We start from the raw sequence: 57613 nt of genomic DNA, 5'->3' as shown, positions 1-57613 counted from the left end.
CTAGGGTAGACAGTATAATGAGCACTGTTGCACCCTTCTACAGTAAAAGGAACAAACTTCCTGTTAAAAAAAATGGGTACAATTAAGAAACACTGTGGTTGGGTATTAAACGCCCCCTGCAGGAGTACTGTCTCAGGAGAGGCGCTGAAATCACCTCATGGCAATGACTCTATCTAAAAAAGTGTTTCTTTGGTTCAAGTTGCAAAATCCTCTGATGCAAACAACTGTCTAGCTGTACCGAATGAACGGCACATGATCTGTGACTCACAGTGAGCTGTAAATAGCCGGAGACTTTATAACCTCACTGCCTGTCTTTTTTAAGGGTGCCAGGCTACTGTTTGGTAGCTAATTGTTTTTGGCTATGGATCTTAATCTCTGAGTATATTGGGGGCCCTAAAATTAATTTGCTGTGGGGCCCAGTAACATCTAGTTACACCACTGTCCTAACCTTTTAGAAAGCACAACAGGTGGTCAATCAGATGAGGGTTGCTGTGAAATGGTGGATTGTCCCCATACTCATGCCTGGCCATGCCCAATCTCTGCCCCATATAGGCAGGTAGTGCTGTATTTAGGCTGGTGTCCCCCTACCTTCCCACAGCCCTCATTACTGAGCTGATTCACTTGCAACACTGTCTTACGAACTGGGGTGGATAAGGCTTGGGGTGTCTGGGAACACCAATTGGTCTAATAGGAAAAAAACAATGCAAAAAGTGTCCAAGCCTATCAGGACTTAGCTCTGACCCAAGCCCCCAGAGGAGTTACTCAATTTAGTAATGTGCTACAATGATGTAGGGTGGCACAACCTTATCAGAAAGGCAATGACATTTAGTACATGTATGGAATCTCTTATCCAGAATGCTTGGGACTTAGGGCTTTCTGATTAAGGGATCTTTACGTAATATGGATCTTCATACCATAAGTCTACTAGAAATCATGTAAAAATTAAATAAACCCAGACTGGTTCATTTAATATGGATTAATTATATCTTAGTTTGGATCAAGTACAAGGCACTGTTTTATTACAGAGAAACAGGAAATCTTTTTTTAAAATTTGGATTATTTGACTAAAATGGAGTCTATGGGACATTGCCTTTCCATTATTCAGAGCTTTCTGGATAATGAGTTTCTAGATAATGGATCTCATACATGTATTCATTTTCAGATTCCTTTTGATCACAAATTATTCACTTTTTTAAACATACTCAGATTTTAACTTGACAATTTGAGTTTAGATTTGGTATTGCATGTAACAGATTATTATTATTATGTTTATTATTATTAATAATTATACATATATTATTTAAACGTAGCAGTGTTTTGCCGACTATGCAATTTGCCTTGCACTGATGGTATGCAAAGAGTTGTACCTGACAAACTAAACTTGTGCCAGTCATAAAAAGAGCCTGCATTTGTATGGGTCATGGGCATCCACATCCATGTCCGCTTATTTGCACATCATTCATGATACGTCAATAGAAGAGGCTACAGACATTTAGTACAAGGTTCCCTTCCACCACTTAGTGTTCTGTGCTCTGCAATTGCATAGAGTAGGAACCAATGCTTCATGTATAGGGCTCTCATAGATGCAATTCCACATATGCACCTAACCAGCTTTTCCTCCTACCCATATATATGTGATCACTTTTACATTTGAACAAAGTAATTAAAGCATTGCTCCCTTATAGGAGAGCAATCCTTTAAATACTGCTTTCAAATGTAAAAGTATAACTAAATGGGGGAATGAATGCAGAAGCATATACAAATTAGTTAAATATGGCAAATTCTTGTGACCTATTTATAAACGTTCAACATCCTCTTTTCTGTAATCCACGCAGCAATTTGGCTGACCAACTGCATGTAGTGTGTTTCTAGAGTCTAAAATGTAACACGAGGAGTTGAGAGTGGAATTCATTTTTATTTCCATTATTTCTAATAAGTGCATTAACCTAGTTTCAACTGAAAGCACATTCTCTAGGCAGGCGGCGGAGAAACTTTCCTGTCACTAAAAGAAAATGCCACGTGCACACTGCTTGGATAGGAACCCTTAAATTCTGTAACAGCAAGTGAGGGAATACAGGGTTATGGAAGATAGTTCACAGTACAAAATTGGTCCAATTGCCATTTTGGGGGTATATTTATAAAAGAGTGAGGTTAGAGATCTCCACGGCCTCTCCATTCATTTCTATGACATTTTTAAAGGTGTATTATACTGTATATATACCAAATGGTGAATTTTCACTATCACCCTTCGATAAATAAGCTTTTAAAAATCTCATAAAAATGAATAGAGAGATGGTATTTCACTCTGCGGACTGTGGAGATCTCTAACTTCACTCTATATATATGCCCCATGGAGTCAGGAAGGGATTTTCCCCCTCAAATTTCAGAGGCTTCAAATGTTTTTTGTGTGCCTTCCTCTGGATCAACTAGCAGTTAGGCAGGTTAAAATAGAGTTAAAAGGTTGAACTTGATGGACGTGAGTCTTTTTTCAACCTAACTTAAAGAAAAGTAATCTACTGTATAAACAACTAATCAGAACTTTGCTCTCCACCTATTTTTGCTCTGCACTTATTTTGCTCTGCACCTTATTGCAGAATTTACTTGCCAAAAGTCCTGTTTTCCTGGAACACTCCTGAAATTTTAGGGAGCAAAACAGGCAGATCCTATCAAAAGTTTTGTACAGATCTAGGTGTTCTGTGCTCTGTGCAAATTAGTCTTAGGACAGTTATAATGTTAAAAAATAGTGAGTACATGAAAAATATATCAAACTTTGGCAAGCCTGATGTTTATAATTTTGGGGAACTCGTTTTAACCCTTGGTCTAACTTGTCACATGTACCAGCCTGCCAGTACATTGTATCTAAAAATTATGAAAGGCTACTGGCTCTCTGAGCATCTAAAGCCGTAATTACAATAAATCACAGACAAAGCTGACACTTACATTATATTTAGACATATTTCTAATAAAATACATAATTGAACATTGACAATTCAGGCACCCATCACCCTTAAATTTACATTCCACCTTTGAGGGTAATGGCAAATGAGGCATTTTGTTGACCTTGTGAATTCACCTCTTCTGCGGGCAACAAATAATAATAATACCTTTGTTTTGAAGTTTTGACTTCACCTCACTTTAGCCAGAAGAATCCCTTGAAAATATCTCTTTCTGCATTTTTGTACAAGTTCACGATTCAGCTGGCCAGGATAATGCAATTTCTGTTCTTTTCAATACAAAGGTAATTTGAGAGTCGTCTTTGCACACTTGAAAAATCCCCATGCGCCATTACCCTATTAGTGAAAGCACAGGAAGATAATATGTTCTTCATAAGGCAACAAGGAATCCGTAGAGTACACAGGGATTATAACAAATAATACAAACAAGGACAGGTTCAAAACTATTTTGTTTTAAAGGACCTGCATTTCGGATTTTAGTAAATAACCACCATAATGTTACTTCTGCTCACTAAGCATCCACACTATAAACTCTTGTCATAAAATAGGCTATTATATATGCAAATAATAATTCTAACTCTGTAGAAAGCCATGAATTGCATTTGACCCTGGTTATCTTTCTGTGAAAGAAGTAAACTGTATTATCCAGAGTTTACCTGTTACTTGCTTTGTTTTGTTTGCCTTATTCAGCTTGAATAGCTGCTACCATGGCCACAAAGTAGATTCTTTATATAAAAAATGTAATGATACTGATGAAAACATAAACATTTTGTCACTGCAGGGTAACAATATATTACATTTAAATGCACACAAAACACCTTAATGTCTTGGTGTTACTGATTGTTTAACAAGCTGGGTCCCTACTAGGAAAAGCATGTGGTTACACTGAATATGTTACACTCTGGCAGGTCTTCTCAGGGTGAAAGAAGCACTACAATATCATATTTACACATCTGATCAAGTGAACTAGCGGCCAAACCATCTTACTTGTACAGGATTGGTCTAAATCTATGCACTATTTCCACTTGAGACCATCATTATTAGCTGAATTCTTGCTGCAAAGGGAGGGGTAAAAGTGTCACTGACCACTGAAAGTGGAGCCCTGTATACTGCCTGGATAGAAGTACTGTACCTGCCCATACAGATCCTTACAGAGTGTAGGAGACTAGAACTTTAACTGCATAAAACTTTAACTGCTAAAATATGATAACTATACAGCTGGAGGATATAGTACTACATCTTATTCCGCCCGCCATAGTAATATCTGAGGAAATACACTTGGAGATTGTCAATATTTTGATTGCTGTTTCTAACTGGCAGCCATCAAATTAGTTAAGGTTCTCTAGCTCTAAAGCTGGCCATAGATGCAAAGATCAGATCGTACGAATCAACGTACGATCGGACTCACATCCCATCTCCCAACTCGCCACTAACCATTCAGATCAAAGTCTTACCTTTCTGATCAAATAAAGTAGTAAAAGAACAGATCAGCCAATGTACTACCTCTGACAGCAATTGTACGATAGTTATATCTGACAAAGCTAGTGACAGTCTCCCACTGAAAATCATACGATCGGCAATACACGCAGAGATATTATCGCAGGCGACAGAAATGTTCAACCTGTCCGATCGACCAAGCGACCGATCTCCGCCAGATGGAAAATGTCGGCACTCTTCACACATGGTCCGAAAATCGTGCGAATCCACGATTCGTACGATCAGATCGTTGCGTCTATGGCCATGCTTAAAGGCGAACAATGGCTTTTACTTTAAGATGCTACATTCATGGTTTGTTGGACTCAATGTGGGTGCTAAAGCATTAGCATTTTTTTCATTAGGTGCAAGTCAATTGTGTGTGTAGGTGCAAGACACAAGAAAGGCAAAAGATAATTACAGGGTTTCAGCACTTTGCACTGTGCACCATTCGCAGCAAAGAAGGTCAATATTAGTGCAAGGTACAAGCATGGGAAAGTGTCTGTATATACAAATAATTTTCTAACAAGCATTTCAGTGGGTTTTTGTGTACAGCTATTTAGCTTTTCTTCCTTCTGTGGGGGGTTCATAATTTCCCCAGTTGCACAGCTCTGTGTTCCTTTTAGCAGTGTCCGTAGTGTAGACTATTTTGCATATTTCATTTCCTGTTTTGTGTGGCAGGCATGGGCGTCTGCAGAAAATTTTTCCTGGGGGGCAAGTAACATCCAGGGCCAGAACTAGGGGTAGGCAGACTAGGCACGTGCCTAGGGCACAAACCTGGGGGGGGGCGCCAGGCATATACCTTACCTGCCTTCTACCCATAGTCCGGTCCCCTCTCTCCTAGCCGATTTGAGCTTTTGTGCGCTCGAGCATCAATTCATACATGCGTGCGGATACTCGCTCCCAGATGGTAGGATTGCTAACATCATATAAGGTAGCATCCCACTCAAAAATTTACTTATTCATAACAATTAAGTAGATAACCTAATTATGGATAATATGATAATAAATCAATACATTCCTAGCTAAATTCATTTTCATTTATGAAAACTTTACAACTGTTATTGTTACAGTATTTAGTGCTACTCAGCATAGGTGGTAGACTCAGTTTTAATTAAAACATACTTTTCAAACAGTTCAGGTAACTGGAACCAATTTCTCCTTCCTAAGCCATCCAACTTATGTAGTTAAAGTCAATGAACACTCCCTACTGAGCGCATGTTCTTAGCTCAGCCAATCCCCTGCAAATGCTACAGGTAAGCTGCTGCCTACCAATTAACTTTATTACTGGCATTGCAGGCTTCCCTTCAGTTCCTCCTTAGTCCCTTCTGATATCACTGTCCGATTATTATAAAAAAATTATTAAAGGGATTCTGTCATGATCTTTATGGTGTGGTTTTTATTTCTAAATTACACTATTTACACTGAAAATAATTCACTTCATAATTTCACCATGTAAAATTTCATTCCTGAACCAACAAATATATATTTTTTTTAGTTGTAATATTGGTGTGTAGGCAGTCATCTCAGGTCACTTTGCCTGGTCATGTGCTTTCAGAAAAGTGCTGCACTATGGAACTGTTTCTCCTACTCAATGTATTTGAAGGAGTCACAGGGGGACATGGATTTTAGGGTGGTGGCAGATGGAGAGATTAGTCGCCCAATGATAACTCTCCTCTACTGTGGGCGACTAATCTCCCCACACTGCCTTTTTGCCAGCAAGAATGGAAGGTGGGAAGGCAGTGCGGGGAGATTAGTTGCCTGCAGAAAAAGAGATTTATCGCTGGGTGACAAATCTCCCCATCTGCCACCACCCTTAAGGTGGCCATACACAGAGAAATCCACTTGTTTTGCCAAAGGAGCAGATCTCTCCCTGAAATGTCCACCTTGAGGTGGGCGATATCGGACTGATCCGCTAGGGCCCAACAATCGGATCATAACACAGGAGTGCGGGAGGTCGGATAGCGGGACCGTATCAATGAACAGATGCAGGGTTTTTAGCCCTGCCCGATCAACATCTGGTGGACTTTCGGCCAAATATCGATCTGGGAAGCCCATCAGAGGGCACCATACATGGACCAATAAGCTGCCGACTCTGTCCATCTACAGCATTTATCGGCCCGTGTATGGCGACCTTTACTATTGAGTGCTGTTCTTATACTGTATTTACCAGGGAACTGTTATCTAGTTCCCTTCCCATTGTGACTGAACTTTAAAGGAGCACAAGTCACATGCCTGGGGACAGCTGGGAAACTAACAATATGTCTAACCCCATGTCAGATTAATTAAATATAAAAAAATCTGTTTGCCCTTTTGAAAATGGATTTTAGTGCAGAATTCTGCTGGAGCAGCACTATTAACTGATGTGTGTTGAAAAAAAACATGTTTTCCTGTGACAGTATCCCTTAAAGGCTTGCCTTGTGGTGGGAAGTTTAAAAAATGTCCTGGAACTAGCTGCCCCATCTTGCCCCCTTCTACGGACAACCATGGTGTTGCATCCTTTAAAAGTTCACTGTCAAAACATTCTTTTTTGCACATAGGAGTATAATTTATGGTAGTCATGTGATTTACTTACTGTCTAAAAAGTAACAATATTAATGCATGTTATTGCAAGGATTTTAAGTATCATTTATCACTGCCCCAGAAGAAATGCAAGAGTGCTAAGGAGTGGAAAACCGTACCCCTTATGGCACATGCATACAACAGTTGCACCTTGAGCAATGGCCTGTGAAGGTTATTAGAGAGTCTTCTTTTCCTTGTGGCCCAGGCACTCTCTAATTTTTTGGACTGACATGCAAGCTAGCTGAGAACCTTGAGGTTCAACTGCAACCCTGCATACAGAGTGAATTGCAATGGTGCTCTACTCTCTGCATGTAAGCCTTGGATGCCTTGAATACATTTCTTGCACTTTGCATATTGGATGTCCTTTTACAAACAGAATTTGTGATAGAAAATGGTTGTCGTTGAGCTCTTCTGGTCATGTCATGGGATTTCTGAAACAAAAACTAACTGTTTGTTACATTTTAACATTTACTTTCTGTAGCCGATTTGATACAGCAGAAAAGAGAAGTATGAAATGTTTTGCAATACAGCTTTTGCTTCCTTTTTGTGAAAAGAATCTGATGTGCTAGGAGTGAAAATAGACTTCAGAACATATTTAGAAGGTACAGTTGGAGGAGAACAATTTCCCAAACATTATAAAAGCTACCAGTCTCAGAGGTAAGTCTTTAAGAGAAAAGCGGTAAAAAGCAGTAGAAAATGATGGGATATATTGATAGCTTACCAACAGTTCAAAAACTGGCTTTTATGGCAACATTCCAAAACATTCCAAACTGTTGTCCAGTCGCTCTCAGCAGGCTCGATAACTTTCAATGTAAACCTGTCATTGTCATGGGACATATAATGCCAAACTCAAAATCGTTTAGTTTCTTAATGGTAAGGCCTATGTGAAGTGCACATGGTAGTGGATAAAGGCAAAGTCACTACAGGTTGAGCCCTTGTTTTTTGTGCAACATTCAGTAGTAGGGGAGGGGGGTTCAAGCTAAGCAGAAAAGTTGGTAAACCAACCTGGGAAAATTGCATCCACACTGTAGTCAAATTACTCTCAGCAGTCTTGATAGCTTTCAAGGTAACTTTGAGGTTTAACTCGGGATCCATTTTTTGAAATGTATAACAAATCAAGCACCCTGAAAGTAGAGGTGGCTAGGAATTTCATCCAAGTTGGGAGTTAACAATTTGAAACTGGAACTGAAAATGACAGGCTGCCCTAAAACTGTGGTGAGAATACAGCACAGTATATGAGAGGGTCAATCCCAAACCATGATGTTGGGATTTGGATTTAAATGTTTATTTTTTCTTTATTTATATTTCCATACCTATAGGAGTGACTGTTATGACCATATTTTGATCTGTAATCTTGGTATAAGATAATAGAAGCCTGGTCCTTATGCTACAGAGCGGGCAATTAAATCTCAGAACTGCGGAAACATTACCTTCCTAGTAGAAAGTTTGTTATGAAAAATGATCACTTATTTAACTAGAGTATCAAGCATAATAAGCATTATATCTAAAGTGATAGTAATCTTAAGATTTATATATAATGTTTTTATAAATGAAAGTGTATAGATAGACATATGTGTGTTCGCTGTCCCTATACACTTTAAACATATTTTTCAGTAGCACCGGTGGATTTTTTTAGAAATGGAAAAGGTGTTGCATTTTTTCACATGTGTTTCTTAGGTTAAAATTAGTTACTTAGAGAGTTCAATGACTTGTGCAACAAAGAGAAAGTGACTAGTGAGAGCTTTATTAACCTAGGTGCAAATTTGAATATCACTAATCATATGTCTCAACTTTGTACCAATACTTCAATTACTTTATCTTAATTAACTTAGAATATACATTAATTCATGTATGGCTCTATGTTTATTAATTTATTACAAGCACCTATAATTTATATAACTAATACTTTGGTTTTTGCTCAGATGCTAATTTTAAATACATACATTTCATGCAATTATTTAAAATTGTTTTAAAAAACAGCTTTGATTTATACACATGCAAAATGATAGTTTTTCATCCTTCTGCACTTATGTGAGTGCATGAACTAAGATGGATGGGTGAATGACTAATGTATATCTACACTATAGCAATGAAATTGAAAAAGTGTATAGTCAGCTCTTTCATATGCCAGTCTTTTGCGGCTCCTAATAAAGCGCTGCATGAAGCAAGGTTTTAACTCTGCCTCATGGTACTAACAATAATCTATCTTAACCAGCATCATTGAGCCGGAATTTGTTCTTTGATAAAATATCAATTAGAGTTAAGGGCAATGACACACAGAGCCACAAAATGCCAAAAATACCCTGCCATAGACAATACTGAGAATACTAAAACACATAGGGGTAAATTCACTAAGCAGCGAAAATGCGCTAGCGACGCCTTCGCCGCACTTCGCCAGGTGAATTTTCACCAGGGCGCCGCTAAATCACTAAAATCCGAAGTTGCGCTCAGGGAGGCGAACGGTAGCGAATTTGTGCAAGCGTTAATTCGTCAAGCAAATCGAAGTTACGCTAGCGATGCCTTATTTGCATATGGCGCCAAGTTAAACTTGAATGGACGTACATGTAGCAGCAAATACATTACACTACACAAGCCTGGGAAACCTTCCTAAAATAAAATAGAGTTGTTATTTTGCACTACACATGTGCCCACTGTATAGTTTATGTGCCATATGTTAGGAAATGTAGGGGGGAAGGAGGGTACCCCCCAAAAAATTTCCGATCTTTTTCAGCCTATCACCCTTAAAAAAGGAATCCCTATATACTCTATTGCACTTCGCCTGGTCTGAGGTGGCGAAGGCAAGTCTGGCGCAAGAGGTAACGTTCAGTAAAATGCGCATGTGAATTAGCATAGTTACATTGACCCTTCGCCAAAGCGCAACTTCACCTGGCGTAAAGGTGCGAAATAGCACTAGAGTAGGTCCACTTCGCTAGCGAATTTACACCAGCGCCCGTTAGTAAATCGGCGAAGTAACGAAATGACATGACGCTGGCGAATTTGCGCTAACGTTAGGCGCTTCGCACTTTAGTGAATTTGCCCCATAGAGCATCATAGCAGAGGCAATTATCACTATTCTCTATTTTGTAGCCGTGACAAGTGGCTGCTACTAGTAGCCCCATGTATCATTGCCCTATAGGGAAAATATTCTCTATGTTTAACTAGTGTCTATTATTGATTTATTTTTCCCTCTTTGTCCAGTACATCATAATATCAGTGTTTGCTGTCACCTGTACGTTAAAAAAAATCACACAAGCAATATAACCATGAATGTGCCATCAGCTTTGATAGAAGGTTTAATAATCCCATGTGCCGATGCACCATGTCTTGGGTAGGGAAAAGCTTCTGATTATAAACCCTGTTATTAGGATTTTGAAAGACATTGAACTACCTCAAATTATCAATTATCAATTTAAAGGGACACCCTCATCTGTTGGGGGGTTTCATGAGGGGAGCACAGATCATTGCACTCCATTTTGCACTTGTAAGAGCTCATTCAAGTCAGGATAAAACATTGTGGCTTGTTCCTGATTTATGCACTTTGCACTCTGCCCCATTTTATTAAGGAGCCTGTAATCACACTTTGACCCTGGTGTGAAATCAAGGCTTTACTGTTTATTCAGGGATCAAGCACATAGATATTTGTATTTTTCCAAATGAATTTGCATATTGATCATTGTTATGGATCAACAAAAGCATTATTTTCACAATTTAGGGAATTTCAGGTGTATAAAAAGAACAGAGCTCTCTATTATAAGTCTTAGGAAATTAATTTGTCCTTGTTGTCAACCAACTCAAATATCTCTTTCCTGTAAAACGGGAAAGAGATCTTGCCTTTCTTTCAGTTGCATAACGGTCACAACTTGCACAAGAGGAAGAAATGTACTGAGTATTACTGTCACTCTTGCTCTTACAAGAACATTTATGTTAAACGACATTGTATCATTTCCGTTTTGTGTTTACTTGGTACATCAGCTTTTGTACTTAATCAGGATAGATATACCGTATGAAGGAATTAGTGATATGCAGAACTTCCTGATAACTTGCAAATCCTTAATCAAACCATAGTCATCAAATACAAGGTTCCATATGATAACTTGTTTGTGTATGTGGAGGAAATGATCTGGACAGATATCATCATGTGTTGGATATCAGCGGTAGGACAGTTCAAACACCTTAGTCATATCTCTTTACATGAACTGCAAAATCTGTAAGTGCACTGCTAATCTACAATAACAATAGCACAATGATTCCAGATGATGAAACCCCACTGTTGTGTTTAAGATGGCCATAGATGCAAAGATCCGATCGTATGAATCCTTGATTCGTACAATTTTCGGATCGTGTGTGGAATGTCCCGACATCTGTCGTGCCATGCCGATCAGTCGTTCAGTCGATCGGACAGGTTAGAAAATTTCTGTCGGCTGACAATAATATCTCTGCATGTATTGCCGATCTGACGATCTTCAGTGGGAGACTGTCACTGTCAGGGGCAGAATATCGGCTGTTCTTTTCTACTTTATTTGATCTGAATGGTTAGTGGCAGGTCAGGAAATGGGGAAGTCCTCGAATGATCGGATCTTTGCATCTATGGCCAGCTTAACATGCATGGACATCTGCAAAAGTACAGTACAGTCTTTTATGTTAATGATTAATCATTCTATAAACCAAATGATTTTTTTAATGCTTGCCTGGTATAGAACAGTATCTAAATGTAATTGTGTGAGTGAATTTTTGGTTCCAAGATTTTACATTTTCTCAGGAATTGACACAGATTTGTTCATGGTCCCAAGCAGAAAAATCAGGGTCCTACTGTAGATATTATTCTAGTAGCAGTGCATTCATGTGATTTACTTGATAATATCACAATAACAACCTGCAATCAATGTATCAATCTATGTCCTATGATATAACTAAATATCAGCTCAATAATATGTAGGTACATCCCTTTCTGTACTGTGCTTTTTATTAAAAGGATATTAAAAGGACTGCTGTGACTGTATAAAGGCATAAAGTGCCAGGCCAAGTGCTTGTAACTCGCTGGTGGCTTCTAATATTCTTGTGTTTTTACAGTTGGTGTACATTATTTATTTTAATTGATATATTTCAGTGAGTCTAGTGACATAACTAAGCTAATATTATAAATGATAACACAATGTTCACTTAGACCCTTTAAAGCAGGGATCCCCTACCTTTTGAACCCGTGAGCAACATTCAGAAGTAAAAGTTTTTGGGGAGCAACACTTGCACGAAAAATGTTCCTAAGGTGCCAAATAAGTGCTGTGATTGGCCATTTGGTAGCCCCTATGTGGATTGTCAACCAACATTGAGGCTCTGTTTAGCAGTGCACCTGGTTTATATGCAGCCAAAACTTGCCTCCAACCCTGTAATTCAAAAATAGACACATCTTCCCTGCTAAAGGGCCATGGTTGCCTTGGGCTGGTACAGAATCCCAAAACATAACATACAACATTTCTAGCCTACTTTAGTTAAAGGAAAACTATACCCCCAAAATGAACACTTAAGCAACAGATAGTTCATATAATATTAAGTGACATATTAAAGAATCTTACCAAACTGGAATATATATTTAAGTAAATATTGCCCTTTTACATCTCTTGCCTTGAACCACCATTTTGTGATGGTCTCTGTGCTGCCTCAGAGATCACCTGACCAGAAATACTTCAACTCTAACTGTAACAGGAAGAAGTGTGGAAGCAAAAGACACGAGTCTGTCTGTTAATTGGCTCATGTGACCTAACATGTATGGTCTGTTGGTATGTTTGTGAGTACAGTGAATCCTATGATCCCAGGGGGCGGCCCTTATTTTTTAAAATGGCAATTTTCTATTTATGATTACCTAATGGCACATACTACTAGAAAAGTATATTATTATGAAAATAGTTTATTTACATGAAGCAGGGTTTTACATAAGAGCTGTTTTATGCAATATCTTTTTATAGAGACCTACATTGTTTGGGGGGTATAGTTTTCCTTTAAGCTTTAGTTCTCCTTAAAAAGTCAGTTTATAGCTTCTAGATAGACTTGCTGTTGGTAAAGTGACTTTCTTTTGAGGTATTTTGTTTTTTTTTGTAAACAATATTTGATTATGTATACACCCAATCTTCTCTAGAATCAAATTCAAATTACTAACACTCACATTCAAGGCCCTTAACAATGAAGCCCCTCCCTATAGTTCATCTCTAATCTCAAAATACTCTAATTCATGCAAACTTTAGCTCTGCTTCTGACCTTTGCTTCTCTTTTCCTTTTATCACTTCTGCCCATTCTCATCTACAAGACTTCTCTCGGGCCTCTGCTTTTCTCTGGAACTCTCTACCTCGAGCTGTCAGACTTTCTCTTTCTTTCCAAACTTTCAAGCGCTCCTTAAAGACCCACCTGTTTAAGGAAGCTTATTCAATGTCCCTTAATTAATCAGTCATTGTTGCATCATAAATCACAAATTTGTTTCTGAAATCCTTATGTCTCAATTGTACCCTGACCTTTAGTTTGTAAATGCTTGTGAGTAGGCCACTCTATTGTACTCTGTAAACTCTTCTTGTTTGTTAGTCACCATTTGTTCCCTGTTCATTGTAAACTCATGTAAAGGACTGCGTAACTTGTTGGTGCTTTATAAATAATGGAGATGCACCTCTCACTATCTCTCTCTGTCCTTGTATGTGTCCTTTCCTGTCTCAGTGTTGGTCTGTGTGTGTGTGCCAGAATCTGTGCGTTTCTTATTGTCTCTCTGAATGTCTCACTCTCTTTGACATGCATTTGCTGTCTAGTGCCAGGTGTTTGGAAGCATGTTTATATGAATGCTAATCAAAAGACAAATGTAAGGAGCATGCTTAAATTATCAGCTGAGCACAGTTCATTTATTAGAGGTTCACAGTGCAAGTATAGGTAGTTACAATCTGGTGCATGTGCTTTGTAGATGGTGTTTTGTTTATTATTTTGAGAAATATTAAATAAACCCTAAAAGAGTGATAAATATGCCTCTATTACTAATATTGATTTTAGAACTTAATAATTGTCATGCTGTAAATTAATGCAAAGCGGGTGAAAATATTCTTCAAAAATTCTCCCACCTTTCATGGAATTTTATTGAGAATTGTCCTTGTCTTTTTATATCCAGTTCTTTAAAAAATCTGCAAGAAAAAGTAAGCAAGTCACCAAAAGACCATTCGCTCCCATAATTTAGATCTCTTCTTCTTCTTACATAGAGAATGACATGTTATAGCTAGTGTGCAGATTGGAAATTCACCCTGATTTTCCTCCTTGTTTGGAGTGTGGCCACTGACATTTCAAGGGAAATAAAAGATTTTGTAAAATTGTACCCCATAGAGTCTAAGCACTTAATACTTTTATTGTAATTATTGCTACAAAACTTATTGCCGTGCACCATATAAAAAATCTGCACAAGGAGCAAAGTCCTGAATGATGCACAAGGTTTTCATACCAGGGGACACCCATGTCCCACCCATGTGCTGTCCCACCAGTATGTAGCAATGCTAAATACAGACAGTGCCATGTCTCAATAAAGATGATACTGTTTGTTTCTACACAGTGTACAAAAAAAGTTGCACTTTTTTCAGTTATCACCCTTGAATGAGACTTAAGGTGGCCATGCACGAGCCGATAAAAGCTGCCGACAGACCGTGTCGGCAGCTTATTGGCCCGTGTATGGGGCCCCCCGGCGGGCTTCCCCGATCGAGATCTGGCCGAAAGTCGGCCAGATCTCGATCAGATGGGACAAAAAATCCTGTCGGATCGCGGCCGCATCTATTCGTTGTTGCGGTCCCACGATCCGACCGCCCATTACTATACTCAAGGTGGGCATATCGGGAAGAGATCCGCTCGTTTGGCGACATCGCCAAACGAGCGGATCTCTCCGTGTATGGCCACCTTTAGTTGTATTTTGAAAAGCATTGCCCCACTATTAGCACACTTTGCTGGTTAAGTTACATATCTGTCATAATTGGCTTAGTTGATCATCCATCCACCCACAGCAAAACTTTTGTACAGCAAGATTTTTCTTTCAGCAGTATTGTAACTGATTTCTGATCAACTGTACATTGTTCTAAATGCTTTAATGGATTCATAATGTTTTAACTGTTTTCCTATTTAATAACTTCCTTCTTTCACGAACTTCCTGAAAGGCTTCTCCATTTAGGTTTTTGGCATTCGGAGTTTAGTAAATAAATCCCTCGATATACTGCTGAAATGATAACTGCACTCTTGGTCTGCTGGCAGACAGGGGTTGCTTAATACTTTCATAAGTTCACTAAAGTTATATTGAATTCACGCAAAGGAGTTGTCACATATTTTTCATTACATTCCGCTAATAAGATGTTGTCCCCTGCATACAAAAAGACATCCTAAGATGAGCATATGTTCTCACTAGGCATATATCGATTTATTGAAAGGTGCAGTGCTAGATGCAAAAATTGTCATTTTATAATTAATCTGACAAAGGTATAAAGTACAGTGATCAAAGAAGGAAGAAGTACAGGACTCCCTGTTGGGATTTGTACCTACGCATGCCTCTTTCTGTGCCTGTGAATCATGTTTAAGTGATTGCCTGTGGCCCAACCATGTTCCATCCATTAAGATGGTGAAGACATTACCTAGGGTCAAACAGAAGTAGTGAATAAATGATCGTATAATTACAAAACTGTAATACAGAAACAAAAGCCATGGCAATCCTATGAATGCAGAGCCGTGAAGGAATAACTTTAGCAGCTGAGACACTTGGATTGGATTCCTGATCTTAAGGCTCCTTTATAACTACATCAGGAATCCTTGAATTCCCTTAACTAATGAAGCAACATAATTACTAACCAATGTTATGTTTGAAAACCGTACACAGAATGGTAAAGCCCAACTAGACACACACATAGAGGCACATTTACTAAGGGTCGAAGTGAATTTTCAAATTTAAAAACGTCGAATTTCTAACTATTTTTTGGGTACTTCGACCATCGAATAGGCCTAAAATCGACTTCGATTCGAAGTAAAAAAGTTCGACTTCGAAAATCGAAGTACTGTCTCTTTAAAAAAGTTTGACTTCGACACTTCGCCACCTTAAACCTGCCGAATTGCTATGTTAGCCTATGGGGACCTCCTAGAACCTATAGCCAACACTTGGCTAAGTTTTTAGAAGTCGAAGAAAAATCGTTTGATCGATCGATTTAATCGTTCGAATTGTTTGATTCGAAGGATTTCATCGTACGATCGAACGATTTTACCTTGACCAAATATGCCCAAATTCGATAAAAAAACCTTCGACTTCGAATATGGAAGTAACGCCATTCGATGGTCGAATTTCGAAGTTTTTTACACTTCGAAATTCGACCCTTGATAAATCTGCCCCTTAATATGTAATATATGAATTCATATAAAAAAAAAAAAGAAAGGTCTTGTTGAAGGTTTGATGGAGATCAGCAAGTATCATTTGAAATCATCTGGAATTACTTCACATCTACTAGAAATATATGCAAGTTATTTTTATACCTGTTTTTCAGTGTAAACCATTATATACAGGCCTTTAAATGTGAAAAGACATTTTTATTAACCAAAATGTTCTGCCTTCCAGATAGAAACAATGCAGATTCTACTGCCAGTGACACTGCTGCTCTACTGTCTAACATATGCCAATGGATTCTGCTCTGTAAAATGCGGCCAGTCAGTTACGGTGACTGAAAACTGCACTGAGCTCTCCTGGTCAGAAGTTAGCAACTGTAGTAACATGCAAACCGTGAATGTGACCAAAAACTCCATCAAGCATGTGAAGACATATCCAAACTCAACATACAACAAACTGACTTCTCTGGATATGTCTTACAACAGCATTCAAATACTTCCAGAAACATTTCTATACGATGCTGCTTTACTGGAAGAAGTTATCCTTGCTCACAATATGATTTCAAAACTACCAGAAATGTTTTTGGTAAACTCTTCCGCTTTAAAACGTTTGAATCTTGTAGGAAATCCATTATCCTCCATTCCCACTAGTGTTTTTCACCCCAGTCTTAAGTACTTGAGTATTAATTGCGAATGTACAGTTGTACAAAGTACAATGAATGCAAACAGGTTTTGTCACAATGTCACAGAATGTTCTTTTATATGCCAGAAAGGATCATCTAGGTTTGACATCGAAGCCTTCTATCAAAAAGAATGCAGAAGTGTTTTGTTGGCTTTGTACATAGTAATTCCCATTGTGGCTGTTGCACTACTAGTGGGAGGAATGACTTACTTCATTTGTTCTAAGAAAAGGAAAGAGGCTAATTTTGAAAGCAACAAAAATGCAGACAAATCACCTGCTCATGGGCAGCCACGTTATATGACAAGAAATATGGAAAACATATCTCCAGCAACAAATCAAACGATGCATCCAGGGAAGGATTATGAGAATGTCGTTATTGGTCAATGGCATCCAGATCAAGAGAAGCCGTACACTTTCATTGAACAAAGGAGATGGCAGGCTGGAAACCGGTAACTTGGTTGTTGAAAATATTTTCTAAGCCAGTGATCCCCAACCAGTGGCTTGAAGGGTTGGGGACCCCTGTTCTAAGCAATGGGTGTATAGTAGCCATAGCAATCACCCATATTAACAGTAGTCACCAGGCAGAATGCACAAATAAATATTTTTTGTCACAGGACATATTTTCAGGATATTCACACAGGTGCCTGGTTGGCTTTTTCAGTAAAAGAATAATATCTATTGACTGAACATTTAGGGGCAGATTTATCAAGGGTGAAATTTCAAGTTCATGGGAGTTTGTAAAACTCGCATAAACTCCCATGAACTCGAAATTAAAAAAAAAAAAAACAATTGAAAATGTTCTAAAAAAATTCGAATTTTTCAATTTTGGGTGAATGGGGTTGACCCGCAAACTCGAGTCGAATTCGAATCGAATTTGGTTCAAGTTTTTAACCAAAAAAACCTTGATTTTTAGGATGTCTCTAAACAACTCCAAATTGATTTCAGGATGTCCCCCATAGGCTTAAACAGCAATTCGGTAGGTTTACAGTGGCGAATAGTTAAATTCTAATTCTTAAAAGGCCAGTACATGATAAATTTCAAAATTCAAATAGAATTTTAACTATTCCCTAGTCGACTTACACTAAAATAAACTAGAAAATGCTCATTCTAATTTTCACTTCGACCCTTAATAAATCTGCCCCTTAATGTTAAATAGCTCTACCTTACCATGATGGCGTGATTATCCAGAGCCAGTTCCAGGCTTTGACTCCATATTCTCTGAAATCCACGATCTTCAGGTTGCCCCGCATTGTCCAATGCCTCCTTAAATTACTCATTTATACCAGTTTCTTCAGGGAACGTCACAACCTTGGTGTTCTCAAAGGGGAACTATCATGAAAATTAAAATGTAATACAGTCTTAATCTCTTGGAATACCTAAAGGTTATGTTACTGTTTCTGAAATAATCAAGTAAGTCTTTAGTGAATTTTCCTGTTGCAGTCTTGCCATCATTGTACCTTATTAACAGGTTACTCAGCACTTTACAGTAATATTATAAAAACAAGAGGAATTTTAATAAATAGACAGGGGTTAAAGAATGAAACAGGAGGATTAGAGGGCCCTCAACATTATAAATTAAGTACTGGATCATTATCTCAACCGTTCTTTTACAATTAGGTTACTGTGCCCATAGGTCTCTAATATTATAATCAGCAGGTAGAGATTTGGATAACAGTGCAGTCGACAGTTTACAAAGTAATGTTATATAGTATGATAACAACACAGATAATGGGAAAAATTACAATAATTGAAATTCAGCATCAATATTATGAATGAACTTAGCTTCATGGAGACCTGCATTAGACAGGATGCTGATGCTACTTGTGAGTTATTTCTTGTACAATGAGCTTGCTTTATATCAGCAGTAACACGCAAGCTCATCCACTTGGTGGCACGAAGCCCATTTCATCTACACATCACAGCCTTCTGATTCTCATTGAATGGGTGATATTATATATTATCAGGTGGCCACAGTCATATCACGTAATATCATTGTAAAACTGCATTGTTTGTTTAATACTGGAAAGATAAGAACTTTATAAGATACAGTAGAACTCCCATTTTAGGTTTTCAGGAAACCAGAAAAAAATGTAAAGTCAGGAAAATGTATTATGCATAATATATAGGTGGAACCACAAAACAACAATGTAAAATGAGGGGAAACTTAAAATCAGGGGATGTAAAATTGAGATTTCGCTGTATTTACTTGTGTTTGTGCAATATGCTTAATAAAACATTCTATACCCCTTTGTCTTTCTTAGCAATGAAATGGGAGAAGATGACATATATCTGGAAAGCGATGTAACTGATGGTGACCAGCCTATCTATACTAACACGCAAAATGTCTACTATAGTTACACGGAGTCTGGTCAGATGAACAATATGAACAAGGAAGAGGATGATGTATATATCTTACCAGATCAATAATAACAGAAACTGAAGTATTTACATAAACCAGCTGGTTTGCTATCTTGGACAGAAAATTACAACAGTGGAAAATGTGTCCTTTCTGAATCTTGTCAAAACTCTTTCCTTATAAAGACTTTAATACACAGGCAGTATTTCTGCTATTGAAGCTATATAGCCAAATAGTATTAATACAATTAAATGCATTTCACATACCATGTAACTATATGTGTTTAGCTTGAAATGGTCCAGTGAAAATAAAGCAAACTGCTCAGAAGAGGGCATTTATCAGAACCCAGTCATGTATATGCCCTAGACAATTATTGTTCCAGTAATATTGTCCATGGAACAAAATACTAACATTGCTTTTAGGGACATAGATCATAATGGGACAACATCACTAAAAGTAGACCTCCAATGAGTAAAATTTGGACACTTCTGCTGAAAGGGGACAGGGTGCAAAGTTCTCAATTTTCATAATTAAGGTAAAAAATTATAGCATGCTAATATTGTGTATGTGTGCAATGTGTCTTTGTTATAACTTACTGCAAGGCCCAGAATTATTATTATGAATGCAATTCAAAGCAGCTTGTTTGCCATAGCCCTCTGGTCTCTTATAAGCCCCTGGGCTATATTTTCTGGCTGAACTACAAACTGTGGTTGTAAAACTACAACTGAACTAAAACCTGGCACAATGCGACAAAATGCCAGGTTTCCACAACTAAGACTGGCAGGCCAGGGCAAATCTTCTTTTCTACTTAGAAAATCAATAGAACATGAGTCAGGGAGACATGTGTTCAGTTCTGATAATGATACCTGCTTTAACCCTTTAGACAAGTTACTTATTTCTGTGCCTTAGGTTCCAGGTTTCTGGAGGAATAGACGTGAATGTAATAAAATGTCTTACTGAGAAAGTCATTAGATTTGTGCCCACAAATTGAATGAATTCTAATGAAGAATAAGAAGCACAATGTGAAATGCGATTTTTTCCGTTTAAACGTTTTTTGTGTTATTCCCATTAGATTGTAACTTCATTGGGCAGAGATCCTAGATCCTATATGTATCTAAAAACAAATCTGTGTATGTTACTGATAAGAATAAAGATTATAATAATAATTTGCTGGCGATCATTGGCTTTTTTTTTTTAACAGGTGTTCTTTTTATTGAAATTTCATGCAACGGGGTAATGTAGGCAAGTCCCTTGGTTTCCTAAGGATATAATTACTAAGGGCTTCTAGGCATCCAACTAGACGGGCTTGTAGAGGTATATTAAGGTTACTCAAATCTTGTGTTAACCACCAGTTGATGTAACTAAGTTGGCTAGCTATATAGTAATCGTAAAAGTTAGGGAGATTCAATCCTCCATTCGTATATGTAGCCATTAGCTTTAATGACGAGATTCTTGGAGCTTTATTACACCATAGAAAGGGAGTAATCAGAGCCTGTATGGCCTTACAGGTTTGTTTGGGTATAACCGTTGGGGAGTTATGAAGTAGGTATATATACTTGGGTAAATAGACCATTTTTACAATATTAATTCTGCCCCAGAGCGTTAAAGGAAGATTGCCCCAAGCCTGCAGTGCCGTGGTTAGTTAATGGTTAATGGGAATTATGTTCAAGGGTACAAATTGTTTGGGATCCAGATGGATGGTAATTCCCAAATATTTAAAGGATTAACCCACTTAAGGCGGGAGTCAGCTGCTAGCTGGGGGTCTAAATCTGGGTCTAGAGAAAATATCACAGATTTAGTCCAGTTGATGCGGAGGCCAGCATATATTGTAAATTGGGCAAAGATATTTAATACTTCCGTCAGAGAGGGACCGGGGTCCGCCAGATAAATTAGAACATCGTCCGCATAGAGTGAGATCCTTTCCTCTATCCGGCCATACTTCAAGTTAGGTTAGTGGAAATATGAAATTGAGTGGCCAGTGGCTCTATCGCTAAGTCAAACAGGAGAGGCGACAGGGGGCAGCCCTGGCGCAACCCCCTGCCAAGAGGAAAGGACGGAGTGATGAAGTCATTCACTAATACTTGAGCTGAGGGATTACGGTATAGCAACTTGATCCACTTAATAAATTGTTTGCCAAAACCAAAGGACTCCAATACTGCCCATAAATATGGCCATTCAATTGAATCAAACGCTTTTTCGGAGTCTAAGGAGACCACCACCCTGGATCCCAAGTTGTTATGAGGGACCTGCATATTATAATAAAGCCTTCTTAAATTAACATCTTTGGACCTCTTGGGCATAAAACCGGTTTGGCCAGGTTCAATTAACTGTGTAATAACTTGTTGCAATCTGACCGCTAGCACCTTTGCCAGAATTTTGGCATCTACATTTATTAAGGAGATGGGACGGTATGAACCACATTGTGCTGGATCTTTCCCTTCTTTATGGATCAGAACAATGAGTGCATTAACAAAGGAGGGCAGGAGTCTACTTTCTCGGTTGGCCTGATTTAGGATTTCACAAATTGTGGCCGGTGTTTTTTCCCCCAAGGTTTGGTACCACTCCAGGGGTAGCCCGTCTGGACCAGGGGCCTTGGCCGGAGTCATAGAAGCAATAACTTCACGAATTTCACCTGGTGTAATGGGACTGTCAAGCAATTCCGCATGCGAAGGGTTCAATTTAGGCAGGGGAATATCTAATAAAAATTCTGTTAGCTGGGCATCAGTGTATGTCACCTGTGAGCGATATAGATTTGTAAAGTATTCAGCAAATATGTCCGCTATTTCACGCGGATCTGTAATCGGATTCCCCGTAGCAGATAGCACTCTATGGATGATCGTCTGTGGATTAGTGACTCTGGATAGATAGGCTTACATTTTGCCAGATTTGTCTCCTTGCTCAAACCCTCTCTGGGAGGCATATAGTAGCTTTTTCTGAGTAATAGCTGTTATTTTACATTTCAGTTTAGTGTGAGCCTGTATTAAGTTGTGATTTAATTCAGGGGAGGGGGCTTCAATATATGCTAATTCCGCTTCCTCCAGATCCATGGATGCCTGCTGAACCTCCCGCTTAGCCCTATTTCTCACTCTATTTATGGATTGAATCAGGGTACCTCTCGAAACTGCCTTAAAAGCATCCCATAGCATAGTGGAGGCTGAGCCCTGGTTTTCAGCCCAGTAGGACTCTGCCGTCTCTTGAACTTTATCCGCCACCTCTTTCTGTGTCAGCCACAGGGGGCTGAGCCTCCACCTCCTAACCCCTGTACCTATATAGGGTTGTATAGTAATAATTAAGGGAGAATGGTCGGAAATGGACCTAGTTCCATATTGAATGTGGCTGATTTTGCTAGCCATCTCCGAGGACGTCAGGGCCATGTCTATTCTCGAAAGAGTTTGGTGTGAGGTAGAATGACAAGAAAAAACTTGAGTTCCAGGATGCCTGGCCCTCCAGACATCCTGAAGCCCCATCGAGTCTGTCCAGGCCTTTAATTTGGTTGATTTAGTATCCGCTGAATTAATCTTATCTAACACACGAGTCATGCCACTATTGAAATCACCCATCCAGCACTGGGGGACTATTGGAAGTGCCGCCACCTTCTGCATTACAGTATCCATTAGTTCCGTTGTGAAGGGAGGGGGTACATAGAGATTGACCAATATGAATTCAAAGGAATAGATGCAATGCATAATAAGATATCTACCATAGTGGTCCACATGAATCTGATGAAGCAGAAAATGAAGGCCTTTTTTGACTAAGATGGAGACCCCTCTCGCATGAGTGGAAAAGGTGGCGTGGTACGCCTGTGCGATCCACGCCTTTTCATCGCTAGGACCTTTTGGCCTGTTAAGTGGGTTTCCTGGAGGCATACAATCACCGGGGACCATTGTTTCAATGCATTGAATAAGAGGGCCCTCTTGATTTTATCATTAAGGCCTCTGATATTCCATGAAACCAAATTTACCTTAGCCATATTTAAATAGGAAGATTCTACTTTGCGTCAATACCTTGCTGCTGTATGTGTGTAAAAAGGAGTAAGGGTGAAAAGGGGTGACATGGCGACTATAGCATAAACACAGTTTAGTTAAACAAAATACACAACATAAGCACTCGCCCTCAGTCCTCTGGGATTTGGTTAGTGTCCCCACAGAAAATCAGCTGGTGGTAGTCAGTAAATAGGAGCACAGTTTGGTACACTATAGTAGGAGGGTATATACTCACGAACCCGAGGCCACAAGTCCTCAACTGGAGAGTAGTCGTAATCCCCCAAGGGTAGGCGCACCTCAAGGGGTGGGTAGGATGCATGGGGGCCTTATCGTCTTTCCAGCCAGTCCATGGCCTCCTGTGGCGTCACAAAAAATCTGGTGTTGTTGCCGTCCACCACTCTCAGCTTGGCTGGGAAAATTGTAGAGTAGAGTAGAGAATGCCTTTTTCTCTGAGCTTTCTCCAGACTTCAGTATATTTGGCTCTTTGTCGCTGGACTTCCATGGTATAATCTGGATAGATCATAATCTTGGCATCTCCGACCTGCAGGTCTTCTTTGGTGCGCATCAGTCTCAAGATGGCATCTCGATCACTGTAATTAAGGATTTTGGCAATCATGGTACGTGGGGGAGCCCCTGGGGGAGGTTGGCGTGACGGAATACGATGGGCCCGTTCGACCAGGAACATCTGTGATGGTCGGCACCCAGATGGTCCCTGAGAAGGTACAGTTCAGGAGTAGCACCCTCTTGTTTTTCGGGTATTCCAACAATGCGTATGTTATTGCGTCTTTGCCTCCCCTCTAGGTCATCCGCCCGTGTCTTACAAAGTTTCAGCTGGTTCTGAAGATCAGTGATTGCACGTGGAACCTCTCTTGCAGCGTCCTCTAGATCCAAAATCCGGCGCTCTGACTCCGCTGTTCGCTCTCTTAAGTTTTGTACATCTTGGTGGAGTATCGCCAGATCAATCTTCACCTCCTCCACCCTAGTATCAATCTTTACCTCAACAGCTGTCCGTGTATCCTGAATCGCCTGCAGGACCTCCTGGAGTGTCGGTTCTGGTTGCTGTGGAGGCTCAGGTCCGGCCGGATCAGGAGGGTGTGGAGGTGGCGGGTCAACTCTACACAAGCGAGCGCCATCTTGGTTCGGATGTCGCACATATTTATCCAGCTTGCTGGTCGTCGCTTCGGCTGTTTTCTTGATCATTGGCTTTTTACCCTCAAACAGTCATGGTCAGTAGCTTTAGGAAGCAAGAGTTTTTGAAACAGCTGTTCTTTCAGGGTAAGGTAATTAAAGAGGAACCAAAGAGGTTAGAATGAGGGGTCTGTAAGTAAAGCTTAACATTTGCCCTGTTCTATTATGTAAGGCATCAGCCTATCAGATGTCTGTTTTGCCCAAATGACTGGAAAATGCTACCTGCTAATTGGTAGCTATAGGTTAGTAGACTAGTAGCAATTTCTCATCTTTTTGTGCAGTCTTTCAGTTTGGCATTAAAAAGAACACTAATTTTTTTCTCTGTCCTTCTGATCATGAATGCAATTATGTAGGTAATGTAATCAAAGGTTTAAAATAGCACCCAATCAGAAGGTAGCATGTACTGGTCATCTTGGTTGCTATGTGTTAACAGAACTAGACCTGGGTGAACCTTTTGCTTTTTATTATATTACTTTACATAATATTACTGGTTACCGTACTTTTAACTTCAATGCCCTGTGCTAGCCAGTAGGTGGAACCAAATGGCTAGCTAATAGTAAATATTCCATAAGAAGTCAGTGAATAATCAGCAGTCCTTACCCCCTTTATAGGGAATCAATAATGCATTACTACTGTAAAAATATATTTACCACAAAATGGTTATATATTTTAAATGGGAAAATAAAAATTAAAATAATGTACTAGTTATTTTAAAGCTGTTTGAAAATATTATTGCAATTGAAAAAGTCAGCACAACTCTAGTCAAGCAATTCCATTCACAAATACTTATAAAATCATAACTTTTTACAATAATGTATTTTGAAAAGTTGTTACGAATGACAGGAATAGGAAAGATAGATGGAGGAGGCTGGAGCGAGTAAAGAGCAGGTCAACGAATGCTTAGTAACGCAGCAAGAAAGTGTCCTTTGAAAGCTACGTGAGTGAAGTTTGTCACCTAGACAGCTGACATTCAAGCAGATGTACTAATGGCTCGTGGTGGTCGAAGTGTACCCTTTCAGACGGCTCCTAGGCAATAAAAAGTGGAATTAAAAGCAAGTTTATTAGACCTTTGCTAGTGTTTGTGGTGTACCAACATAAAGTTGATTTTAGTGCGTTGTATCAATTGTCATTGTATAAATGTGGCTATTAAGGTGACCTTTAAAGTAAGGGACAATATGTTGCATAATGATTTAGCTATTAAATTGCGCAGCCCTCTTGATTAAATGAATTAGTTACTACACTAGCTTTCCTTGATATTAACAGCAGAACTACCAGCAGTGCAGGCTGTGCAGCTGATTTAAATCTTTGCTACGTGGCCTTTAAATACAGAATTATTTCAACAAGTTGTCTGTTAAAATGGGGGTCATATATAATTTCTGCACCAAAGCTCTGTAGCTGTATTACAGCCCTGAATGCAAGACATTAGTTGTAATGTAGTAGTAGTAATGTACATCGCTGCGAAATATGTTGGCGCTATATAAATACATGTTTATAATAATGTAAATATTGTTTAGGAATGTGATTTTTTGGGGTGTGTGTTAATTGCTCAGCAAGTGAGTATTGTGTCGCATTGATCTATCTTTTGTTGTTTTCTCACACAGCCATGCCCCTTCTCATATTCCTGCACTGCACATCCACCACCTTCAGCTCTCTCATCAGCCCCTGCTCCATCCCAGGGCCCTGGGTTGATGGCTCAGATGGCTACTACTGCAGCGGGAGTAGATGTGGGGTCAGCGGTGGGACATGTCATTGGAGGTGCACTCACTGGGGCATTCAGCGGAAGCAGCTCAGAACCAGCAAAGCCAGCTGCACTAGTCAGTTTCAAGATGACTTTGTAACCTGTAGTGCGGTACAGATGCATGTAAAACATTAGAGTGTTCACATAAAGTCACATTTTTTAAAGAGACAGTACTTAGACTACCGAATGGTCGAATAGTCAAACGATTTTTACTTCGAATCGTTCGAATCATTCGATTCGATCGACTTCGTTCGAATTTGACCCATTCGATGGTCGAAGTACCCAAAAAAATACTTTGAATTTCTAATTCTTCACTCGAGCTTAGTAAATCTGCCCCATAATGTATGTATAATGGTGGCCCAGTGCATTCATTTTAGCAACTCCCTAATAACACAAGGATATTATAGTGGAACTTAGTGTACTTTAGAGCCCCCAGTTCACATTCTTCATGGGACCAGAAAAAAATGGTGTAAAACTGGGGAAAATGCAAAATCAGGGAAATGTATTATGCATAATATATAGGTGGGATAACATAAAAAACAATTTAAATGAAGGAAATCAGGGGATGTAAATGTGAGGTTTCACAGTATCACTAATCCACCCAATCAATGCAGGATTAAACCTCTGTGGGACCATAAATCTTGATGTATACATGGGCCCACAGGCTAATACTGACAATCTTTTTATTCTGGCTAGTGCCATAGGGGCTGCATTTTTAATCACTGGGGGTGCCAGATGTTAGGTACCCCAAGTGATTATATTCACTTATTTGATACCCCAGACAAGTGCTCCTGTTCAGAAGAAAACCTGGGGTACTTTTCAGTGGTAATCAATATCACTTTCAATCGGTATCAATACCACCACTCACCATATTTTATCAGATTTCATGTGCTTCCCAATAAAATCATGCACAATAACATCACAACATGCTCGTTTGTGCGTTTCGAAGCCTCTGGCACCATCTTTGTTTTGTGTTATGCTTTATTTTGCCTTTATGCCCTGTTTCCAGGTTTCTGGCTCCAAATCATCCTATGTTAATCTGCTCAGTCATTATTACCTGCCCAAGATGGCTTCTGATTGTCTCAAATCCTGCTAAAGCCATTTTACTGCTTGTTTTTTTGGTTTGACCCGTTTTCCTGTTACTTGACTATGATCCGTGCTGCCAGCCCCTTACCATTGCCTGTTTTGACCACGTCCATCCTGATCCTTATCTGTACCTCGTTTTTGCTTATCTGACTTCTGCCATTTGTAGGATCTCAGTTAGAATCACAGCAGAAAATACAGGGCCCCAAAGGGCGTAGTTGAGAACGGGACTAGCTGAGCTTTCCTGCTCACTAAAGAGTCAGATTTGAACCTGCAGCCTCATCACCTGGTTCCCATCTAACTAGTATGTTACAAGTATATTGTCAATTGATTCTTCAGAACACCCAGTATGTGTCCCCACAATGCATTTTTTAGTCAAATAAAGGCACAACTAATTCCACCAGTGAAAAGAAACTCAATTGCTGTAACCTGTTTAGAGTGTTGAAGCAAAATAGTCTAAAACTACTGATCTTTCATATATGTCTTCATTGAATTTCTCTAGAAATACATTCAAAATGTCCTATATTATGTCATCTGTCCATTGTCTTGTTAATCTGTTATGAGTGATACATATTTTGTCTGACACTGCTTCCCATATCTCTTTTTCTGCAGGAGCCCCAAAGGCCCTGTGCTGTTCCTCAGCAGATTCCATCACACAATGGACTCTGTCATTATGACATGAAACAGTTCTTGGACTGTGTTATCATGCAAAGTGACCTAACGCTGTGCGAAGGATTCAGTAAAGTTCTCTGATAACTGCTGAACTATACTGCTAACATGAATCCAGAAAAAAAATCAGTAATTGACTCCTTGCTAAAGATACTGGGCTACATTCTGGAGTACAGGGACTTATGTCTGTGGGTAGGGCAGTATTTACTGGCATAGATGGCAAATAATCAGCTAGGGCTGGTGCAGGTATTAAAAAATTACCAGCAATATATTTGCTGGTAAGTTTGTGAGAGTGGCTGGCAACGCTTCCATCAAAGATGGTTATTTTAAAAGAGTGAGCCCTCAACACCCTTAATTCCTTTGTGATTTATTAAAAACCAAGGGTGTCCGAATAAAAAAGTACTGCAACTCAGACCTGCCAAGTTCATGTAAAGACAATGGCAGATGTCCCGAAAGATATACTAATTTGTGCTGGGTTTCTGAAAAAGTTGTAGTAATCGGGCATCAAATCCAAAAAAGTTGTGGTATTCGTGCGTCAAACCGAAAAAGTCGCAGTATTTGGGCGTCAAATAACTCCTTAAAATTTATGGCAATAGGTGGAGCATGCAGTCAAAATATCCTACTATAATATCTAAAAAAAATAATACTACTGCAGATACTTCAGAAAACAATGAAACCGGCCCTTTTTTTCACCACCTTTAAACCTACCAATCTCCCCCACCCACTAATGCAGGCAGCACTCAATTCAAGGCGCAGGCCCAGGCATTGCAAATGAACCCTTATACCTTCCCTTCATTATCATGAAAAATACAATGATTTGTATAGTGTAGACTTGGTTAATTACCACCAGAGAGCAGCAAAAGACTTACTTTGATTTAGTACTTACTTACTTTTCAGAGTACTGTATATTTGTAAAACTGGAGATTTCACAATATACAGCAGATACATAGTGACATAGTAAGTAAGGTTGAAAAAAGACACATGTCCATCAAGTTCAACCTTTTTGTTTGTTTTTTAATCTGCCTAACTGCTAGTTGATCCAGCATGGGCATAAAAACCCATCTGAAGCCTCTCCAATTTGCCTCAGAGGGGGAAAAAATTCCATCCTGACTCCAAAATGGCAATCGGTCTAGTCCCTGGATCAACTTGTACTATGAGCTATCTCCCATAACCCTGTATTCCCTCACTTGATAAAAAGCAATCCAACCCCTTCTTAAAGCTATCTAATGTATCAGCCATTACAACTGATTCAGGGAGAGAATTCCACATCTTCACACCTCTCACTGTAAAAAAACCCTTCCAAATATTTAGGCGGAACCTCTTTTATTCTAATCAGAATGGATGACCTTGTGTCAGCTGGAAAGACCTACTGGTAAATAAAGCACTAGAGAGATTATTATATGATCCCCTTATATATTTATACATAGTTACCATATATACCCTTAAGCGCCTCTTCTCCAGTGTGAACATCCCCAATTTGGCCAGTCTTTCCTCATAGCTAAGATTTTCCATAACTTTTACCAGCTTAGTTGCCCTTCTCTGTACCCTCTCTAATACAATAATGTCCTGTTTGAGTGATGGAGACCAAAACTGTATGGCATATTCTAGATGGGGCCTTACAAGTGCTCTATACAGTGGAAGAATGACCCCTTCCTCCCGTGACTCTATGCCCCTTTTAATACAGCTCAAGACCTTATTTGCCCTTGATGCTGCTGACTGGCATTGCTTGCTACAGCCAAGTTTATTATCTACAAGGACTCCTAGGTCCTTTTCCATAATGGATTTGCCTAGTGCAGTCCCATTAAGGGTATAAGTGGCTTGGATATTTTTACATCCCAGGTGCATGACTTTACATTTATCAACATTGAATCTCATTTGCCACTTAGCTTCCCAGATTGCCAGTTTGTCAAGACCGTTTTGCAAGGATGACACATCCTGGATGGAATTAATTGGGCTGGATAGTTTTGTGTCATCTGCAAACACTGATACATTATTCACATTACAACACCCTCCCCTAAGTCATTAATGAACAAGTTAAATAAAAGTGGACCCAATACCGAGCCCTGAGGGACCCCACTAAGAACCTTACTCCAAATAGAGATTGTACCATTAACAACCACCCTCTGTACTCGATCCTGTAGCCAGTTTACTATCCATGTGCAAATGATATCATTAAGTCCAACAGACCTTAGTTTGGAAAGCAGTCGTTTGTGGGGCACGGTATCAAACGCTTTGGCAAAATCCAAATAGATCACATCTACTGCCCTCCCACTGTCCAGAATCTTACTTACCTCATCATAAAAAGCAATCAAATTTGTCTGACATGACCGATCCTTCATAAAGCCATGCTGATTGCTGCTCATAATGCCATTCACTAAGACGAAATTTTGAATGTGATCCCTTAACAAGCCTTCAAATAATTTGCCCACCACAGATCGTAATCCCTTTTTAAATATTGGAATAACATCATCTTTTCTCCAATCCATAGGCACCATACCAGATGAAAGTGAATCTGAAAAAATCAGAAATAGGGGCTGGTCTAAAACTGAACTAAGCTCTCTTAGAACCCAGGGGTGTATGACATCAGGCCCTGGGGCCTTGTTTACATTATTTTTTATTTAAGCTTTATGAATCATATGAATCATATCCTGAGTCAGCCACTGACTAGATTGAGCTGAGCCATTAGTGTAGCTATAAAGTGAGCCTAGGAACTCAGACTCCTCTATTGTATACACTGAAGAAAAGAACTGATTTAGCACATTTGCCTTTTCTGTATTTGTTACAACCATACTGGTACCATTATTTAATGGAGCAACACACTTATCTTTTTACTATTGATATATTTAAAAAACTTTTTAGGGTTAGTTTTCACCTCCATTTGCAATTAACTCTTCATTTCCTTTCTTTGCCTTCTGGATTGCTGATTTACAATATTTATTACAGTGTTTATATTCATTAAATGCAGCTTCATAGTTTTTAATGCCTTTCTCTTCTTTCCTATTTATTTCTTTACTTCTGCATTAAGCCACACAGGATGATTCTTAGAGCTTCTACATTTACTCCTTAAGGAAATAAATTGAGAACAGTAATGATCTAATATAATTTTAAATGACAACTATTTCTGTTCTGTGTTTTTAGCTGAAAAGGTAATGCCCCAATCAATACTCTGTAGGACAGCACTCTAGGCACCAAAATTAGCTTTTCCAAAATTCATGGTTTTTCTTGCTCCAGTATATATTTGTTTTTGCACCAGACATTAAATGATATAACATTATGGTCACTATTACCCAGGGGTTCAATGACTTGCACATTTGCTATAAGTTCTGTGTCATTAGAGATCACTAAATCAAGAATAGCATTTTTTTCTGGTAGGCTCCTCAACAACCTGTGCCATAAAATTGTCATGCAATAAGTTTATAAACTTGTTCCCATTAACTGATCTGGCAGTACTGTTGCTGCAGTCAATATCTGGGTAATTAAAATCCCCCATTATCATTACTTTACCCAAACTAGCAGCCTTTTCTATTTGCATCAGGAGCTTAGCCTCCTCCTCCTCACTTACATTAGGGGGTCTATAGCATACGCCTACAATTAATTTGCTGGACTCTTTACAATTGGTAAAGAACTCCACCCATATGACTTCTGCCCCCTCATTTTCTAACATAACCTCCTCCTTTATATAAGCTTTTAAATCCTGCCAAACAAACAGACATACCTCTCCTCCTTTTCTATTGCCTCTGTCCCTCCGAAACAAAGTATAGCCGCTGATATTAACTGCCCAGTCATGTGACTCATTAGGAATAGGTAGGGCATTGGTCCTCCGTTGCTGGCTTGTCCTGTGGTCTGTAAAGTACAGAAGCCCTAAAGAGAGAGACGTGATAGGAGGTGGGTGATTTTTTTTGTTTTGGATAGGCTAAGTCTAAGGTTACTTCACCAGTGATTTTCCAGTTGCAGAGAAACAGCTGATTCAGTCCCATATCATAAGCATTGCCAAAAGTTGTAATTCACCTGTCTGAGCACGCAGGGTGAAATTTTGTCTAAAAATGCACTAAAATCTGAAATCTGTCCCATACGTGGGTGTACTTAAGAGCTACAAACTGCTGCTCCCACAGGCTGCATGGTTAAGTACTGAGGGGGAAATTTACTAAAGAGCGAACTGGCTAACGCTGGCAAAAATTACACTAGCGAAGGAGATAGACTCTAGCGCAACTTCGCACTCTAACGCCAGGCGTATTTTCGCTCTGGCGAAAAAGCGTTACTACGCAAATTCACTACGTTTTTGTTTTTACTGAACGTTACCTCTATCGCCAGATTTGCCTTCGCCACCTCAGACCAGACGAAGTGCAATAGAGTAGATAGGACTTGGTCCAAAAAAAGTTGAATTTTTTCCTTTTTACAGGGTGATAGGCTGAAAAAGATTGTATATTTTTGTTGGGTGCTCTCCTTCCCCCCTACATTTCCTTACATATGGCACATAAACTATACTGTGGGCTCATGTGTAGGGCAATATAACAACTCTATTTACTTTTTTAAGGTTCCCTGGGCTTGTGTAGTGTAATGTATTTGCTGCAACATTTAAGTCCATTGAAATTTAACTTCCTGCCGTATCTAACGGTAGCGCAACTTCGCTATGTCTGCCATAGTAACACTAGCGCAACTTCGCAAGCGTTCAGCGCAGGCACCAAAACTTCACAACTTAGTGAATTAGCAGTGACTGTGTGCCTTGGTGAAGTTTGGCGAAGTTTGGGAAGGCGGCGAATTTTCGCTCTTTAGTGAATTTTGCAGTTGCCATGGATGAAGCCCAGACTATTTTGAAAATAATATTCATAGCACTCTCTTGTTATCAAAATTATAGAAAAAGTTCAGTTCATCCACAACATTAAACCATGTTTTTTGTATACGTTCACATAAAACACAAGGGATGTGCTAATTGTATTATTTAGGAGACATCTTACATGCAGAAAGTATAATGCAGATATATTTGGTCCCCTTACAAAAAAAACAGCAGCTGCTTTTTTACTGCATTTTCAAAGTAATGCAATTTAATAGTAGATGAGTGTAAGTAAGGGAAAGTAGCCTAACTGATCTGCTAGCTAACCCTGAGAAGGGGAAAATACATAAAGACATACTGTATATGTTGCAGGCTAAGCTGTGATACAAATGAAGGCAGCACTCCCGTTAGAAGGAATGGCTTGTCTAGGGTTAATGGCTCTCCATTAACCCTAGACAAGCCAGTAAGATCACTGCAAAATTGCCTGTGGGCACTTCATAAACCTCATATACTACAGTAAGATCACTGCAGAGATTGCCAGTCAGTACTTAATTAACCCCACAAATGCTAATAAAATAATTATAGAGATGGTCAACAAGCACTCAAGTAACCCCACAAATGCTTATAAGATCACTGCAGAAATGGACAAAGAACACTCAATTAATCCTTGACAAGTCAGTAAGATCACTGCAGAAATGGGCAATAAGCATTCTGTTAACTCCACAAATAAGATAACTACAGAGATGGCCAGTCAGCCCTCTATTAACCCCACACATGCTTGGAAGATCACTGCAGAGATGGCCAATGAGCGCTCAATTAACCCCACAAATGCCAGAAAGATTACTGCAGAATGGATAATGAGCACACCATTTACCCTAGACAGACCAGAAAGATCACTGCAGAAACTGGCAGATCGAAAACATTGTTACAAACTTTTCTTCACTTCCAGTTCTTGTGTGTTGCTTGTCTTTCTGCCTCCCCTCTGCTTAGCTGAAACTGCTGTAAAAAAGATCAAAGCTGATCATGTGTTCCACGATGGCATAGACATTTTTGATTTTCTCATCTTTCAAATAATAAAAAAGATACTGCACTGATCTAAGCGATATTTCCCACTATCCTGATGGGCCAGTTCAACCATGAATCTGCGCAAGTCTTTAATGGAGCTCTTCTTAAATTAGAAGCAACACCCTTACGAATATACAATGTATAAAGTAATTTGTTTTTTTGTTGAGTATTTAATTGTATATTTTATGATATTATTTTTTTAATTTGGGTTTTTCTTCTTCTTTTTATTATTAACCCCGCTTGCAGATTCTGTCTTGTGCGAAAATGCCATTGCCTCATTCTTTTTTTTTTTTTTTAAATTTCTGTTTTTATTTATTTCCAACAAACAAAAAAATAAATTTTAATTACAGACAAAAAAGAAAAATACAGAAATAAAATTGCCATGCTTACGCTTCCAATCATTACCTAGGTAGGATTATGCACAGTCCATGTCCGTCAAAAATTGAGAGGGGGTAAAGTAATCAGCCGCCATGTGACCTTGCCTGCAGCCATCTAAAACTCCCAATATAACATCAAACATCACATTCAGACTAGCAGCCCTGCTTAAGCCTACTATGCACAACTATCTAGCTCATGTCTGAATCACATCATCCAGCGCCAGCCAAGTGCCCCATATCAGATCAAATTTAGTCGGACAATTTCTAGAGATATATACTGCCTTGATATGTGGCAAATTAGAATTGACAAGCTGCTTCCACTCCCTGATCCCAGGGGCCTGAGCGTCCTTCCAGTGGAGGAGAATGAGTTTCTTGGCAAAGAATAAAAGTTGGAGAAGTAAAAGTCTGGACCTGGTGTTTAAGGAGAGGTCCTCTGTAAGACCCAAAAGACTTAGTGTCGGTGTGGCAACATGTGGAAGGCCCAAGTGGATATGCAAAAAATCCCACACATCTTTCCAGTACTTCTGTATGTGAGAGCATTGCCAAAACATGTGAAAATAAGTACCCTCCTCTGAACAACCTCTGAAGCAGGTGTCCATTGAATTTGGAAAAATTCTCGCCAATCTCACAGGCGTGTAGTAAATGCGGTTAAGGAACTTTATTTGAATTAGCCGGTCTCTAGCTGATATTGAAATGTCCCTCACTTGACTGAGAATATCTGACCAAGCGTCCTGCGGTATTTCTCCCAAGTCCTGAGCCCATTGGGATTTAGCTCTAGCCAGTGGATCAGGCATTAAGTCCATCAGCCCTCCGTAGAGGTTAGAAGTCAGATGTCGGAGCCCCTCCATTTTAAGAAGCTTCTCTATTCGAGGCTCTCTAAGTTGCACCATGTTGCCTGGGAATTGTGCCGCAAAGGCGTGCCGAAGTTGCAGATAGCGGAACAAATAGTGGTTCGGCAAGTCAAAGTCACTTCGAAGCTGGTCAAATGATTTAAGTTCATTCCCAGTAAGAATATGACGAATTTCTGTAACCCCTTTAGACACCCAAATGCTCGGATCAGGGATCTGGAGAAATTGGCCTTGTAGTTTGTTGTGCCACAATGGCATAGCTGGGGACCATTGATTGGGAATTAGATACGCCTTCCTTGATACAATCTGCCAGCACTTGAAGGTGGATAGGGTCGTATCAGGTAAGTCATGACCAGGCCTGGGGCCAGCAAAAGGAAGAGTCTGTAGTCCATCTTCGGAGCCCATGATGTGCATTTCAAGAGTCAACGCGCGATTGTCCAGATTGGGGTGCCACCATTGTTGCAAGTTGCACAGTTGAGCCGCTAGATAATAGTTCCTAAAATTAGGCAGTGCCAAACCACCTTGATTCCACGGTGCCTGCATAATAGTCCGTGCTAACCTCGGCTTAGAGTTGGGCCACAGTAGTTTCTGAAGCAGCTTGTCAATGTCATTGAACCAGCAGAGAGGTACATAAGTTGGAGCATTAGCTAACACATAAAGCAATTTAGGCAGACATAACATTTTAATGAGATTCACATGGCCTACCAAGGACAGGGGCAATAATGCCCACGTAGGGACTTTGGCTTGAAGAGTCGCTAAGATAGGTTGCAAGTTCAGTCTAGTATAGCTAGATTTGTCAAGGGAGACAGTAATGCCAAGATATTTCATTTCAGTAACCCATTTCAGGGGCAGATCTATTCTGGGACACGGGTTAGGGTCTATGGGAAAGATGCTAGACTTATTCCAGTTAACACGCAAACCGGAGTACTCCCCAAATTGCTTCACCAGTTGTAAGACATTATCAAGGGAATGATTGGTATCCGCTAAGTAGATCAAAGTGTCGTCCGCATAAAGGGATATCTTTTCTTCTCTATTGCCCACTCTGAGCCCTTGTACCCGGGGGTCGTCCCTAATCATGGCAGCAAGGGGTTCAACTGCCATTGCAAACAATAAGGGGGAAAGGGGACACTCCTGTCTAGTACCACGAGTCAAACGAAAGGGTTTGGATAGTAGCCCGTTAGCCAGCACCGAGGCCTGAGGAGAATCATAAATAAGTTTAATCCAGGATATAAAGTTAGCACCTAAGCCAAATTTTAACAACACCTCTAAAAGATAAGCCCATTCCACCGTATCAAAAGCCTTTTCTGTGTCCAGAGAGGCTATCGCCCTCATGTTGGAATTGTCATGTGTAATGGATAGATTGTGGTAGAGGCGTCTAACATTAGTATAGGTGGATCTATTGGGGATGAATCCCGCCTGGTCTGGGTGTATTAGGTGCTTGATTACCCGCTGAAGGCGGTTAGCTAACAATTTAGTGAGTATCTTCGCATCAAGGTTAAGCAGCGATATGGGCCTATAGGAGCTACACTGTGATGGGTCTTTATCCTGTTTAAGAATCAGAGTTATCGTTGCCTGGTAGAAGGAAGGTGGGAGAGCCTTAGATTGGGAGGCTGATTGGAACAGGTCCAGTAGTTTTGGGGCCAATAGCTTAAGATGGGTTTTGTACCATTCAGTGGGCAGTCCGTCAGGGCCAGGGGCTTTCATATTTGGAAATGAGGCGATAACGTCCTCTATTTCCTCTAGGGTGAAGTCAGCATTAAGATCCATACGTTGGTCACTGTCTAATCTGGGGAGAGTAACGAGGTGTAAGTATTGTCTGATCTGAGCCTCCGATTTATTTAGTTTGGAAGAGTACAGGTGAGTGTAATACTCTGCAAGAAGAGCAGTGATTGCAGCCGGATCCGTATGAACCGAACCATCCGCCGCTGCTAAGTGTGGGATGGAGGTAGAAGGCCGCAGCTCTTTAGTCAGGAAAGCTATGTGTCGTGCATTGGTATCTCCATGCTCATATAGTTGATGTGCCCTGTGAGTTAGAGATCTTTTAGTGGCATCTACAAGTAGAAGTTTAAGGTCACGTTGAGTCGAGTCCAAGTGAACTTGTGTAACTGGTGTGGGGCTGTTAGCATGGGCCTGTTCCGCTTGAGCTAGACCATTGCCTCATTCTTATTCCCACATCCGTACCCTATCTCCTGTGAAAGTATTATGTCAAGCTGACAATCCAGGTACAGGGCTGACTGATATACCAGTGCTGTTGAACTTTTCACACTTGAGAACTTTTATGATGATGACATATAAAGAAGGAACGTTGCAAAAACAAACCTGCAATCTACTGCCTCCATCCTGTCCTTAGAAAGGACAGCATCATCCTGTCAGTGGACACATGGGGGTGCACAAATGCTAGTGGAGAAAACTTTTGTCTACTCTCTGCACAGATGTATGAAATGCACATTATCTAAAATTATTCACATTTTCACCTTTAATTTAAATCCATTATGGTGATAATTCATTCACTAATTATTTGGACAACCCACTGTTAAACACTTCTCTACTGTTTTAGATGAAAAGCAGTTTTAGCAATGCTAACACCAACAGGAAGTACTATATAATATGCACCCCTCTCCAAAAGTCCAGCCTGCTTCCCATCACGGTTCTGTAGTATACATTTCACATATATTAACCACATATTATTATTGCTATTATTATTATTATTATTAGTAACATGTATTTATAACATGCCAATATATTCTATGGCACTGTACAATAAACAGTAAAAAAAAAGGATATCAAGGATTCTGGTTGTCCGCTTCCTCTGCAGGTATATCGTCTGTCTGTTCTCCCTCAGACTTCAGGCAAGGATTCAAAATTTCAAAAGAAAACCGGCGCTCACAGCACGAGGTCAGATCCACGAAAAACAGAAAAAAAGAATAAAAGAGAAAAGAGAGATTTCCGCCAATATGGTGTAGTATTTTCCAAATGTGTACACACACCTTTATGTGATTAGCATATATACTAAATGAATAAAAAAGTAAAAGTGTCCCTTGTATCCACTCCAACGTATTATCCCAGACTTTATCTCATACTAATTTGTATAGAGGGGTACTCACGAACGTTTACGAAATACTGTGCAGAAAAGAGGCGTAGATATCAGCAGCGGATTTTACATGCGGCTCCAAAGCTTCATCCCACTATGGAAATTCACTGACATAGTGTAAAATTGTAAACATCTTTAATAAACAAATTCGCCGGCGTCTTTTCCCACCGCGTGTAAACCTCAGGCGCTTAGCTGTGGCGTATTAGCCTAATACGCTACAGCTAAGTGCCTGAGGTTTACACGCGGTGGGAAAAGACGCCGGCGAATTTTTGCACCAAAATATCAACAACTTGTAGACTCTTGGGGACGCTGAAGCGGTGATTGTGGGAGACAAAAACATATTTTGCGATTTTATAACTGGAACATTGTGAGTGCATTTTTTAACATTTGTTTATTAAAGATGTTTACAATTTTACACTATGTCAGTGAATTTCCATAGTGGGATGAAGCTTTGGAGCCGCATGTATAATCCGCTGCTGATATCTACGCCTCTTTTCTGCACAGTATTTCTTAATCTGTACAATAAACATTGTACATACAGAAGTGCATACAATGCAACCAATTACCCAGAGGTGAAGAGGGCCCTTCTGACGAAGGGGCTCGCCCCCAAAACGTTACCTTGAATAAACACGCAGGGCTTGTCCCGCTTGCATGTAGCCCGTAGTGCCGGTTCATTTTCTTTTTACTATTCACAATTGAGGTTGCCGACCCCTGTGACTGTGCACTGGACGTATTTGGGAACACGAGACCAGGGTGTGCTGGTGGGTTCTTGTGTTTCGGTCCCTGGCCATTAATAACCCACAATATATACCAGTACAGGTATCGGACCTATTTTGCCGAATACTTGGCACCTGGGAATAAGGGATGTTACTGTAATTTGGTTAACCATGCATTATGTCTGCTTAAAATTAATTTAAACATAAGGTAAACCCAATACGATTGTTTTGCCTCTAATGATGTTTAATAGCATCAATTTGAATCAAGTACAAGTTACTCTTTATTTTTTATAGTGAAAATGAATTCTAAAAATCTGAATTAATTAAAATGTAGTGTATGGGACACTGCCTTCCCATAATTCTGAGCTTTTTGGATAATGGGTTTTTGGATAATGGATCTGATACCTGTTAATTAATTCTAAAAATCTGAATTAATTAAAATGTAGTGTATGGGACACTGCCTTCCCATAATTCTGAGCTTTCTGGATAATGGGTTTTTGGATAATGGATCTGATACCTGTTCTATGCAGAATATATACCTCTATGATGAACATTTAAGGAAAGTAAAATAAAAGAAAATGCCACATATGAACAGGGTGGTTTTAATTTTCTCATTAAAATAATGTTGAAATGAAGTTTCTGGTTCATGACGTAAGCGTGCGTTATTTGCCTTTGAAGAGTACAGTAGATATCAGAAGCTAGGCATTGGGCTAGGCTTCATGTTTACCACAATTTATAGGTGTGGTGTTCATGTAAATGGCCTCTAGATGTCACTTTGCTCATACTTATACTGTGCATGCTTCCTGGTAGCTTAAAAGTGAAAGTTACTGTTGTGTAATGCCTGCATGACTCTGCTAATAAAACACTGTTATGCTCTATTCATCCTCGGCTTCCCAAAACATAACAGTAGGCTTTTCTGATCTCTGGTCTTGTCAGTGCTATAAATGTCTGTGTTGGAGTTGATTTAGTGTCACTAGCTCTGCAGTCATAGCCAGGTGCTACATCTGGTTTGCTCAGGATTGTTCAAGACAAGTTTTATTGCAGGAATCAGCGTTCAATCAATGGTACTAACTAATAGAGTTTGTTTAATTATGCTTTAAAAACGTTCACTTCAGGTCACAGGTGGCTTTTATTCGAAGAAGGTCAACATGCTTGGTATTATTTTTCTTCAGTATTTACACAGGCAAAAGCTATCATCTGTCCTGTACAGAGTTTCATTAACTCTGAGCCCAGACTTTTAGGGGAATATTTACTGAAGGTCTATTGGTATTTTTTCCAAAAATAAAAATTGATCATAATATGTACTAAAATCCTTGTACAAGGAGTTTCAAGTTTTAATTTCACATTCACCCCAACATTGTTGCACAATTTCTCCAGTGTAAAACTTGTAGGGGGTTAATTATCAAAGTCCGAATGCCAAAACGTAAAAAATTTGAGGTTTTCTTACTATAAAACACGAAATTTTCAGGAATTATTAAACCCAGAGGCTGCAAAAAGTCAGAATTCAAAAATCAGGTGTCTCAGACATGCCGAGGTTGTATATAGGTAAATGGGAGAGGTCCCTATCCTATTTGGAAGTTTCTGTGCTCTGAGCTGGAATCCGACTATTTTGGCCTTTTTTGAGCAAAAATCTGAAAAATTTGGGCTTTTTGGGAAAAAAGATTTAGCAATTGGGAAAAAATCGTCCAATTCTAGTTGGTTGGACTTTTTTCATTTAAATATTCAGAAGAATTTGGATTTTTATAAATAAGGCCCCCCCATATTTGCTAGATTATCAAAAATGCAGGAGCAAATTTGTGTAATTTCACCAGGATTAGGATGACAAATTACCATTATAAAAATAGAGCAGTGCCTTTTGCATCTCATTACCAACATCAAATCCTCCACCCTAATATCCCACAAATATAAACATTTATGACTGCAACTGCAATGTGCAAAGTCCAGTTTCAAGCACAATTACCATGCATCAGTTTCTTTAGATGCAAGTACTCTGAGCCTATTGGTGCCGGGCACTGAGGGAACCCTGGAGCTACTGCCTGATCTGGAGGTGCCAGTAGCTCCAGGGTTTCTATCCGTCAATAGGTGCAACTGTCGGAATGGGAGGCAGGAAGGACTGAGTGAAGGCAAGCACAACTATACAGAAGTGCAAAGAGCCTATTCTGATGAAAGTACCTGAATATAAAATTCAACTGATTGCAAGGAAATTTGCATAAGTGAAAAATGCTGTCTGCCAATTCAGTTTTCACCTTAATTCAATGATTCAATGGCCAAGTAGGGATGGATTAATGATTCATTCCATGGCAGTAAAGACATTTTAGATGGTAGAATGGTTGGTAACCATTGTAACTGCACAGCAGAAATAATTTGTTGGTCAGTCCACTATTTATCACCAATTTTTATTTCTGGTTATATGGTCAGCCATGGTCTTGTTAATGAAGGAGCCACAAAAAAGAAAGCCTAGAGAAGCAAGTGGAGCATTATGAGCCATGACTGGGGGATGAGCAAGACCTGCATGGGATGTTTGTGCATTTGGGCCATGATGGAAGTTGCTGTTGCAGAGCTAAAGTTTTCAATGGGTGTGGTTTAATAGTTTTTATGGGAGATTGATCCAGAGGAGTCATAGCTAGGCCTGCCTGCTACAGTGAAGAGTGAACAGATTTCCTCATTCCCACCCTATTGGGTATAGTGGGGGGAAAGATGTGATTTGAATTTAGGTAGGAGCTTTATTGTATTAGAACTGTGGTGGGTCTCGGCTGGGGTAGCTAAAAAGGGGGGATAGCAAGGTTAAATGTGTATGTCGGGGTGTCATTGTTTGCCTGGAGCTAGGTTTTAGCAAATCTGAATGGTTAGTGGCAGGTCGGGAGATGGGGAAGTCCGATCGTTCAAGGATTTGGATGATCGGATCTTTGCATCTATGGCCAGCTTAAGAGTGGACTGTTGCTTTACAAGGGAAAGAAGGCTCAACAATCTGGATATACCTTTGAATTTTTTTTTTATTTTTTTTTTAAAGTGACAATTTGAATGAATTTGGTATTTCATGTATATATTTCATACACTGTAGGCTTTTTTACCAAATGTATTGATTAAGACACACAGCCTAGATACCTACCTCCCAGTAACAAAAGTGAGAGCCATTCTCAGGCCTAAAGTAGCAATTGGGTGGTGGCATCTCTACTGGGGACTGCACCTTAAGCATTTTAGGGGTTACCAGCATGCCATTCTTCAGATACAGTCAGAATCACGCCATTACTCACTTTCATGTTCAAAATAATGGATCATGTCCATATTACTTCCATATTGAATAAAAACAAAATTACACACTTAGATTTTTATTAGAGTTTATTTTAGATTTTTATATTCTTCTATTGAGACCCATAACATTTAGTTCATTCCTCTATGAAGCTCTATCCGATTTCCAGCTGAAAGTTCTCTTTCAGTATTCCATCTGAAATGTCCCGATTTTCCGATCTTATGATTTTTCCCGCTAATTTTTTCGCCCGTCACTAGTCTTCACCGTACATTCCTTATCGTTCCTCTCCTTTTATGATAGACAGTGTTCCATGGCAAGCTATCTATTTTAGGGAATGCCGTTATTTCTCTTCTCTCAAAAAAATCACTGAGGTGTTTTCTCATTTCCTTATTATCGTACTTGCAGGTGGGGTTTCCGTTGGCAAGGAACTCATATGCGTTGGCAATAGCATATACACCACAGTCATAACGGTTTGGTTGTCGATCAACATCAAGTATTTCTGTCATTTTTACAGGATCACACGTCACTGCTCCTCCATAACATTCTCTTATTTGTTTCTTTAGTGTATCAGTAATGTAACGTTTTCCAGAACTATCTGCAATCTCCACGTTATGTGATTTTAAGCAGCTTGTCAACCAATTCTTCCTGTCATGATGAATCTGTACGGACGGGCCATAAACAGGATAAAACTGCATTTGGGAAAATAGGCTGCTCTGAAGTCCCTCACAATTAAACTGCTTTTTTAGCAGGTTCTGAGCTGCATCAATTATTTCATCATCCAGCAATTCAGTACCTTGCAGCTTCTTTTTATGCTGCTGCTTCAGATTTATTTCAGGGATCCAGTCATTGTTCCTGTTATTTTTCTTTTTACCCCGCTTCTTTTTCTTTTTGGGGATAGTGGAGTCAGGTGTAGCTATCTGTTCATCCTTTGTGCAGATGGAGTCGGTAACAGAGGGTTCATGCCTCTCTTCCTCTTTTATACAGGTGGTTGAATCTTTATTGATCTCTTCTTCTTTGCTGCAAACCTGTACAATTACTTCAGATTTGTCTGTGCTGGTCTCTTTTCTGTTTTTATTATGGTTTGGAAGACAATTGAATATTTGCATGATACATGTTTTTGTTAAAGGATTAAGAAGTCGCCTAAAAAAAGAAATGTTTCCAGTAGAAGCCATGGTATAACCTAAGCCTAAAGGGAGAAAAATAGATGTTTCAATGAGTTAATTATATTAATGTGAGAAAAAGTCCTACAAAAGCTATTGATTCCTTTGCTTGCTAGTGTAATGAAGCATAGCAACTATACCCAATGATTTACTGCATATCTACATACCAACACCTAAAAATATTATTCGAGTATAAAGAATTTTGGTTATAAATGGTAGTATTTCCCACTCTCTCCTCATCTCTGCCAGCCACCAAATCTGAATATAGGGGCAGATATACCAAGGGTTGAGGTGAATTTTCGAATGAAAAAAATTAAAAATTTGAGCTATTTTTTGTGTAGATCAACTAGGGAATAGTCCAAATTTGATTCAAATTTGAAAAAAATTTGAATATCGAAATTTATCATGTACTGTCTCTTTAAAAATTCAACTTCAACCATTCTCCATCTGAAACATGCCGAATTGCTGTTTAAGCTTATGGGGACCTCCTAGAACCTATTTGAGTCAATTGGTGGACTTAGAAAAATCGAATGCGATATTACTTTTATTCATACAATTCGAATTTGGCCGAATAGGGACCTATTCGATGGAAAACGGACCTATTCGACCAAAAAAAAAACTTTGACTTGGTCTTTTTGAATTCGAATTTTGAAGATTTTTCAATTCGACCCTTGATAAATATGCCCGATAATGACATAGTTGGTTGCAAAGTATGAATAAACTGATTATACTATCAAATGAATAATGTTCATACTTTTGTGTCACTGATTTTCTATATATTATTTTTATATAATGATTGATTATTCCAAAAAGCCTTTCTGCAGAAATAAGTTTGGGTAATAGAAAGATGTAACATCAGTATGAATTAGGTGCAACATTGAATAATTTTGCAAAACCAACCAAAGAAGAGGCAAAGGCCTATTTTCCTTATATACTGATAAATGCTAGAAAAACACTAAATCCATCTATTTTTATATACCGAATATTCTACCATAGATTTTCTGAATACTGGTATGGGACCTGTTATCCAGAATTCTCAGGGCCTGGGGTTTTCTTGATAATGGATCTTTCTGTAATCATCATACCTTATGTCTACTAAAAAAGCATCTAAACATTAAATAAACTCAATAAGCTGGTTTTGCCTCCAATGAGAATTGATTCTATGTTATTTGGGATCAAGTACAAGCTACTTATTATTACAGAGAAAAGGGAAATCATTTTAAAAATGTAGAGTATTTGGATAAAATGGAGTCTATGTGAGACAGATTTTCCTTAATTCAGAGCTTTCTGAATAACGGGTTTCTGGATAACGGATCACAATGAATACAATCCTAATTTTCATATTTAAATTTAACTAAAATTAAAAAAAAAAAAGGCTTGCGTCATCTGAAAATGATTTCAACATTTATAATATTACTTATGTAAATAGGAATATACCAGCACTGTGTTGTTTTGATTCAGCAACTGTATGCTGTTGTGTGCTGTATGAGGCTTCTATGTTTGGTGCCACTAAAAGGCTTCACGGCCTGAACTTAAACCTCATCACATAGAGAAATTATAGATATATTTGGCAAATCCCAATACAGTGGATCCAGTAGCTCATATACCCTGTGTATTGTGATAGCATCATGTTATTGTATATGACATAAAACATTAACAAAGTAAATGCTAATGTATTGAAATGTCATAATATTTTATATTTTTTGCAAAAATTCTCTAAAAATCACACTTACTAACCGATATATACAGGTAAAAATCAATTTAAAATTGCTCTAAAATAAACTCACCTCTGCCAGTCACAAGTCTTAACCCTTTAAATGCCACAGAACGTAGAATCTACGTTCTGTAGCAAAGTAACTTGAAATGCCACAGATCGTAGATTCTACGTTCTGCAGCATTTGCAGATTTGGGAACGGAGGAGCGGCTTGTAAAGCCGCTCGCTCCGTTCCTGCTTGTTCCCCAGCCCCTAGGCAACGAGCCTAGGTGGGGAACAAGTGGCCCCTGGGTCGCGATCGCCCAGGGGCCCCAAGGCAGCAGCAGGCACGTGCAGCATATGTGCCCTGCTGCTGCCTGCACTTTCAGAACGGAGGAGCGGCTTTACAAGCCGCTCGCTCCGTTCTTAGTGTCCCTGGCAGCTTCCCCTTCCCCTAGGCAACGAGCCTAGGCAGGGAAAATGGGCCCCTGGGTCGCGATCGCCCAGGGGCCCCAATGCAGCAGCAGGCACGCAAAATATACGTGCTCTGCTGCTGTTTGCCTGCTGCCTGCTTTTTCAGAACGGACGAGCGGCTAAAAAAGCCGCTCGCTCCGTTCATACTCGTCCACCAGCCCCTAGGCAACGAGCAGAAGCGGGGAACGAGTGGCCCCTGAGGCGCGATCGCCCAGGGGCCCCAAGGCAGCAGCAGGCACAATGAAATCTAGGTGCCCTGCTGCTGCCTGTGCTTCCTAGCCCTACAGCACCGCCCACTCACCAGATCCAGCAATGAAGACGATTCCAGCTCTTCATGCAGCCCTCCTGGACGACCTACAGCCTGCCACCCCAGGTTAGTGCCCCCCCCCACACACAAACACACAAACACACACACACACACACCTATTGTACTAATACACTTACATTCCCACTTATATTCACACTTACACACACATACATTCAATTTTGGGGGATCAGGGGGGGTCACATATATTCACAGCCCTTACACATGCTTGCACACACTTGCACATGCAAACAACACGCATACAACACACAATTTGCCTGTTGTACACACACATACGCTATTTTGTGTGTTTTTATTTTCTTTTATCGCATCGTCTGTATTTTTGCCTGTAAAAACTGTTTTATTGCCATTGCGAATAGCGTATTTGCTAATTGCACCACGCAATACCTTTTGTATGTTATTTCGGTGATTATATTGCAATTTCAGTGATATTTGTACATTTTTAGCCATTTTATTGCATGTTTAGCCATTTTATTTCATTTTCAGCTTTGCGTAGGTGTTGTTTGCTTATTTCTATCTGTAAAACCTATTTAGCTATGCTAAAATAATCAAACTTTGATTCTGACCGTTAATTACATTAGGCTAAAAAAAAAAAAGCCATTGATTTTTGTGGTTTTGTTGGATTTTACTGATTTTATACCATTTGGCTCAGTTCTATGTTACTTCATTTTGCCCATGGAAATTTTGTCTGCTATAGATTCATTTGGGGGGTCTCTGTGCGCCACATAGTTTAGTATATCTATACATATTGGGCATCAAAGTGTTCAGTAGACCCCTGGCGTTCATATTTAGGATGTTTTATGCTGATACGTTACGAAATGTGGGGCATATAATGGGGTAAAATTCAAGCTTTCTGACGATTTTCAGAAATTTGATAAAAACCGTTATGTTCAGCATTGCTTTGCAGTCTGGCAGTTTGCAGTAGAAACACATATTTACCCATATTGGATTTGTCAGAATGTGTACTTTCTAAAAATATATGGTTTTCTGGGGTCTCTGTACTGTTAGGGGGGTCTAATGTCGCATAATACACACACCAGGTGCTTATATTGCAGCAGCCAGCGCGTCAGCTGTGAAAATGTATATACACTATTGTCATTTGGGGGTCTCTGTGCGCCACATAGTTTGGTATATCTATGCATATTGGGCATCAAAGTGTTTAGTAGACCCCTGGCGTTCATATTTAGGATGTTTTATGCTGATACGTTACGAAATGTGGGGCATATAATGGGGTAAAATTCAAGCTTTGTGACGATTTTCAGAAATTTGATAAAAACAGTTATGTTCAGCATTGCTTTGCAGTTTGGCAGTTTGTAGTAGAAACACTTATTTACCCATATTGGATTCGTCAGAATGTGTTCTTTCTGAAAATATATGGTTTTCTGGGGTCTCTGTACTTTTAGGGGGGTCTAATGTCGCATAATACACACACCAGGTGCTTATATTGCAGCAGCCAGCACGTCAGCCGTGAAAATGTATATACACTATTGTCATTTGGGGGTCTCTGTGCGCCACATAGTTTGGTATATCTATGCATATTGGGCATCAAAGTGTTCAGTAGACCCCTGGCGTTCATATTTAGGATGTTTTATGCTGATACGTTACGAAATGTGGGGCATATAATGGGGTAAAATTCAAGCTTTGTGACGATTTTCAGAAATTTGATAAAAACAGTTATGTTCAGCATTGCTTTGCAGTTTGGCAGTTTGTAGTAGAAACACTTATTTACCCATATTGGATTCGTCAGAATGTGTACTTTCTGAAAATATATGGTTTTCTGGGGTCTCTGTACTTTTAGGGGGGTCTAATGTCGCATAATACACACACCAGGTGCTTATATTGCAGCAGCCAGCGCGTCAGCCGTGAAAATGTATATAAGTGTACAGATGTGTGTGCTTCGACCACCTCGTTTAGGTTCCTTTCGGGCAGAGTGCAGAGCAGTGTATAGGCCCTTGCCATAGGCCAATTATACAGCAAAACAGAAGAAACTGCAGCACCTCTTATTTGAAAAAATGTGAAGAATTTATTACAGTTGGTCAGTAACAGGCAACGTTTCGGGCCTTGTCTTGCCCTTTCTCAAGCCTGCCTGATAGTGTGTGATACAAACATTTATCCCCCACATTGGGGGCGTGCACAGTATCAGGACCCACCCCCAATTAAGTTTAACCCATCAAGTGAATACATCATGAAAGTCCAATAAAGTCCAAGCATTATACATTTTCCGTGTGTCTTGTTCATCCAATTTCCGTGCTAGGTAATTAGTTGTATTTATAGAACAAATTGCAATGGTGACACTTAGTGATAAAAATAAAATAAAAATAAAACAATGTATAAGGTTATAGAGACTGTAGTACCTTTTGCCCGGAGAGGATAGTTCCAATTGGAATCACCTCGATGCAGTCCGGGATCATGTACCCATTCTTCATAAATGTTGATAACCTTAAAAGACAGAAATCATGTTTAGAAAATTGTAAGCATATAGTAAAAGGTTAAAACCAATCAGAACAAAAGAAGGTGTTGTCTGACCTAGGTAGAAACAAAGGGTATTATAACTTATATAAAGCACATAGGTGTATATTCCTTATTGAGGCCCTTGGGCCAAAGCGTACCCAGTTTATTTATCCAATGCATTTCTTTTCTTTTGAGGACTTTTAACCGATCGCCCCCTCTTCTTAATTTGGGGACCCCATCAATTATCTGAAATCTCAGCTGACTTGGTGTATGTTTTGCTGTATGGAAGTGTGCAGGTATAGGGAGTTCTAGATCCTCGCATCTTATGGTTGATTTGTGTTTAGAGATCCTATCTTTCACTTTCTGAGTTGTTTCTCCCACATATCCTAGTCCACATGGGCATTTGATTAAATAGATCACATATGTAGATTCACATGTGAAAAATTGTTTAATAGTAAATTTTCTCCCAGTGTGGGGATGTGTGAAGCTCTGTCCTTTAGTCACACTGTTGCACTGTGCACAATTTAAGCAAGGGAAAGTTCCCGGTTTGATGTCGGCTAGGTATTGCTGGCCTGTTTTTTTAGTTGGGCCAATATCTGCTTTTACCAAGGTGTCCCTGATATTCCTCCCTCTCCTATAAGCCATCAATGGAGGGGAAGTAAACTCCTCAATGTCTGGGGAGCATTTTTGTAGTATATGCCAGTGTTTGCGTAAAACCGTGGCTATATGTTTACTGGCTGATGTATATTGGCTTACAAAAGCCAATCTCTTTTGTGTTTTGGGTGTGTTTTTGTTTTTAAGCAAAGTTTCTCTTGGAATGTTTTTCATGTGTTTATCGCTCTCAGTGAGGGCCTCTTTGGGATAGCCTCTGTCACTGAAGCGTTCAATCATTTCAGCTGCTCTCAAGGGAAATAGCTCTGGATCTGATACAATCCTTTTGATTCGAGCTAATTGTGTCTTAGGTAGAGATTTCTTGAGAGCTGGAGGATGACAACTTTTATAGTGCAGTAGTGTGTTGCGATCAGTTGGTTTTTTATACCAGTCTGTCTCCAGACGATTGTTGTCAATGTATATGTTCAGATCTAGAAAAGACACACATTTTTGATCAGAAACAAGTGTGAATTGGATTGTGGGTACTACCGTATTGAGCCAGTTGTAAAATTCTAGCAAGGTGTCCCTATCACCATTCCAAATCATAAAAATATCGTCTATGTAGCGACGATAGAAAATACAGTGTGAAGAAAACAAAACATTTGAATATACATATTGTTCCTCAAAGCTTGCCATGTACAAATTGGCATAGGTTGGTGCCACATTACTCCCCATGGCTGTGCCCCGACATTGCATGTAATATGAGTCTCCAAATAAAAAATAGTTCTCATACAACACTATTTTTAGAAGATCAATCAGAAAAGATTGTTCTGACTCGCTATGGTCAGTGTTCTGGAGACTGTCACTTACTGCTTTTATCCCCATCTCATGGGATATTGAAGTGTACAAGCTGCCTACATCCAAGCTTACCAAATAGACCTCCGTACTTGGTAGGATGATATCATGTAGTTGATTGAGCAGTTGCATATTGTCCTTTAGATATGATCTAGTATTCACCACCAGTGGCTGTAAAACCCTATCTAGATAGGTTGCTAGAGGGGAGAATACTGAATCAGTGCCTGCCACTATGGGTCTACCTGGTGGGTGAGTGGGATCTTTATGTATTTTAGGCAGCGTGTAAAAAACTAGTGTCATAGGATGTTCTTTTATCAGAAATTTTTCTGTGTCTTTCTCAATTATACCATCCTCCACTCCTTGGTCAATGACCTGTGCTATATGTTTTTGTATCTCAGGGAGGGGGTCCTTGCTGACTTTTTTATATACCTCCTCATTACTCAGTTGGTTTGTAATCTCCTGTATGTATTGGTCCTTATTCATTACCACTAGGGCGCCCCCTTTGTCTGCTGGTTTAAAGATTATGTCAGGTTTGCTCATTAAAGTGCGTAATTCTCGTTGTTCATTCCTAGACATATTATATCTTACATTTGCAGGAGTGATATCAATATCCTCTCCGGGCAAAAGGTACTACAGTCTCTATAACCTTATACATTGTTTTATTTTTATTTTATTTTTATCACTAAGTGTCACCATTGCAATTTGTTCTATAAATACAACTAATTACCTAGCACGGAAATTGGATGAACAAGACACACGGAAAATGTATAATGCTTGGACTTTATTGGACTTTCATGATGTATTCACTTGATGGGTTAAACTTAATTGGGGGTGGGTCCTGATACTGTGCACGCCCCCAATGTGGGGGATAAATGTTTGTATCACACACTATCAGGCAGGCTTGAGAAAGGGCAAGACAAGGCCCGAAACGTTGCCTGTTACTGACCAACTGTAATAAATTCTTCACATTTTTTCAAATAAGAGGTGCTGCAGTTTCTTCTGTTTTGCTGTATAATTGGCCTATGGCAAGGGCCTATACACTGCTCTGCACTCTGCCCGAAAGGAACCTAAACGAGGTGGTCGAAGCACACACATCTGTACACTTGGATATCTTTGCCGTGGAAGTGCTCCCATACTCATCTTCAAAGTGTCCCAATGTCTCAAACCAACACTGTGGAATTACAAGGGTTAACTTATGCATACAGTGAAGAGGAAGCTGCAAGAATCATTGGCCTGGATACTGGAAACAGTGGATTCCTATCGATCCCTGGCAATAGAAATCTGCAGAAGTTGTTGGACAAAGAAAAACGCCGCCTAGTCGGCTTGGAACTACACTCCACAACACTGACTGAGTATTACAGGGTTAAGAGAATCCCCAGAGGCCTGAGAGTTAATTTGCGCCCTACTATATTCACTGATAATGTGGACTTTAAACAGAAATATGAACAGATACTAAATAAATGCTCCTTCGACATTCTTCTGCTTAACATTGAATTCCTGCAGCGAGAAATCCCTGCTGCAAAGCAGAGAGTCACAGATATTGAACGGGAGCTGAAAGCACTAACTTCGATCGAGGAGTATAAGAAATTACTTACCCAGATTGAATCAAATCTCGCTGAACATCGCAGGGACATAGAGGAGCGGAAGAGAAGCAAGTTCCAGCGCGATTCAGAGGACTACAGATCAGGACAAGTCTATCGCTGGACAGAGGGAGAGAGCAGCCCGCGCACATCTGAGCCGCGTGACGTCATCACACAGCGCCAACCCAACTCACAGCAGCAGCTGCCGTACAGGCAATACCAGAGAGGGAGAGGACAACATCGCAGACCGAAACGCTGGGGGAGCAGACCGCTGAATTACAGCAGCGAGGAGCTGTCAGGAGGCGAATCTAGCACAGAGGCTTTTTTAGGAGAAGGCCCCCAGGACCACCGAGGCACCAGAGAAGAGGGGGCAAAAGGCATCAACGTTCTAAGAAACAGCCAAGCACAGAGACAGCAACCTGGACGGACAGCACGCCAACAACCAAAACGTTAGTACATAATATTTCCTCCTTTCCCCTCTCTGAACAGCAAATAACTTTACTAAACAAAGGTTTATCATTCTGTCCAACCAATCGGTGTGACGCTTTCACCCTAGACATTGACATGGAGAGGTTTTTCAGAAGTCTAAGACTGAAGTCCTTCTTTAATGTACCCAGGCCATTTGAATCCACATACTGTAATACTGAATCCACATACTGTAATACTGGGTTAGGACACTCTCAACTTAGTTTGAAAAAACTTGGCCTACGTAATAAAAGCACATTTGTTCCCCCACCAGGTGATAATGCTGTGGAAACATACATTAAGTTGGTTAAAAATGATATTGATGTGGTCAAAAAAAACAATATTGATATCACTCCTGCAAATGTAAGATATAATATGTCTAGGAATGAACAACGAGAATTACGCACTTTAATGAGCAAACCTGACATAATCTTTAAACCAGCAGACAAAGGGGGCGCCCTAGTGGTAATGGATAAGGACCAATACATACAGGAGATTACAAACCAACTGAGTAATGAGGAGGTATATAAAAAAGTCAGCAAGGACCCCCTCCCTGAGATACAAAAACATATAGCACAGGTCATTGACCAAGGAGTGGAGGATGGTATAATTGAGAAAGACACAGAAAAATTTCTGATAAAAGAACATCCTATGACACCAGTTTTTTACACGCTGCCTAAAATACATAAAGATCCCACTCACCCACCAGGTAGACCCATAGTGGCAGGCACTGATTCAGTATTCTCCCCTCTAGCAACCTATCTAGATAGGGTTTTACAGCCACTGGTGGTGAATACTAGATCATATCTAAAGGACAATATGCAACTGCTCAATCAACTACATGATATCATCCTACCAAGTACGGAGGTCTATTTGGTAAGCTTGGATGTAGGCAGCTTGTACACTTCAATATCCCATGAGATGGGGATAAAAGCAGTAAGTGACAGTCTCCAGAACACTGACCATAGCGAGTCAGAACAATCTTTTCTGATTGATCTTCTAAAAATAGTGTTGTATGAGAACTATTTTTTATTTGGAGACTCATATTACATGCAATGTCGGGGCACAGCCATGGGGAGTAATGTGGCACCAACCTATGCCAATTTGTACATGGCAAGCTTTGAGGAACAATATGTATATTCAAATGTTTTGTTTTCTTCACACTGTATTTTCTATCGTCGCTACATAGACGATATTTTTATGATTTGGAATGGTGATAGGGACACCTTGCTAGAATTTTACAACTGGCTCAATACGGTAGTACCCACAATCCAATTCACACTTGTTTCTGATCAAAAATGTGTGTCTTTTCTAGATCTGAACATATACATTGACAACAATCGTCTGGAGACAGACTGGTATAAAAAACCAACTGATCGCAACACACTACTGCACTATAAAAGTTGTCATCCTCCAGCTCTCAAGAAATCTCTACCTAAGACACAATTAGCTCGAATCAAAAGGATTGTATCAGATCCAGAGCTATTTCCCTTGAGAGCAGCTGAAATGATTGAACGCTTCAGTGACAGAGGCTATCCCAAAGAGGCCCTCACTGAGAGCGATAAACACATGAAAAACATTCCAAGAGAAACTTTGCTTAAAAACAAAAACACACCCAAAACACAAAAGAGATTGGCTTTTGTAAGCCAATATACATCAGCCAGTAAACATATAGCCACGGTTTTACGCAAACACTGGCATATACTACAAAAATGCTCCCCAGACATTGAGGAGTTTACTTCCCCTCCATTGATGGCTTATAGGAGAGGGAGGAATATCAGGGACACCTTGGTAAAAGCAGATATTGGCCCAACTAAAAAAACAGGCCAGCAATACCTAGCCGACATCAAACCGGGAACTTTCCCTTGCTTAAATTGTGCACAGTGCAACAGTGTGACTAAAGGACAGAGCTTCACACATCCCCACACTGGGAGAAAATTTACTATTAAACAATTTTTCACATGTGAATCTACATATGTGATCTATTTAATCAAATGCCCATGTGGACTAGGATATGTGGGAGAAACAACTCAGAAAGTGAAAGATAGGATCTCTAAACACAAATCAACCATAAGATGCGAGGATCTAGAACTCCCTATACCTGCACACTTCCATACAGCAAAACATACACCAAGTCAGCTGAGATTTCAGATAATTGATGGGGTCCCCAAATTAAGAAGAGGGGGCGATCGGTTAAAAGTCCTCAAAAGAAAAGAAATGCATTGGATAAATAAACTGGGTACGCTTTGGCCCAAGGGCCTCAATAAGGAATATACACCTATGTGCTTTATATAAGTTATAATACCCTTTGTTTCTACCTAGGTCAGACAACACCTTCTTTTGTTCTGATTGGTTTTAACCTTTTACTATATGCTTACAATTTTCTAAACATGATTTCTGTCTTTTAAGGTTATCAACATTTATGAAGAATGGGTACATGATCCCGGACTGCATTGAGGTGATTCCAATTGGAACTATCCTCTCCGGGCAAAAGGTACTACAGTCTCTATAACCTTATACATTGTTTTATTTTTATTTTATTTTTATCACTAAGTGTCACCATTGCAATTTGTTCTATAAATACAACTAATTACCTAGCACGGAAATTGGATGAACAAGACACACAGAAAATGTATAATGCTTGGACTTTATTGGACTTTCATGATGTATTCACTTGATGAGTTAAACTTAATTGGGGGTGGGTCCTGATACTGTGCACGCCCCCAATGTGGGGGATAAATGTTTGTATCACACACTATCAGGCAGGCTTGAGAAAGGGCAAGACAAGGCCCGAAACGTTGCCTGTTACTGACCAACTGTAATAAATTCTTCACATTTTTTCAAATAAGAGGTGCTGCAGTTTCTTCTGTTTTGGTGAAAATGTATATACACTATTGTCATTTGGGGGTCTCTGTGCGCCACATAGTTTGGTATATCTATGCATATTGGGCATCAAAGTGTTCAGTAGACCCCTGGCGTTCATATTTAGGATGTTTTATGCTGATAAGTTACGAAATGTGGGGCATATAATGGGGTAAAATTCAAGCTTTGTGACGATTTTCAGAAATTTGATAAAAAACATTATGTTCAGCATTGCTTTGCAATTTGGCATTTTGCAGTAGAAACACTTATTTACCCATATTGGATTTGTCTGAATGTGTACTTTCTGAAAATATATGGTTTTCTGGGGTCTCTGTACTGTTAGAGGGGTCTAATGTCGCATAATACACACACCAGGTGCTTATATTGCAGCAGCCAGCGCGTCAGCTGTGAAAATGTATATACACTATTGTCATTTGGGGGTCTCTGTGCGGCACATAGTTTGGTATATCTATGCATACTGGGCATCAAAGTGTTCAGTAGACCCCTGCCGTTCATATTTAGGATGTTTTATGCTGATAAGTTACAAAATGTGGGGCATATAATGGGGTAAAATTCAAGCTTTGTGACGATTTTCAGAAATTTGATAAAAACCTTTATGTTCAGCATTGCTTTGCAGTTTGGCAGTTTGCAGTAGAAACACTTATTTACCCATATTGGATTCGTCTGAATGTGTACTTTCTGAAAATATATGGTTTTCTGGGGTCTCTGTACTGTTAGGGGGGTCTAATGTCGCATAATACACACACCAGGTGCTTATATTGCAGCAGCCAGTGCGTCAGCCGTGAAAATGTCTATACATATTGTCATTTGGGGGTCTCTGTGCGCCACATAGTTTGGTATATCTATGCACATTGGGCATCAAACTGTTTAGTAGACCCCTATGTTTATATTTAGGATGCTTTATGCTGGTAATGATACATGGACAATACGTTGCTGGAAAGTTGAAGCTTTGAGGCAATTTTCAGATATTTCACCAAAACCGCCAATTTTGGGAAAGCCTTGCGACTCAGTAGTTTGGAGCAATAAGGCATGGGTACCCATTTTAGATTCTGTAGAATGTGTACTTTCCAAAAATGTATGGGTTTGGGGGGTAAACATATATTTCTGTGTTTTTACCCCACAAAAATGCAGTCAATGTGTTGATCTTTCATTAGCTGGTTACCCACAGGACTATTTGTATGCGCTAACTTCATTTTGGGGCCTCTAAATGCCAGATACTTTGGTAAACCTATGAACAATGGCCACCAAACTGTTTGGAGGAACCCTGGCAATCATATTTAGGGTGCTTTTTATTGGTGCATAACGATACATGGGTGATATGGTGCTGAGAAGTTGAAGCTTTGAGGCAATTTTCAGATATTTCACCAAAACCGACAATTGTGGGAAAGCCTTGCGACTCATTCGTTTGGAGCAGAAAGGCATGGGTACCCATTTTAGATTCGGTAGAATGTGTACTTTCCAAAAATATATGGGTTTTGGGGGGTAAACATATATTTCTGTGTTTTTACCCCACAAAAATGCAGTCAATGTGTTGATTTTTCATTAGCTGGTTACCCACGGGACTGTTTGTATGCGCTAACTTCATTTTGGGGCCTCTAAATGCCAGATACTTTGGTAAACTTATGAACAATGGCCACCAAAATGTTCAGAGGAACCCTGGCAATCATATTTAGGGTGCTTTTTCTTGGTACGTAATGACACATGGGTGATATGGTGCTGGGAAGTTGAAGCTTTGAGGCAATTTTCAGATATTTCACCAAAACCGACAACTTTGGGAAAGCCTTGTGACTCAGTAGTTTGGAGCAATAAGGTATGGGTACCCATTTTAGATTCTGTAGAATGTGTACTTTCCAAAAATGTATGGGTTTGGGGGGTAAACATATATTTCTGTATTTTTACCCCACAAAAATGCAGTCAATGTGTTGATTTTTCATTAGCTGAAGTTACCCACGGGACTGTTTGTATGCGCTAACTTCATTTTGGGGCCTCTAAATGCCAGTTACTTTGGTAAACTTATGAACAATGGCCACCAAAATGTTCAGAGGAACCCTGGCAATCATATTTAGGGTGCTTTTTCTTAGTACGTAATGACACATGGGTGATATGGTGCTGGGAAGTTGAAGCTTTGAGGCAATTTTCAGATATTTCACCAAAACCGACAATTGTGGGAAAGCCTTGCGACTCATTCGTTTGGAGCAGAAAGGCATGGGTACCCATTTTAGATTCGGTAGAATGTGTACTTTCCAAAAATGTATGGGTTTGGGGGGTAAACATATATTTCTGTGTTTTTACCCCACAAAAATGCAGTCAATGTGTTGATCTTTCATTAGCTGAAGTTACCCACAGGACTATTTGTATGCGCTAACTTCATTTTGGGGCCTCTAAATGCCAGATACTTTGGTAAACCTATGAACAATGGCCACCAAACTGTTCGGAGGAACCCTGGCAATCATATTTAGGGTGCTTTTTCTTGGTGCATAACGATACATGGGTGATATGGTGCTGAGAAGTTGAAGCTTTGAGCCAATTTTCAGATATTTCACCAAAACCGACAATTGTGGGAAAGCCTTGCGACTCAGTAGTTTGGAGCAGAAAGGCATGGGTACCCATTTTAGATTCTGCAGAATGTGTACTTTCCAAAAATATATGGGTTTTGGGGGGTAAACATATATTTCTGTGTTTTTACCCCACAAAAATGCAGTCAATGTGTTGATTTTTCATTAGCTGTAGTTACCCACGGGACTGTTTGTATGCGCTAACTTCATTTTGGGGCCTCTAAATGCCAGATACTTTGGTAAACTTATGAACAATGGCCACCAAAATGTTCAGAGGAACCCTGGCAATCATATTTAGGGTGCTTTTTCTTAGTACGTAATGACACATGGGTGATATGGTGCTGGGAAGTTGAAGCTTTGAGGCAATTTTCACATATTTCACCAAAACCAACAAATTTGGGAAAGCCTTGCG

The 57613-nt window shown here is 39.6% G+C and overlaps 1 protein-coding gene and 1 pseudogene across 1 annotated transcript; both read left to right on the top strand.

The window, feature by feature from the left end:
* Positions 1-7523: 7523 nt before the first annotated feature.
* LOC108706902 lies at positions 7524-20556 on the top strand. The gene is made up of 3 exons (XM_018243697.2): positions 7524-7646; positions 16585-17483; positions 19296-20556. The coding sequence occupies exons 2-3, from the start codon at positions 16594-16596 to the stop codon at positions 19459-19461; spliced, it is 1056 nt and encodes a 351-aa protein (XP_018099186.1). The 5' UTR covers positions 7524-7646; positions 16585-16593; the 3' UTR covers positions 19462-20556.
* A 4925-nt stretch (positions 20557-25481) lies between these two features.
* On the top strand, positions 25482-28190 carry LOC108706306 (annotated as a pseudogene).
* Positions 28191-57613: the final 29423 nt, after the last annotated feature.

This window comes from Xenopus laevis, chromosome 1S, assembly GCF_017654675.1.
Source record: "Xenopus laevis strain J_2021 chromosome 1S, Xenopus_laevis_v10.1, whole genome shotgun sequence".
NCBI classification, from domain to species: domain Eukaryota; kingdom Metazoa; phylum Chordata; class Amphibia; order Anura; family Pipidae; genus Xenopus; species Xenopus laevis.
This window is presented reverse-complemented; position numbering and strand designations above follow the sequence as displayed.

Excerpts from the sequence above, each read along its gene's own strand:
- LOC108706902 (XM_018243697.2), top strand. The coding sequence starts at position 16,594 with ATGCAGATTCTACTGCCAGTGACACTGCTGCTCTACTGTCTAACATAT. Across the intron at positions 17,484-19,295 it reads AGATGGCAGGCTGGAAACCG|CAATGAAATGGGAGAAGATG; the intron begins GTAACTTGGTTG and ends TGTCTTTCTTAG.